Source organism: Grampus griseus (assembly GCF_964374135.1).
Source record: "Grampus griseus genome assembly, chromosome: 2".
NCBI lineage: Eukaryota > Metazoa > Chordata > Mammalia > Artiodactyla > Delphinidae > Grampus > Grampus griseus.
The window spans coordinates 96,684,427-96,756,515 of record NC_139018.1 but is presented as its reverse complement, the minus strand read 5'-3'; the positions used below and the strand labels follow the sequence as shown (position 1 = coordinate 96,756,515).

Below are 72,089 nucleotides of genomic sequence, written 5' to 3'. Positions count from 1 at the left end.
TTCCTTGTCTTCATGAAAAGGGACAAGTAGACATGAAATTCACAAGTGACTGTGTAACCAGATGCTGAATGCTAGGCTCCTCCTGCTAAGTATGGGCCCCTAGAGCTCCTTGCTAGGATCTGGGTGGGCTGAGCACGTGGGTGGGAGGCCAGATTCTTGACATTATTGTCTTTGGCAGTAGTCCCTAATCCTGCCAGCCTTACCTCTCTGATTTATTAGCACAAACCCAGCACTCTAAAAATATAATTACTGCATTCAGAGTGTGTTTCCTATCTATAGGCTGCAGGGGCTTAAGCACACATAAACTCTTCTGACACTGAATTATACCCTGGAAAACCAAAACTGTGCACTCTGCAAAGCCAGCCTGACAGCTGGATGATCCGATGGGCTGGTGGTGCTCATTAGCAGCTGCCACGTGAATGAAAGCAGTAATCATTTCTACCATAAAGTACACAATTTACAGCAAGGAAGACAGCCTCATAGATCTTTCTTGCTCATCTTAATATGGACTATTTCCTGAGTTTTAAAAAATACCTCCAGATTCTCACCCTTGATCTAGAGAGAAACTATAGAATTTCTTTGTGATGTTACTAATATAAGACAGGTTAAAGAGAGCAGTTAGGCACCATGTTTCTGATGAAAAGAGTGTCTGGGAAACACAGCCTGAAGCATGGGTCCCTCAAACTCAACCATCTACCACCCTTTTATATGACCTTTAAAAGCCCAAGTGGACTATTGCCTTATGCTCCTCAGTCTCCAGGCCCCTCCAGGACTCTGAGAAAGCCTCGAGGTACAGTGACTTCAGTTTCATCCTATCTCTGTAGGTTTGCTGTGCAATCATGGAAAGATGGCTGTCCGTGCTTTGGTCACCACGGCTACAAAATGGGGATAGCAACCTTCCTGTATGAGTTTACCAGGGCCACCATGACAAAATACCACTGGCTCAGGGGCTTAACCAACAGTACTTTTTTTTTTTTTTTTTTTTTGCGGTATGCGGGCCTCTCACTGCTGTGGCCTCTCCCGCTGCGGAGCACAGGCTCCAGATGCGCAGGCCCAGCGGCCATGGCTCACGGGCCCAGCCGCTCCGTGGCATGTGGGATCCTCCCAGACCGGGGCATGAACCCGCGTCCCCTGCATCGGCAGGCGGACTCCCAACCACTGCGCCACCAGGGAAGCCCTCCAACAGTACTTTTTTTCTCACAGTTTTGAAAGCTAGAAGTTCAAGATCAAGGTGTCAGCAAAGTTAATTTCATGCTGAGGCATTTCTCCTTGGCATGCAGGTTGCCGCTCTCTCCCTGTGTCCTCCACGGTCTTTTCTCCATGCTCACACAACCCTGGTGTCTCTCTGTGTGCCCAAATTTCCTTTTCTTGTAAGGACACCAACCAGATTGGATTAGCGCCCACCCTAAAGGCCTCATTTTAACTTAATGCCTCTTTAAAGTCCTTATCTCCAAATACGATTTCATTCTGAAATACTGGGGGTTGGGACTTTAACAGATGAATTTTGGGAGTGGGAGAGGGGGACACAATTCAACCCATAACACCCCGACAGGTGATGTGGTGGTAAGAATCAAGTGCAACAATGTGTATAAAGTGGCTAACACAGAGTCTCTACACAATAAATGTCAGCTCCTACTATCATCATTATTGACTCTTTTGATAATACAATTTTGAGCTTTAAATAAAATTCAGAGCTCATAACATATATTCCCTGTTTAGAAAGTTTGCAATGTCATTGGAAGCTTTTAGCCAGAATAAGAGTCTAAACACCTTCGCATCACTTACAAACTCTTCAGAGCCAGGGTTTGACCTGTCTTTCCTACCTTAGTCACGCCTTCACATTTCTGATGCTCTCTGTCACTCCAGACTTCTTTCTTCTCCAGACTTGCTGGCTCCATTACACATATAGGTATCTCCTCCCTCCACTATGCGCTGGGTAAACTCATACATATCCCTCAAAACCCACACTAAATTTCACTTCTTTTGTGAAACATTTCCCCTAATCCTGGATCAAATTCAGTTTCTCTTATGTTACACAACTAAATCAGTTTGCATATAAATTAACAATAGCATGTATTGCTTTGTATTTTAACTATTTATTTATATGACTGTCTATGGTTTATTTACCCTTTTTCACATAGTAGGTGAAATTGTATTAGAATACAAAACAAAACAAAAATTGTATTGGCATTGAATAAAATTGTATTGGAAGGAAAGGAGGGAGTGAGGAAGGAATGGGAGATAAAAGAAGAGAGGGTCAGAGGAAAAAAAGAGAGAGAAAGAAAAGAGAGAAACAGGAAGGGAAAGAAAGGGAGAAAATCCAGCAAACCAAATCTATGAAAAAGCTAAAAACAGCAGGGGCAAAGGAAGCCAGAGATCAAGCCAAAAGACTAACCTCACCATTTCCCCACTGATGCAGTGCCCTAGAGGAGACCAAAATCATTAAACAGAAAACCAGATGTCACTGAAGAGGCAAATCTTTTTTAAGAACATCCATACTTCCATTGGTAAAGTGGTGCCTTTTAACCTCAAAGTTGGTGAGGAACAGAGACCGTGTGTCACCTACTTTCCCCAAAGGATCTAACCCATTGCACACCAAATAAATATGAAGTAGGGAACAAACCTAACCACTTCTGGTTTGGTGCTGCCAATTCAAATCGATTTTTGTGCAAATAAGCTCTTAAAATGTTTAATATGCCTCAGTTCATTTTTTAACACCTCTGGTGTCAGAGAGGGAACTGAGGAGACCCCCAGTAATTCTCAGGAGCAACGAGCAAGCAGGCGTAGGTACCCGTGAGTCCCTTGAGCTTGCTTGCTTAATTAAGTCCAACTTAAATTAGACCGGGTCCATTGTAAGGCCTCGAGTAAATAAAATTCTGTTTTAAGGCTGAACAAGTGGGTTAAACTTACCGAAGATAATCTTAAATTACAGTAGCCACAGTGGAGAACTTCCAACCATCCTACATAAGCTTATCCATTTACGAGATGCCCTAGAGAAAAAAGGGTCTTGGCCAAGCACTCAGCATAATGGGTAGAGGGAAAATTATTTTTTGTCATCTACAGTTTTCGGTGACCAGGATGAGACCCACTGGGATGCCTTACTCGCTCCAGACCTGGGGAAACTGGCAGAAGCTGTCAAAGGGTGAGGATTCTTAGCAAAGTCAACTCTCCCAGATCTCTGTCTGTGGTGACTAATCAAGAGAAGAAGGTAAAATTTCACATTGTTCCTTCCTTTCCAAATTCAGATTGGCAGGAAGAATGCTGGTTATCGATCCTTTCCCTCTCTGCGACAACTATTGCCTTCTTGTTTGTCTCATTTTGTGTCCTGAGACATGGAATGTCTGGACCAGATGAACACCAGCTGTTTCTGGAAGTCTTGTCCAAGGCCTTCCTCATAGTCCTCACATCATATGAGAGGTGAATCATAACTATTTAAAAGGCCCCCTGACTAACCAGAGAACTCCCCAAGAAGAGAAAAGGAAACAGAAGATGCTGGTAAAGGCACATAAGGAAAACTTGGAATTATGGTGTAAGTTCTAGTCCAAAAGCCAGTAGGCTCAAGGAGCCCGGTTTTCAGTTTGAGTCCAAAGGTAGGAAAAGACTGATGTTCTAGCTCAGTCAGACAGAAGGAGTTCCCTCTTATTCAGCCTTTTCATTCTATTCAGATTTTTTAATTGATTAGATGAGCCCCACCCACATTAATGAGGGCAATATGCTTTACTCAATCTACCAATTCAAATGTTAATCTCATCCAGATATATCCTTACAGATGCACACAGAAATAATATTTGACCAAAGGTCTGGGAACCCCATGTCCCAGTCAGGTTGACACATAAATTTAACCACCTCACACAGTGTTTCCCCAAACTTACCTGACCTCAGAATGCCTCTCTAGAACCGTGTTTCTCAGACAGTGGTGTGCCATGGATCACCCGTCTCAAATTACCTGAGTTGCTCGCTAAAGATTCTGATTCAGAGGTCTAGGTTAGACCCATGAACCATCATTTTCAGGACATAATACCTGAACCCATGGATCAATCACAGCACCACGAAAATGGGACTCCTCCTGCTGTGACACAGTAGGAAACTCGCTGCACCACCTGTCATGTATTCTTGCCCTGAAGTGGAACTAAATCTAGACAAGTCTCAGATCTAAATGACTATCAGTTAACAGGAAATAATGGCAAACTAATTAAAATTCACTAGGATACAGTCAGCCAAATCCAAAATGTTGCATATTCTATAGGATGAATGATTTGGTTTCTTCAACAAATAAGTGGTATTTTTTTAAATGGATGGGGGACTGTCATAGATTAAAAGACACTTAAGAAATATAAAATTTAGTGCAATGTATAATGTGTAGAAACCACCTTTAAAATATATTTTGGAGACAAATATGAATCAATTGGGACAATATGAATATGGATTGGGTACTAGCTAATGTGAGGGAATTATTATCAATTTTATTATGTGTGATAATGGTATTGTGAAATGTATAGGAAAAAAAGTGTCATCTGGCAGAGATGCATATTGAAGTACATGCAGATGAAATTATACAATGACTGAGATTTTCCTTAAATTACTCCATTAAAAAACAGGAGAGATAGATGAAATAATGTTTGCAAAATACTGATAACTGTTGAAAGTGGGTGATAAGGACATAGTTTTAAATATAATTTTCTCTATTGTTTATTATATTTAAATTTTTCCATAATAAAAATATTTAAGAAAAGGAAAAAGCACCCCTGGGTGATGTTTATGCATTCTAAAGTTCTGCTCTCGAAGTAGAGCTAGGACAAATGGGTCATAAAGAAGCAGAAATAAACTCAGTATTTCTGAAGCCTTCTAACAATTAGATATACCTGACTCTGGGAGTGTTTAGGGGAATGTCAAGGATAAGGGAAGATGCAGAGGGCCTTTTTGCATTGTTTTGGGTTGCTGGGCAATGACCCATGTAGCCAACAGCTTGTGCATTCCAGAGCCTTTCCTTCACCATTCCTGGCCACCTGATCTCCAAGGAACATGAAGTTCCAGCAACTTGTCCTCACTCAACACAGTTAAGCTCCCATGTTACAGAATGTCTAATTCCCAGCCCTGAGTATGGTGAGGACCCATAGAATCTTTGGTGAGACTTAAGTACCCACTTCGAACTTTTAAAGTGGCTTGTGCCAAAGGCAGTGGATCACTCATCTGAGCGTCTCTCCAGCCGGCTATTTGAAATATTTGACAGGCCTTGCAAATAGTCACTTGCTCAGGGCAAGAAACTATTTATTAGGAGCACATAGAAAAGGATATTAATTTCACTTACTGTGCTACATGTATTTGTCCCTAGAGGGCAAGGAGAGATCTAGTTTTTTTAAAAAAAGAAAAAGAAAAAGAAAAAGCTATTGTGGGCTGAAGAATCCATAAATTTTTTTTGAATCCATAAATTTTTAACTATGATGTTTTAAGAATATGTTCAATTTGAATTTGACAAATTCATATGCTGATTGTCTAGCTTCCCCATTTCCTAATAGAGAACCAGTTGGAATTGTGAGAGATCCCAAATAATGAAGAAAAACAGGACATGTCCATTTGTCACAGTTCATGCTGGAGACAGGCTAATGAAGTTGGCTTGCAAAGCATCATTTATACTTTGCTCGTAAGGTTATCTGGAGCATTTTATTTTCCTTCATTTTTTGCCCTTTAAAGCTTTTCTAGCACCTTGGCTTGTAAAAATCACCTTTGCAAGTAGTGGCACAATTGAACATAGAAGTGTGCTCCCTGTTTCAATTCAGAATCATACACACACAATTATTCAGTGACTTTTCCAATCAGCCATGTCCATGATAGCTGCATGGCAAGGGGTGCCACCCCACAGTTATTTTTCTTCTGCAAATTAATGGTGTTGCATGCTTCTATTAATATAAGTGTGTTTGACTTTTCTCTTAAGTTGTATTATCCTAAATGGGCTTTCAGTCAGATTGTCCTCATTAGGCATTCAAAACTCCAAGTTCATCAGGGAATAGATTTAGAATGGTTAATGATTTTACAAAACTCCCAACCCTTATTCATAAGAAAAATTAGCTCTGTGATGTCAGGAATTCATCTCTTCCTTTCTTCTCCCACACAACTTACTCGAATTCAGACCCTCCCTACATCTGACACACACAAAAGCCTTCCCTCCTTCATCTCCACCCACTTCTCTGGGCCTCTGTATACACACACACACACACACACACACACACAGCTTTGCTCTTCACTGATGTTTAAATCACCAAACCATCTTTCTGGCGTTATCCCTACTCCCATCTTCCCACTAACACCCCACTACCACCACCAAACTGATGTTCCAAACACACCCCACAGTTACCATGCCCTGAACAGATTTAGTATGCCTTGCCACTCTTTCCTGCCTGAATGTCCCTAGCCCACACCTGCACCTGTCAGATTTACCAATTATTCAAAACTTTGTTCACATCTTCCACTTCTAGGAGGACTTTTCATGTCTTCCAAATAGTTAATCTCTTCCTCCTAGGTTCATTCATTTAACTCTGCTTACACCATTCTTACAGCACACCAATAGCCTATATACATATATATATATATACATACATATATATATATATATTTTTTTTTTTTTTTTTGCGGTACGCGGGTCTCTCACTGTTGTGGCCTCTCCTGTTGCGGAGCACAGGCTCTGGACACGCATGCTCAGCAGCCATGGCTCAAGGGCCTAGCCGCTCCGCGGCATGTGGGATCTTCCCGGACCGGGGCAAGAACCCGTGTCCCCTGCATCAGCAGGCGGAGTCTCAACCACTGCGCCACTAAGGAAGCCCTAGCCTATATTTTTTACAATTATTCAGGTACATACTTTCTCCCCCATGAGACTGTGAGCCTTGGGAGCCAGAGACCTGTCATGTTCATCTTTGCTTCCCAAGCAACAACTGCCTGGCACATGGTAGATGTTCCAAATATTTTGGGGTTACAATGAAATGTTAGGCAGCCATTCAAAAAATATATGAAACTATGAACAAGTATAACATTAAGTAAAAAGCAAAGGCAGAGAAGTGTTTATACTATGCTGCCATTTATGTAAAATAAAATATGGATAGAGATATGTAGAGATAATAATAGATTAATCTCTGATATATCTCTCAAAAGATACACATATACACACAGACCAAACAACAAGCAAAAACAAAAAACAAAAAGTCTCTGATAACAGTGGTTGCCATTGAGGAGGGGGCAGATACACAGAGTCAGTGGTGGGACAGAGCTTTACTTTCTCTGTGTACCATTTTATACTGTTTGAATTTTATTACCATTGCATGTATTACCTTGTGCATAAATTACCCACATTACCTATCCAAAGATAACAATTCAATTCAATTCAATTGAAAGTAATCAATGTTTGATTTTAATTGAAGCTGAACTGAACAACCTTGAAATTAATAATAGAACTAGCTGGAGTAGTCAGATTACCCATTCCCAATGAGTTCAGCATTCAGAAAGAGAATTTTATTGCTCTAATTATATGGCGATCCAATGCCAAGTTGAATTCATTACTTTTAATAATAGTAATAATAACGAATATGCTTATAAAATTAATAGATCAGATATAATTTTTCATATTGAGAAACTTTATCCGACAGTGCTTAAATTCTATCACCTTGGAAAATCAGTTCACTAACAATGTGAGCTCTCAGCAGTCATTTTTTTTACCCAGGATTATTATTGAAAAGTATTGACAAATAGCAAAAGCTGAAACATTGCAATAAATATATCATTAAATCTTACAGTTGCATAAATTATATCAGTAAGTACTTGCTGGAAACGTGTGCATAGAGGGAATAAAAACTGTCTTGTTCAAGGTATGATATAGCCTGAGAAATGCCTATCCATGAAGACCTGGGACATGGTATTTATAGGTAAGAGGTTCCCAGACCGGGCTGTGTGGCCAGGTTTGCACAAGTCTGTGGAAAAAGTCATCCTTCTTCCAATTTCCACCATACAAAGGAAGCACTCACTCTATTATACCAACTCAGAATACCATGGCTCCCTCTTTAGCTACTTCTATATCTTTCCTTCCTCATGGTCTATTAGCAAATATAAGAACATTCAAAGGAAGATCAAAAAAATTAAAAGAAACCCTACCACAACATGCATGGACTGCCTTCTTAACCCTATCTGGTGAAAAGACCCTGCTCTGGACCCCAAGCTTTCATTGCTTTCACCATTTTCTTAGCCTCTGGAGCTACAAATGTTACATGTGTCTGGTAAATTGTCCTGCCATCTCTAAGATCCCTTTTTAAAGAATCACCTATGATGTATGAACAGCAGTGAAACCCCACTCCTGGAGGCTCTCAGTAGAATGTCAAGGGCAGAGTGGAGACCCATGCAGCAGCAGCGGCAGATCCTGGGGGATGCTAATGAGGGGCAGGGCACTGCTTGTTATTAACATATTAGCCCCACAGGGCACTGTGCCAGTTTTAATAAGCAACCAATCTGCAACGTCTGCTCAGCTATGAAAGATCTGGAAACTCAGGAAGAAACACCGTAACACCTCATTTCCAGCAGTGCCTGAAAAACACTTTTCATAACAACAAATTCTCAGGCACTGCTAGTCACTATACTAATCTTAAGTATTATTGATAATAATAGACATGACTGTTATTACTCTCCACAACCAGTATGTTTATTACAGTGTATACATACTGAATATACTACCATAGCATTCATGCTAATGATAATAAACTATCATACTATATTTTGTTCACCACTGTACCCTCAGGGACTAGCCTGGGATATGGCAGGTGCCTAATATTTGTTGAATCTAATTGAGTATTACATACAATAGGATAGATAATATACTATCTTATTTCCAAGAAAAAAGATACAATTTCTTGAAAAGTGATTTCTGACTCCCATATGTTTTTATCTGTAGATATCATTTACTTGAAAATCACAAAAAAAGAAGACAGTAAAAAGTCAGAGATGGGTTACACCAGAAGAAAGACTAAGGAGAAGAAGGGGGCCTCTGAGCAACTGTACAAGGTTAGTGGCAAGTCACCCTGTCCCTCCTTCCTGAAGTCAGTCCTCCCTGCAAAAGCATGAAGAGCAATCCTCTCCTTTAGATTAAAAAAAAAACAAAAACTTTTCACATTTAAGTTTCTGACCCTTCTTTTTAGTGCCCATCTCTTCTCTGTGTCCTCTGGTCTATGACAGACTCTGAATTGCTTTTGGAAAGTATTTGGAACCACTTCCCCAGAATCTGGAAAAGACATAAGCAATGCCCTTCAAGTTCCAGGTTCCAATTGTATACTGCTGGTTGGCAAGAATATTGGTACAAGCGTTTTGAAGAGCAATTTGGCAATGTACTAGTAAGAGCTCTAGAATTGTGCATCCCATTTGGTCCAGTAAGTTACCTTCCAGAAAGCTAACCTAAGGAAGTCATCCCAAATGCATAAAAGGCTTTCTAGTTAAATTTATTCAGAGCCTCATCTGCAACAGTTAAAATCTGGATTTAACCTGAATTTCTAACAATGGCAGAATGTTTTATTCCATTCACATGTTGGAATGCTATACAGCCATTAAAGATTATTTACGAAAAGCGTGTAACAAAGAGGAATCCTTACGTTTTGATTATAAGTGGGAAAATATGTGTATATAGGATGATCTTAACTAAATTAAAATGTATGCATAAAAATAAGGGGCTCAATTTCACTAAAGGGAATGCAAATAAATATTACAATGAGATACTATTTCACAACATCAGATCAGCAAAATTTAAAGTCTAACAATAGTAAGTGTTGGTGAGGCTGTGGAATAACAGGAACTGGTACCATAAGTTGGCAATATCTATTAAAAGTGAAGACTTTCCTCTCCTGGGTATATAACCAAGAGAAACTTTCTACATGGACATAAAGAGACAACCATGGAAAAGTTTACTATTTATAATAGTGAACCATAAAAACAACTTATCAATTAATCATTAATAAGAGAATGGATGAATAAGTGGTAAGCAAGTCATACAAAGGAATACTATATAACAATGAAAATGAAGGAACTAGAGCTACATCAATATAGCTAACTTTCACAAATTTAATATTAAGTATCAAATGCAGATTGCAGAAACAATAAAGTAAATCTTAAAAACATATAAAGCAATATTTTACATTACTTAATGATAAATGTATATAAATATAAGACTATAGAGAGCTATGGTATAACAATTATCTCTTACAGACAGGGAAAATGACATAACAGGAAAAGGGCACAAAGGGAGCTTCAATAGAATGGATGAATATTTAATTTCTTAAGCAGGATGATGGGTACCTTGGTGTTGGCTTTACTATTCTTTATATCTTTGGGTATATCTTAAATTGTCCATGACAATTTAAAAATATGTGATAAATAAATACATGATACAAAAGAGAAGGGAATTAACTACAACCAAACAATACAATGACTACCTCTCTGTGGTGGGATAGATATGAGATTCTTCTTTCCACTTTTCACTATTTGCTAAGCAATTATAATCTGGAAAATATAAAATTTATTTACAAATAAAGAGGCAGCAGTCAGAGCCAGGAATTATAGAGACAATTGGCACATAGAGGAGTGTGACCAAAGTGTTGATGAAAAGGCATCCTTTCTGGATCCCCACTGGTGAGTTCCTTTTCTCTGAGTATCCCTGTGCTCAGTCAACTCGGATTGAGTGGGCATAGAACACCAGAGCCACTTACTGCACCTCCCATGAGTACACTTCAGTTGATCAAACATATACAGAAGGCCTACAATGTACCTGGCACAGTAGAGAAACCTTGTTTGATCTCTTCCCTGTGCCTACCCACCCTAGACTCAAGGCCCAGTTCTGGCCACTGCCAGTCTGTCCCAGGTGCCTTCCAAAACTAACCTGTCCTGAGATGGAACCTAGTGAATCAAGACACACTTGACTCTACCTTGTGATGTAGTACATGTAAAGATGCAAAAAGAGCTTTACCTCATATCAGTCTACTCTGGGCCCTTTTGCAGAACAAATATAAAACCCAGAAGCACCAGCTCTTCATCTTCATCGGCATTCATGTTTAGATTTTATCAGTTCTACTCAACTGTTTCTTGTCACTTAAAAGCTTACAAAGAGAGAGCTCTGAAAACAGCCAAAGCGCCTTTGAAAAACAGAAGGAAAAAATTGAAAAAGTGTACTTCCAAATGTGCTTAAAGGAAAAAAAACATTCACCAACTAGCTCATTTAATTTATCTCATTGAACATTTAGATGCTGCTTACCATGTGCCAGGTACAATTCTTAGTGCTTTACAGATATTAATATGTTTAGTCCTCATAACAATCTTATGAGGTAGGCACGATTAATATCCCATGTTATGGATGAGGAAGCTGAGGCACAGATCATATAGCTGCCAGGTAGTGAAACCAGGAGTCAAACCTAAGCATCTAGGCTTCAGAATCCAGGCCACTCCTCAGTGCTGGACTGCCATCGCATGCACACAAACTTATGGGGAATAGGAATACAAACCCACATTCTATCAATAGGCAAAAAGAAATGTCTCCATTTTCCTTGTTTATACTGGGGTCTCGCTGCTTCTTATAGCCCAGAGTTTGCTCACCTGAACCCAATAATATGACCTGTCTCCATTTCCAATGGAGTAACCAAAGGTCATGGGCTTTACGTGACCTAAAACTACTTACCCTCACAGGACCCAGGCCCTACACCCCACCAACCACCTACATTTGTCCGAGTGCTTTATTCTGGGGGGAAGGTGGGAAGGGAGACCAGTCCTCAGTTCAGAGGTCTCTAGTCAACCCCAGAAGAGGAAGGGACGCTTGCTGGAAGCTGCAAGAGTTTAATGAAAAAAGGTTGCAAGATTTAAAGTCAAAATAACATAAAAATATCTGTCTTTGAATTTTTGCCAGAATAGCAAAACTTTTTATACTGGACAGATAAACGTTTTTATGGTTGTTGGGGAAATGGGCATTCTTATACACTGTTAGAAAGGATAGCCCCAGCCAGCCCATGTGACTCACTGGTAGGCCATGGGTGCACTGCAGGCTGAGGACAATCCTTCAAACATAGACTATGTTTGACTTAGAATCTTCCTTTTTTTACTCCATTCAATTGATTTAGCAGGGTTTCAAGAGCAGCATTTGTAAATTTCCAGAGAACAGCCAAGATGGTGGAGTAGAAGGACCCTAACCTCACCTTCTCTCATGAGCACACCAAAATCACAACAATCTGTAGAACGACCGTCATTGAAAAAGTCTGACACCTACTAGAAAAGATCTTCTACAACTAAAGACATAAAGAAGGAACCACAACGAGACTGGTAGTAGGGGCAGATTCATGATATAATCAAATCCCATACCCCAGGTGGGAGACCCACAAACTGAGAATAATTATATAACAGAGGTTCTCCAACAGGAGTGAGAGTTATGAGCCCCACATCAGGCCCCCCAGCCCAGGGGTGCAGCACTGGGAACATAAGCACCCAGAGCATTTGGCTTTGAAGGCCAGCGGGGCTTGATTACAGGAGCTTCACAGGATTGGGGGAAATAGAGACTTCACTCTTAAAGAGCACACACAAAATCTGACACACTCCAGGACCAAGGGCAAAAGCAGTAATTTCATAGGACCCTCAGCCAGACCTATCTGCTGGTCTTGGAGGGTCTCCTGGGGAGGCGGGGGGGGGAGTGGCTGTGGCTCACCCTAGGAACATGGAGACGCTGGTGGTGGACACCCCAATGTTCATTGTAGCACTATTTACAATAGCAAGACATGGAAGCAACCTAAATGTCCATTGACAGATGAATGGATAAAGAAGATGTGGTGTATGTATACAATGTAACTCAGCCATAAAAAAGAATGAAATAATGTAATTTGCAGCAACATGGCTGGACCTAGAGATAATCATACTAACTGAAGTAAGTCAGGCAGAGAAAGACAAATACCATATGATATCGCTTATATGTGGAATCTAAAAAAAAAAAATTATACAAATGAACTTATATACGAAACAGAAATAGACCCACAGACATAGAAAACAAATTTATGGTTACCAAAGGGGAAGGGTGGGAAGGGATAAATTAGGAGTTTGGGATTAACATATCCACACTACTGCATATAAAATAGATAACCAACAAGGACCTACTGTATAGCACAGGGAAGTAAACTCAATATTTTGTAATAAACTATAAGGGAAAAGAATCTAAAATATATATATATATATATATATGTGTATAACTGAATCGCTTTGCTGTATACCTGAAACTAACACAGCATTGTAAATCAACTATACCTCAATTAAAAACTAAACTTATAAAAAAGAAAACCATAAAAAATAAAATAGAAGAATGGAAATATGTTTAAAATATATTACCAAATGAAACAAATTTTTAAAAGACTAACAATAATAGGTATAGTATGCTCTATTTGTGTAACTGTTTTAAAAGAAGATGCCTGCATACACATGGGGGGATTTTAAATATTTTTAATGTATAAAAGACTACATGAGAAACTGTTGAGAGTGATTCCTGGAGGAGAGGAATAGATGGAGAAAGAGCTTTCTTTTTCTTTTCATACCCTATTGTACTTTTAACATATGTATATATTAATTTCAGCTATATTATTTTTATTTTAAATAAGTTTTTGATTGTTTAGAAATAAGTAGCTATTATTGTGTTTTTTCAAATACCTGTATAGATATTTATATGTACATATGTACATACCTATGTGTGTGTGTATATATGTATATATATTATATATACACACACATATTATATATATGAAACAGACAAAAGAAGTATCCCTGGATCTGCACTAATAGAGGCATACAAATATTACACAGCATTATTGTGGATTAAATGATACTGACTTTAAACACTTGAAAATATAATTCTGTTTCTTAAACACTTTTTTCACTTCCCTTCCTTCTACCTCCATACATTTTGTTTGTGCTTTTAATTAGAATGGCAAAATATTTCTAGTGGTTAATATAAAGCCCAATGCAACTACTGTAAATTTCAAATAAATAGTCTAAATTGATCACATCTTAGAATGTTTCCTTTGTTATCCCACAAAATACCTATTATTATAGAGGCTTCTTGAAGGCTCCATATTATTATGGAGGCTTCTTGAAGAATATGAGTATTCAAAACAACAATTGATGACTAAGTGGGAAGGCAGCTGTAAGAAGAAGAAAGACTATTTGGGGAAGAAAGTGAAAAACTGAAAAAAAAAAAAGCTACACAAGACAAGAAAACATTTCTGTGTCTGCTGGGGATAGCTGTGAGCATTAAATGTGATTACAAGGGAAGGGGTGTTTCTTTGTAACTGAAACTTGGCAGGAAGGACATTAAGATATGACAGAGTTTGAACAGACTAGACTTGGAAAGGTAAAATCATAAAGCTGTAAGAAACTCCAAGAGATTTCCTAGAGTGTTGAAAATAATAGCAATTATTTGATGATACAAGATTCTGAAGGGATCTCCCCGGTGTCCAGTGGTTAAAACTCCACACTCCCAATACAGGGGGGCCAGGTTCAATCCCTGGTCAGGGAACTAGATCCCGAACACCGCAACTAAAAGATCCTGAACGCAGCAACGAAGATCCCATGAGCTGCAACTAAGACCCAGTGCAGCCAAATAAATAAATAAATAAATATTTTTTTAAAAAAGATTCTGAAAACATGTGAGGCAAAATTAAACATCATAAGAATATAAACCTATACCCTGGGTATATCAGTAAAAGCAATCTTATTTAAAAGTAGAAAGAACAACTAAATGAAGTGGAGATAGGCAAGCTTCCAGAAAAAGAATTCAGAATAATGATAGTGAAGATGATCCAGGACCTCGGAAAAAGAATGAAGGCAAAGATCGAGAAGATGCAAGAAATGTTTAACAAAGACCTAGAAAAATTAAAGAACAAACACCTAGAAGAATTAAAGAACAAACAAACAGAGATGAACAATACAATAACTGAAATGAAAAATACACTAGAAGGAATCAATAGCAGAATAACTGAGGCAGAAGAACAGATAAGTGACCTAGAAGACAGAGTGGTAGAATTCACTGCCACAGAACAGAATAAAGAAAAAGGAATGAAAAGAGATGAAGACTGCCTAAGAGGCCTCTGGGACAACATTAAACACACCAACATTTGCATTATAGGGGTCCTAGAAGGAGAAGAGAGAGAAAAAGGACCCAATAAAATATTTGAAGAGATTATAGTAGAAAACTTCCCTAACATGGGAAAGGAAGTAGCCACCCAAGACCAGGAAGCACAGAGAGTCCCAGGCAGGATAAACCCAAGGAGAAATACACCGAGACACATAGTAATCAAACTGACAAAAATTAAAGACAAAGAAAAATTGTTAAAAGTAACAAGGGAAAAAAGACAACATACAAGAGAACTCCCACAAGGTTAACAGCTGATTTCTCAACAGAAACTCTACAAGCCAGAAGTCAGTGACATGATATAATTAAAGTGATGAAAGGGAAGAACCTACAACCAAGATTACTCTACACAACAAAGATCTCATTCAGATTTGACAGAGAAATCAAAAGCTTTACAGACAAGCAAAAGCTAAGAGAATTCAGCACCACCAAACCAGCTCTACAACAAATGCTAAAAGAAATGCTTTAAGTGGGAAAAACAAGAGAAGAGAAGGACCTACAAAAACTAACCCAAAACAATTAAGAAAATGGTCATAGGAACATACATATCAATAATTACCTTCAATGTGAATGGATTAAATGCTCCAACCAAAAGACCTAGTCTTGATGAATGGATACAAAAATAAGACCCATATATATGCTGTCTACAAGAGACCCACTTCAGACCTAGGGACACATGCAGACTGAAAGTGAGGGGTTGGAAAAAGATATTCCATGCAAATGGAAATCAAAAGAAAGCTGGAGTAGTAATACTCATATCAGATAAACTAGACTTTAAAATAAAGAATGTTACAAGAGACAAGGAAGGCACAATATAATGATCAAGGGATCAATCCAAAAGAAGATATAACAGTTATAAATATATACATATATTTATATTGAGGTGCTCCTCAATATATATGTATTGAGGAGCACCTCAATACATAAGGCAAATGCTAAACAGGTATAAAAGAGGAAATCAACAGTAACACAATAATAGTGGGGGACTTTAACACCTCACTTACACCAATGGACAGGTCATCCAGACAGAAAATTAATAAGGAAACACAAGCTTTAAATGACACAATAGACCAGATAGATTTAATGGATATTTATAGGACATTCCATCTGAAAACAGCAGATTACACTTTCTTCTCAAGTGTACATGGAACATTCTCCAGGATAGATCACATCTTGGGTCACAAATCAAGCCTCAGTAAATTTAAGAAAATTGAAATCATATCAAACATCTTTTCTGACCATAATGCTATGAGACTAGAAATCAATTACAGGGGAAAAAACACAAACACATGGAAGCTAAACAATATGTTACTAAATAACCAAGAGATCACTGAAGAATTCAAAGAGGAAATCAAAAAATATCTAAAGAAAAATGACAATGAAAACACGACGATCCAAAACCTATGGGACGCAACAAAAGCAGTTCTAAGAGGGAAGTTTATAGCAATACAAGTCTATCTCAAGAAACAAGAAAATTCTCAAATAAACAATCTAACCTGACACCTAAAGGAACTAGAGAAAGAAGAACAAACAAAACCCAAAGTTAGTAGAAGGAAAGAAATCATAAAGATCAGAGCAGAAATAAATGAAATAGAAACAAAGAAAACAATAGCAAAGATCAATAAAACTAAAAGCTGGTTCTTTGAGCTTTAGCTCAATATTGATAAACTTTTAGCTAGACTCATCAAGAAAAAGACTCTTCAAATCAATAAAACTAGAAATGAAAAAGGAGAATTTACAGCGGACACTGCAGAAATACAAAGCGTCATAAGAGACTACTACAAGCAACTCTATGCCAATAAAATTGACAACCTGGAAGAAATGGAAAAATTCTTAGAAAGGTATAACCTTCTAAGACTAAACCAGGAAGAAATAGAAAATATGAACAGACCAATCACAAGTAATGAAATTGAAACTGTGATGAAAAATCTTCCAACGAACAAAAGCCCAGGACCAGATGGCTTCACCGGTGAATTTGATCAAACATTTAGAGAAGAGCTAACACCCATCCTCCTCAATCTCTTCCAAAAAATTGCAGAGGAAGGAACACTCCCAAACTCATTCTACGAGGCCACCATCACCCTGAAACCAAAACCAGACAAGGATACTACAAAAAAAGAAAATTATAGACCAATATCACTGGTGAATACAGATGCAAAAATCCTCAACAAAATACTAGCAAACAGAATTCAACAACACATTAAAAGGATCATACACCACGATCAAGTGGGATTTATCCCAGGGATGCAAGGATTCTTCAATATATGCAAATCAATCAATGTGATACACCGTATTCACAAATTGAAAAATAAAAACCGTATGATCATCTCAATAGATGCAGAAAAAGCTTTTGACAAAGTTCAACACCCATTTATGATAAAAACTCTCCAGAAAGTGGACATAAAGGGAACCTACCTCAACATAATAAAGGCCATATATAACAAACCCACAGCAAACATCGTTCTCAATGGTGAAAAACTGAAAGCATTTCCTCTAGCAGGAACAAGACAAGGATGTCCACTCCCACCACTATTATTCAACATAGTTTTGGAAGTCCTAGCCATGGCAATCAGAAAAGAAAAAGAAATAAAAGGAATACAAATTGGAAAAGAAGAAGTAAAACTGTCACTGTTTGCATATGACATGATACTATACATAGATAATCCTAAAGATGCCACCAGAAAAGTATTAGAACTAATCAATGAATTTGGTAAAGTTGCAGGATACAAAATTAATGCACAGAAATCTCTCATTCCTATACACTAACAATGAAAGATCAGAAGGAGAAATTAAGGAAGCAATCCTATTCACCATTGCAACAAAAAGAATAAAATACCTAGGAATAAACCTACCTAAGGAGGTAAAAGACCTGTGCTCAGAAAACTATAAGACACTGATAAAAGAAATCAAAGATGACACAAACAGATGGAGAGAAATACCATGTTCTTTGATTGGAACAGTCAATATCATGGAAATGACTATACTACGCAAAGCAATCTACAGATTCAATGCAATCCCTATTAAATTACAAATGGCATTTTTTACAGAAGTAGAACCAAAAAATCTTAAAATTTATATGTAGAGACAAAAGACCCTGAATAGCCAAAGAAATCTTGAGGGAAAAAAATGGAGCTGGAGAAATCAGACTCCCTAAATTTAGACTATGCTACAAAGCTACAGTAATCAAGACAATATGTTACTCTGGCACAAAAACAGAAATATAGATCAATGGAACAGGATAGAAAGCCCAGAGATAATCCCATGCACCTATGGTCAACTAATCTATGACAAAGGAGGCAAGGATATACAATGGAGAAAAGACAGCCTCTTCAATAAGTGGTGCTGGGAAAACTGGACAGCTACATGTAAAAGGATGAAATTAGAACACTCCCTAACACCATAAACAAAAATAAACTCAAAATGGATCAAAGACCTAAATGTAAGACCGGACACTATAAAACTCTTAAAGTAAAACATAGGAAGAACACTCTTTGATATAAATCACAGTAAGATCTTTTTTGACCCACCTCCTAGAATAATGGAAATAAAAATAAAAATAAACAAATGGGACCTAACGAAACTTAAAAGCTTTTGCACAGCAAAGGAAACTATAAACAAGATGAAAAGACAATGGGAGAATGGGAGAAAATATTTGAAAATGAATCAACAAACAAAGGATTCATCTCCAAATATATAAACAGCTCATGCAGCTCAATATTAAAAAACAAACAACCCAATCAAAAAATGGGCAGAAGGTACAGATGAACCAGTTTGCAAGGCAGAAATAGAGACACAGATGTAGAGAACAAACGTATGGACACCAAGGGAGGAAGGGGGGGTAGGATGAATTGGAAGGTTGGGATTGACATGTATACATTGATTTGCATAAAATAGATAACTAATAAGAACCTGCTGTATAGCACAGGGAAATCCACTTTGCTGTACAGTAGAAACTAACACAACATTGTAAAACAACTCTATCCCAATTTAAAAAAAAAAAATGGGTAGAAGACCTAAATAGACATTTCTCAGAAGAAGACATGCAGATGGCCAAGAGGCACATGAAAAGCTGCTCAACATCACTAATTACTAGAGAAATGCAAATCAAAACTACAATGAGGTGTCATCTCACCCCAGTTAGAATGGGCATCATCAGAAAATCTGCAAACAACAAATGCTGGAGACGGTGTGGAGAAAAGGGAACTCTCTTGTACTGTTGCTGGGAATGTAAATTAATACAGCCACTATGGAGAACAGTATGGAGGTTCCTTAAAAAGGTAAACATAGAATTACCATATGGCCCAGCAATCCCACTACTGGGCATATACCCAGAGAAAACCGTAATTCAAAATGACACATGCACCCCAGTGTTCCTTGCAGCACTATTTACAATAGCCAGGTCGTAGAAGCAACCTAAATATCCATCGACAGATGAATGGATAAAGAAGATGTGGTACATATATACAATGGAATATTAGTCATAAAAAGGAACGAAATTGGGTCATTTGTAGAGACATGGGTGGACCTAGAGACTGTCATACAGAGTGAAGTAAGTCAGAAAGAGAAAAGCAAATATCACATATTAACGCATATATGTGGAATCTAGAAAAATGGTACAATTGAACCAGTTTGCAAGGCAGAAATAGAGACACAGATGTAGAGAGCAAATGTATGAACGCCAAGGGGGGAAAGCGTGGGTGGGGGGGATGAACTGGGAGATCGGGATTGACATGTATACACTAATATGTATAAAATAGATAACTAATAAGAACCTTCTGTATAAAAAAAAATTAAATAAAAAATTTTTTTAATAAAATAAAAAACTTCTGTTGGTTCCCTGTTGATTAAATGATAAAACCCAAACCGAACTTGGCAACAGGGCCCTTCACATGTCCTAGCTGACTTTCTTCTTGAGTTGTACACTCTCACACTGGCTAGGTTGAACTCTCAGACCTTAGTGCCCTTGCACATATTATTCATTGTCTTTATTTCTATGTCCTTCCCCCATCCTCATCTTCACTTGCCCAACTCCATCTCTCCTCCTGAGTTTGAGGGGTTGCTTCCTTGAGAAAGCCATCAGTGACAAACTCCCTACCCAGATAGCTGCCCATCCTCTCTACTCTTACAGCTTTCTTCAGATCTCTGAAATAGCACCTAAATATCTGTCAGTTCCCTCGGATCAGGAACAAGGACCACTTCTGGCTTCCTCTTAACCCCTGTGCAACAGGCATTGGATGACTAAGCAAACATGAAGCTTTCCATACTGCAAATCACTTTCCACTCTGTTCCTAAGAGCATCAGGGCAACTTCCCATATTTTAACTACAAGAGGCCCATCGCCCTCACTCAGGAGGCCTAAGAAATAGGTAATAAGAGTTCTGTAAGCCCATTCCTATAGAATTCCTATAGGAATTTCTATAGAATGAATGGTGTCCTCAGAAAGTATACTCTGGGACACTCCTGGGAGCCACTTGTCAAAAACATTCCTCTTGGATATCTCAAAACAAAATGTTGGGGGGAGGGGACAATAAAAAATATTTCCCTTTCTATTTTATGCAGTGATCCGTGGCCTGTTAGGAACCGGGCCACATAGCAGGCGCTGAGTGGTGGGTGAGCAAGTGAAGCTTCATCTACCGCTCCCATCTCTCCCATTACTGCTTAAATTACCGCCTGAACTATCCCCACCCCCCTTCCATGGAAAAATTGTCTTCCACGAAACTGGTCCCTGATGCCAAAAAGGTTGGGGACCGCTGATTTAATGCATCATCACAGAGCATAAAGAGAAGGTGAGAGAAAAACAGAGAGAGCAGGAGAGAGGAAGAGCAGTGCAAGGAAGAGAGAATGAGCTATTCAATGTCAGACTCTGCTGTCTGTCTGCCTATACCTCCTACTACTGCCTTTTCCTTGAGAAATCATCCCAGCCAATGCCTTGCCCCTTTCCCATTGATCCTTCTATCTGGGATTTTCCACTGCTGACCAAAAATAAAAAGGAAAATTTGGGTTGTACCAAAAATCCAAATTGTGTGATTTTACTAGGATATTTACTCTATCTAGATAAATGTCTATCTTATTAATATAAGTGCCTATATTACATTAAGTAGTATTTATTTTGTTCTGGCAAATAAGAATAATGCAGGGTTTCTCTTGTCTCTGTAACCAGCAACATCCAACAAGTCAATTTGGTTTTTCCTCAGGTTCTTTGAGAAATACTCTCACAATAAGATGGCTTATCTTTCTAATGTTTTAAATGTAGATTGTCTGAAGCTGCTTTTCCTTTCTTCAGCTGTTTACTCTAATGTTTGGCATTTGTGGATTTTAGTCCCAGAGTTAGATCAGCCTGGAGAGTTTCTAATTTCTTGATCTCTCAGTTCTGGCCTGATTCCTGCCCCCTGGGAAATATAATGCTGCTTCTGGAATCTTTCTAAATCACACAAGGACTGTTGTATAACAACATATCAGTGATCAGAGTTTATGACTCAGAGCTTTTGAAAGTCTAAATTCTAGTATCTGTTCTTACACTGTCTCCTGGTCAGGGTTTAGGCCTCCCAGTTTTTCCCCACTTCACCTTATAGAAACTAGATCCAAGAATTGATGAGACAAACCACATTTGCAAAGATAATGTTAGATTATGATAAGGGCATAATTTAGAGAAGACAAGAATAGACATAAGAGGAGAGAAAGGTTAATGAATATTTGGCAGTCATTTATAAACTAACCCAATATTGAGTATCTACTATATGCCAAGTAATTTCACATATATTCTCCCATTTAATCATTAAAGTAACCCTGTGGCATAGGCATTAGTTGTCTCATTAAAAGAGAAAACTGAAGCTCAGAGGGGTTAGATGCCTTGCCCAAGGGTCCCACTGCTACTGAGTGTCACAGGATTTGAACTTACGTCCTTTGACTCCTGGTACAGAATTATTTTCACTGCACCACTCTGTTGAAAAGACTAGTACCTTCCACAGTTGGCAATTTGTCATCCTTTACCTGTGATTCACTTTTTAATGTAAGCTTTACTAAAATAAATTCATTTTTATTCTAGTACAACCTCAAAAGGTTACCTTGTCTAGAAAAGTGAAACTGAGAGGTTGTCCCTATTCTTAGAATAGTCTAAGCAAGAACTGGGAAAGGTGGAATTTGTAGAGAGTTGATACCATTCCCTGGATCCTTTACAAACAAGAATAAACCCCTATCTAATGCAGACTACTCAATGCTGCCTCCTTTTAGACTAAGTGGGGCTCTTTTACTGAGGAAGCTGCTAATATGGCATCAGGCTATTAATGGGAAAAGCATTTACTTTAGATTAAGAACAGTGTAAAGTAGAGCGGGGGCCCTCTATGACTGGCTATTAGGGATGTTAATTAAATATTTATAATGTCTAAATTAGCATAGTGAAAGCTCAATTCATCAATTTGTTCTGGTCTGTAAGGGGGAAAAAAATAACTCCAAATGCCCCTGAAGAAAGATGCTATGTGAGTCAATAGGAAGATGACTGAACAATTTATTATGATTGTGGTAAACTTTTTATTTTGATTTTATTTAAAGGTACTTGTTGCAGCACCTTACCTTAAAGACCATTTACCACAGTCAATATACTGGAGGGCCATGTATTATTCATTGTTATCCAATGAAAAATTTGCTAAGGTGCTTCAATGCTGAATGTCTGATTGATTAATTGATTTCTTGATAGTTACTTCCAAAAAGTAAAGACTAGGTTTAATATTGAGAAGTGGGGCTGGAAGCCAGAAGCCCCAGTTCCTTCCTCTATTACTAACTAGCCTGCTGAAGGACCTAGTTTTCCAAGCCTTGAAATGATATCTTGCTAATAGAGTTGTTTTCAGGCTTCATGGTTAATAATTGAGAGGAATAGTTGGAACTTCTGCTGAAAACTGCTAAGTATGTGGCTGCTTCTCCTGTCTAGTGTAGGGAAGCCAGGAATATTAACACCTAAATGCCCACAGCCTGTGAATGCTTAATGAATGTATTTTACGAATTCCTTTTAAAATTATTTTAACCTCATTTTATTATCAGAAAGTCCCAACCGTCCAATGTATTTTCAACTGTAGATGAGGCTGGCTGCAGTGGAGACTTCGTCACCAATACTTAAAGGAAGTTGTCTGTAGCTGGCTTAAGACTACAGGTTGTCTGTAGTGGCTCATCACCACTCACACATGTTTGGGTAAATACACTTAATTATGGGTGGAGTTTGGAATTTTTTACAAATCCATTCTCCCCACACTGGCCCAGTAGTTCCCTGATCATATTTAATGAATGTACTTCTCCCCCAAAGCTAAAACTTAAAAAATAAAACTATTAAGATCTTATAGTTTTTTTTTGGCTATAATGAACTGTTTTCCTTCTACCTTGTAGGTTTTCTTCTCCAATGAAGAAGTGACCCGAAATACAATCTGACCCCTCTTTATATGGGTGCATCTAAGCGCCCTCTTTCTTTCCTCCATCAGACAAGCTGGCCTTCCCTAGAGGGCGGGCTGGCGTGAAAGGGTTAAAGGTTCTCTGGTCAAAATGACCCAACAGAAGGAGCCCGGCCCAGAGCTGAAATCTAAGTGCTAATGACCGCTGCCCTTCACCCTGCTGCTGTCCACCGGCCGAACCTGAGGCCGGGTGGGGGCCGGGACTGGGAGAGGGCACAATGTTCTGCATTTAACATTTGAACTTCTCCTATCCAAGGCAGCAGGCCGTTTTGTCCTGAGGTCGCTGACCCTGGCTCCCCCATCAGCTGCCCTGAAACCTTAATTGAATGACAGATGGTCATCTTCTGGGGCGCCAGAAGCTGCGGGCTGCCAGCCGCGCGGGGGCTGCGGCCCCAGGCCCCAGCGGTCCTGCCCCGGCCCTGCCAGCAAGGGGCGGGCCGGCAGAGGCAGCAGGCGGCCCGCTGGCGCGGCGGGGACGGTGGGCTTAGGCCAAACGCGCGGCTCCGCACCCGCTGAGTAACCAAGGGTCTAAGTGGCCGCGCAGTCGATAAACCTCTGGATCCTATAGCGCCCTTCCCTGCCTCCCAGGCAAACCGCCCGACACAGGGTAGGCCCAAGTTAGGCCTTGGGCCTTGGAAGGCGGCCGAAAAGGGTCAAAACTTCTCGCCGTCTGTGCCGGAAGGCCCATATTCCAGCAACCGGGGGCCCAGAGCGTCGAGGTCTGGGATCCGTGCGGCCTGAGACCGATAGGGCAGCGTCCAAGCCCAAGATGCCCACCCACTGGCTTGCCCATCCGCCTGGGCCGGCGATCGGGCCCGGAAAAGGCCGGATTCCACGCCGTATGCCCTGCCGTACGCGTCCTGCCCTGAGCCACCACGAGCGCCTTCGGGCGAGCGCCATTCCCTGCCTGAGGCCACGCGAGCCACGCTGATGTTCGCACGCTGGGGTCCCGGAACTACCCCATTGCGAGGAGCTTTCAGGGCTCTAGGGTAAAAGATGGGCGCCCCAAAAGGCGCCCGGAGGCACCAAGGTCCAGCATTGCTATCTCAGCCGCCCGCCCGCGCTCTAGTGTCCTATTTCTTTAAAATAAAAGCTGCGAGCCCTACAATTACTGGGATTACAGTGAGCGGGTATTGATCCGCAGCCGGCATTGTAGGATCAAGCAGGCGGGCGGAGGCAGACGTCGCCGCCCCCACCCCTCGCCGCCGCCTAGTCCTGCAAAGCGCTAGAAAACCGTTTCCAAATGTTTGATTTCAAACACACCATCAACACCTGCTGCAAAAGAACGACCACCCCCCTCCTCCTCTTTGCCCCCACCTCCTCCCCTCCGCCCGTGGGCCTCCCAGGCCCGAGCCAACTACACAGCCACCTTAAGCCCTTTTTCCCCTTCTTTCTTTCTTTCTTTTTCTTTCTTTCTTTCTTTTCTTCCTTCTTTCCTTCCTTCCTTCCTTCCTTCTTTTTTTCTTTCTTTCTTTCTTTTTCTTTCTTTCTGTCTGTCTTTCTTCCTCCTTCCTTCCTTCCTTCATTCCTTCCTTCCTTTCTCTCTTTTTTCTTTCTTTCTTTCTTCTCTCTTTCTGTCTTCTTTCTTTCTCTCTTTTTTTAAATTACTGAGGGAAATATACACATAAGCAAAAAAAAAAAAAAAAAAAAAGAAGAAGCCTCCCCGGCAGGCGCGAGCGGGCGTATTGAGGAGGCCGGCGAAGGCGGTAATGCAATCCTAATGCATAGATAGCTGACATCAACTTCCGTCAGGCAGCTCCTGGAGATCGAACCTTTCGATTGTAACTGGGACAATTTGCATAGTGATTCCCTTTCAGTGCTTTCCCGGGTCCGTAACAAGCCCAGGCAGCTATTCAAATGCAAGATGCAACCCCAAATGCAAGACTGGCCCGACCAAAAAGAGCCATACGGCGCCCGGGAGAAGCGAGACCGTTGCTCTGGATCTCATCCTTCTCTCTTCTTCTTTCTTCTCTCTTTCTCTTCTCGGGTTCCTGATTTAGCTGGGAGCTGTTTATTTATGGCTGCAAATGTGTGCGTGCGAGAGAAAGGGGGAATTGATCTTTGCCTGGACTTAAAGATGGAGCCGAAGACGCTGGAGGGAATTTGGGTTTGTGCGCCTAGCTCAGACCCCGGGCGCCGAAGGGGGCCGTTTGGCACGAAGCCCGAGGTCTCTCTTTTCCGCACCCCTCACCTCGCGACCTTGCAGCAATCTGTGGGCCCTGGAGCTGCCTGGTTGACCCACCTGCCCGGGGCCGAGCTGCCGAGAAAGGCTTCATGGAGGGAGCCATCCCGTCCCTGTCTTTAAAATGAGAGCAATAAAAGGTATCACCGGCGACGTGTGCGGATCACTTTTTCTTACTGTGCGTTGGCTGAGGGCGGGGGGAGGGGGGTGGCTGATAGGATACGTGGGAGGGGGAAATTAGGGGACTAGAAATTGGGCTCCCCCGCTTCGTTTCCCGGTTTCTTTCTCATTTGAAATTACGCAGATTGACTCTCGCTTCCCTTCCTCCTAGGGGTCAAATCCTTAAACGCGAACCTGATCACTTGTCACAGAAGCAACTTGCCATGAAATCCGCTAATGCGCAGCGACTCGCCCACCAGGGTAAGCCAGTCTCACAGGCGCGTGCGGGGGTGGGGGTGGGGGGTAGGACGGGGCAGGGGCTCCAGGGTCCCGGCGTCGCTGGTCCTGCTGAGCCTGTAGCCACGCAAACAGGGTGGGAGCCGAGGGAGGAGGGCAGAAGCCGCGTCACGGCCAGCGAGCCGAACGAGGGCGCCCCCCTCCCAGCCTGCCCTCATGGCCTCGGCCGCTAACAAGTCCTCCTGGCAAATTTAAAGCAGCAAATGAGGGCGGGGAGGAGGCCTCCCAAACAGGGTGTAAATAATCCGGGCGTGCCCAGCGTGGTGGCGGGTATGCGAGCGCGCGTCTGCGGTTTGTGCGCGGTTCTCCCGCGAAGCCGCGTGAAGCGGCAGAACCGCACCTGCTGTCGTGCGCGTCGTAGAAGTGCAGCTAGCCAGATTCACTGACCCGAGGAAATCCCCAAATTAGAACTTGTCTACACTTCCCTAGGCCGGTTGCCGCTTTCTAAATCTCCCAGGTTGCTTGGCTGTCTCTCCAAATCCAGCCCAAACCTGCTAAGGATGATCACAGGCCACTGTCCTTGCAGCACTGACCGTTATCTCGATGGCAGAAACAACTTCTCTGGTCAGACAGCTTAAAGCAGCAGCTAAATTCGTGTCTTTTTTTTTTTTTTTTCCTTTAATGACGAAAAGAAGCACAGATTTCCTAATGTTCTTTGTTTATATCGGCTCGGGTGCTGCAAGCTGTCTGACCATGAGCTTTTTCGTTGTGCCTGTTTCATGCAGAGCACTCGGGATGTTTTTTAGTCTTGTATCTTAAAATATATATAGAGAGAGAGAATGCTTTCCCGATCGTCTTGCAATAGGTTTCTTAAGAACCAGACATGTAGGGAAGCTTTGGGGATTGGATGGTGAGAAAAGCAGACTGGAATGTACAAATAAACCCAATGCAAATTGAAAACAAATTGAACAGAGGAAATGATTACGAGAGAAGATGAGGGAATTAACTGGTCTGGCAAGAGCAATTTTAAGGTCTGAATTTTTCAGATTTAATGGCCACACATAACAAATTGAAAGGAATTAAATCTATTCTTTTACCTGTGTATTTTTTATTCACAACCAAAGAACACAGGCACTCCTGGGTTTCTTGGTCAAGTGCACATTCTGAGGCATTTCAAAGGACAAGTCAGCTTTGGGGTGCTTTCCTACTTTTTCCATAAACTACAACCAGTTTAATTCTGATGGAAAACAATTTAAGATTTACTTCCAGTTGTAGAAAGGAAGAAAAAATTTTAAATCCTGACAGTTAAACTATTACCAGATTCTAAGGGGTTAATTTGATGTAAATAACCTACTTGCCTGTGAGCACAGAATCTGGAAGTTAGAGGCCCTGGTGGCAAAAAGACTCTGTCTGGTGGTGACAGAGCTTTGTGCGTCTGAGGGGGTCTGGAGAGGCTCTGAGCCTAGCTTTGGGTTTGTTGCATCCCTCTCACTCTCTTAAAACAGTAACTCAAGATGTAAGTAAAAGTGTTTTCATTTTTTATTGATCCCACTAACATCTTTCATTATCCAGCATGTAGCCACAGCAAATTATTGCTCATTTGATACCGAGAATTCTATTGACCATCGCTTTCGTTGGAGAGAGAATTCTAACTACTCTGGCTTCTCTGTAGTCAGAGCTGAGGCTGAGGACATTCCTCGGCTAAAACCCAAGTAAATTGAGCCCTCAGCCTCCAGGAATTGATGGAGATGTGTTCATTACATTGAGCCACATGAACATGCATAGAGATCTGCTTTTTACTCTGCCTGCCTTGCCCCCACTCATGCAAAAGGTCGGCCCCTTTGGAACAGATCTGCCTTCTTAGGAGGGTGGGCATTCGTTTCCCTCTCCTGGACCCCTTCTGGCAACTTCTTTCTAGCTCTGGCCAGGGTTAAGGCAAGGGAAATGACACAATGAAAGCCTGCTCTTGTGATCAATCCTGTGCTCAAAACCACCCCAATGTGGACACCTGCGGAAATCATTACCCCCGCCCCCCCACCAAAAAACTCCTAAAATATCCAGATGAGTGACTTTATAGTCTCGATATAATTTTCTAAATTAAGCTGCCATCCCCTTCAAGACCCCATGTCATCAAAGAGGGCTAAGTACGGGAGGAGGGAGCTCTGAGTTCAGCGTCCGTTCTCTCTTTAGTTGGCAATGGGCGTCCAGCCCCGAATGATAGCCCGGGCAACTCACGTACTTGGCCAGTGCCTGAACGAGGATGTGCCCTCTCCCACCCCGGCCTGGTGAAGGCCTGACCTTTGACCCTAGGGCTAGCAGCTCCAGGGCACTCAAGGCTGAAGAGGGACGAAGGTAGGAAAAAGAGGCTGGAGACATGGTCCGGGAGAGGAAACGAGAGGCCAGGTTTCTTCCCCGAGAAGTTAGTGGCTAAATCTGCCTTCACGCCGAAAGGAACCCGAAGCTGCCCTACAGCAGGGGCCACCCGACGTCTCAACCCTCGGGCTGCCTTCCGCCTCCCCAGGATGGCTTCCTCGGACCTGCGTGTCTGGACCCATGCGCCTTCGCGGCCTCCCTTTGGGCGTCTCCATGAAAAAAGACTTGAGGGTGCGCTGACCTGACACTACTGGGGGGAAGAGGGAGACGTCGAGCCCGGCAGCAGGTGGGGCTCAACCACCGCTAGCCCACCGTCGGCGCCCAGCCAGGCCTGTCACATTTCCCAGTAATACATAATCCACGGCTGCTACCCCATAAGCCCTCGACCCCAAGAGAAGGCAAGGACGACCTTGGAGAAGCCATGCCCGTGGGGACTCGGTGGAGGAGATGGTTCGGTTGGGTTTCATTTCCACAACCACCAGGAGATAAGTCCCCTCGGTTCCAGAACAAAAGGAGAACCAATTACCGACTTTAACAAATGAGTCGGCGTGTGCAACCCACCAAACAGCTCCAACTCCAAAGGTGAAGGCACAATTGGGGCTCTAAGGGATCCGTCTTGGCAGTTATTTTCCTAACGGTGCTAAGTGTGCGTGAAACTGTTTGCACTCTCTCGAGGGCCGCGCTCCATGAACCCTCGCGCGTTTGGGAGCTACTTTGTTCTAGAACAAGGTAGTAACGGGGTGGCAGCGTGCTCTGCGCACGCTGGACTCTCACCCAAGAGCAGCGGCCTAGAGATGAGAGTAGATTCTAACTCGGCTTGTGGGGATGGGGGGATAGGGGAGGGGTATTTACGCTGAGATTCACACAGTGGATTTTTAGTTGCTGTTGTTTTTTTTCTTTTTGTTTTTAACGTAGATAGATAACCCTGGCGTTGGTGTAACCAGCGCGCGCGCGCAATGCAGTCGTGTTCCTCGAATGCGCGCCCCGCCGGCCACACTTGGAGAATCCAGCCCACAGTGGTTTCGGAAACCCCATTTTCCTGATTGCATCCCAGGCTCTGGAACCCCGCGAGCCTTCCGGGGGAGGGAGCCCCATCCGGGCCAAGTAGTGGATCACACATACACACACACACACACACACACACACACACACACACACACACGGAGGCAGTGCTTCGTAGGATCGAAGATCCAGGGTGGCTAGATGGGGGTCTGGGAGGCTACGACTGAGGGAGGCCCTGGCGCTGCCGGAGTTGTGCAACCACTAAAGCAGCGCAATCCTGATAATTATTTTGGGAAGAAAGACCTGGGACCTAGGTTTGAGCTAAAGAGGGTAGGGGCAAGTGACAAATGACCGAGCATTTCTTTGGAATGAGGGGGAACTGAGAACTACCCAGCTGGCCCGGAGTTGCCGCAATCTGGACATTAGGAAATATATTCTCCTCGCACACACAGCAGCACACATCTCTGATGGCAAGATCACCCCTGCCCAGGGAGCCTCTGGCTCGGCCACTGCACCTCCCAACTGCTTTTTCAGCCTCCTTCAGGTTTTACCAGGCAAATGAAACAAGAAGAACTCGATAGTAAATTATTTTATTCAGACTTCTGTTTTTTATGAAAATAAAAGGCAACACTTTGTCATTTTTAATCATATAAGCAGACAATAAACCTAATTTCGATATTGATTTTTTCCAGAATCAAGTGATTTTGTGCAGTGTCTGTTGTATTTCCTTTCCGAGGAAGGGCCATTTGCTGGTAGATTGTGTGGCTCTAAGACTTCACTACATATAGTTGATTGTGGACTTTGAAGCCAGGTAGCTGAGAGGGGGCTCTTCCTGGGTGGCAGGAAGTTTGGTTTTTGTCTAATTATCTAGATAATGGTTTCAACTTGGCCTCGCCTGGTGCCCCAGGACAGATTTAAGGCTCAACTGGTGCTTTTCGGAGTTATGGCCTCAGAAATTCACTTTAATTTTTTTCAAAATCAAAATCAAATAAACAAAAATAAAAACAACAACCCCAAAAATCTTGATAATGTCAAGGGCCCAGACAACACCATGAGGAGCATTAGCAAGGGGAGTGCACTCTCCCAGCAGCCCCAAGTTCAGGAAATGGGCATGACCCCGAGCTGGCTAATCTTGGACTGCTGCAAAGGCCCAGCGGAGAAGTGTCAGGGGATGCCAGTTACTGCCAAAGGGCTCAGAGGCATGGATGATTCCTCCAAATTCTGATGCTCTCTTTCTTTTTTCAAAAACAATATTATATTTGATGTTGATGCCAAATGGAGTTGGCACCTCTCTTGTGAAAGTCTCGAGGTGCAGAGAGATCGGCCAGGCCTCCACCTAGCTCTAGAAGGAAGAGAAGGAGGGAGGGAATGAGAGGAGAAAGCTGCAGAGAAGAAAAGAGTGAGGTGGAGAGAGGAAGGAAAGAAGAAATCAAGAAAAGAGGTGGAGAGGAAAGAAAAACGGAAGGAAGAGGGGGAAGATAGAAATAAAAGGGAAAAGGAGAAGTGAAAAGGATGGTGAAGGAGAGGAAGAAAGGAAAAGAAAAAGGAAAAATAGATTTTAAAAGACCTAATAAAAAATAAAAGTACCCCATCCTTAAGAGGGAAACTGTTTGCTCTGTGGACTACCTGGGACTTTTCCCGCAGCTCCGGGTGGTTTCTCCTCCCCACTGGAACACAGAACAAATGACAGTCCCGAGCATAAATTCAAAGACCCTCAACTCCTACTCCAATCCAAAAGGCTGGACTCAGGGCACACGGACCGCTGGGACCCACCTACTAACCCAGCGTCCGCCGATGCCCCCCATACCCCCCGCGGTGAATGGCAAAGGTCACCCTCTCCCCCCTACCCCCCGACCCCTGCCGCTGCTTCCAAGGGCCTAGGACCCTGGCTCGGGGGAGGGGACCTGGCGGTTCTATGCCTGGCAGAGGGGGATGGAACCTAGGGCCTTCGAGTGACCCTAGGGCTCTGACCTTTTCCGCCGTCCTCCAGGGTCAGTAGTTAACCTTTCGCTCCCCGCCCCCGCCACTCAGTGGCCCTCGGCTAGGGAGAGTGGGTCAATATTTGGGACCAGCATAGGAGCGGGCGGCGCCCAGGCCGAATTGCAAGAGGATGGGGCCCAAACCAGCGTGCTCATTCTGCTCCCCACGCCCAGAAAACCCAGCTTCATGGATCCCTCGGTTGCCCGGCGCTGGATGCCAAGGCCCAGTTAAACCCCGTACCTGGTAAAGAACCCGCTGAGGCACGTAGAAGAGAGTGGACTTCTTTCCCATTTTTCCTGCCCTGTTTAGAGCAGTTTCTCTTCTTTCAAAGCGTCACGCACCCCTCAGACACCAGCCACCCGTTTGCATTTTGGGGATACGAAGAGCTTTGGTCAGGTGGGAGGCAGTGCAGAGTCAGACTTGTGCCCCCCTCAAGCCCGAAGCATTTAACTCCTCTGTGGGAATAGGTGCCAAGAGAACCAGTGAAGAAATCGAGCCAAAGTCCGTGCTGCCGGGCCCAGCTGATTGCCTCACCATCCCTGCCGGGACAGCAGGAACCAGCCTAGCGCCTGCCCCGTTCCACTAACTTCCGAAAGCGCCTGCGACCGGCGCCCCAGAGGGCTCTCCCGGCGGGGACCGGGGGAAGGTGGGCGGCAAACCGGAGGCTGCAGAGGCTGGCGGAGCACCCCCCGCCCCCAGCTCCCCGCGGCTTGGGGTTTTCGCGGTCTCCCCAGCTGGAGCCGGGGCCGCCAGGAGCCGAGAGCGTTAGGTTCAAATGCATCAAGGCTCTGAAGTCATTCATCCGGTTTCATAAATAATTTTCTTATTACACTTAAGCCCGATTCCTGCCCCCTTCCCGTTTTTACTGCGGGGTTTCAGCGGCTAAAAAGTTTCTAAGTCGCGTGGGCCGTTGTTTTCCTTTTTCCATCATTAACATCTTTAATATAAGCTATCAATAACCCTGTCGTTCGGAGCCGAGTTTCACGGTATTGATCCACGCGGCTATTCATCTCTGCCATGCAAGACACGGAATAATTTTCGCATTACAGTAGCTTGGATTTGCTTTTAATTCATATTTAAAGCTGCAACCGGCTCGGTGGAGCGCTCTGCGAAAGACTAGAGGCGCCTAATTAATAATAAGTTAGAAACGAAGGAAGGCACCGGCGAATAAATAATTAATACAGACATCTATGTCTCTTTGAATATTGCTCCTTTAAAAATTTAGACTTACCAGGACCATACTGTAAGTCTGCAATTTATATTGCAGGGATGATTTAAGAAAGCTATTTTTTTTCCTTGAAATACAATACTAAATTATTTACAGTGTTTTTGCAAACCTAAGTTCCTTCATTAGCCAGCCCCTCCGGTTTGTTCCTTCCAGGTGGAAAACACTAATTTTAAAAAATAATCATAATAAGAATCATAATAAACTCCCAGGAACCACTGTCTGCAATTAGCGAAAGGTGGCAAGGGTGGGGGCTGATTGGCTGGAAGAGAGGAGTATGGGGTCTTCAGCCCTCCGAGGGGCTGAGAGCTGCCCCGTGGTGGTGGGCGGGGGCGGGGGGTTGTTAGGAAGAGAAAACAACAAAATCCAAAATCATTGGGCAGTGACTTTGGGCATTCGATGGTTGCAGAAGAAACAAAGTTTTAGGTAAACTCAGAGTCCTCAAGGGGACTCCAAGCGGGAGGAGGCTATGATTGGGAGGGTCCCAAGTCCTTCCCCCTACACCCCATGGAGGAAAAAAATAGAATTTTTAGAGAAAAGCTATTCAAAGCCAGGTCTGGATTCCAGGCTATCCAGGAGCTGCCAGTGGGCTAGAAGAGATAACAAAATTCAAGTGGGTCAGAGTGACTGAAGATCTGACGATCGGACGAGGTTTTGTGTGAGAGAGACTAGGATTTGTTTGCCATATTGTTAGCAATATTGATTTTTTTTGTTACTTGGATTAATGTATGTTAAACAGGGAAATGCAGGCATTAGTCAAGTACATTGTAATCATCTATTGTTAAGACCGACCTTTCTCAGGTGAGTGCTGGAGGCTCAGGACTATGAGGCACTTCCAGGGGCTGAAGACCATCCAGGCCCAGGTAAGGGCATCCGGGATCCCCCAGGGTCTGGCAGAGTAGGGAGAAGACAACCTCAACTCCAGCTCGCTCTCCCTCCCCCCTCCTTTTAGAATTACAGGTTTATTTAACCAACCCACTACCCCGGTATGTCGGGCTCAATCTGTTGCTGGGTTAAATGATGATTAGAGAAATTGAGAGGTGGAGGCATTCTTGACACCCAAAGTTCCTCACTTCTCCCCCACGCATCTTCCCCCACAGCCTCCTAGCCCCGCCTCCAGGTCTATTGGCCCTGGTGACCATCCCATCAACCCCCTTGGGTCTCGACCAAGAGTCCCCAGGGCTGGGGACTCGCACATGCCAGTCAGTGGCCTGAGGCTTGGAGGGGAGCACAGCCCCTGCGCCTACACAAGTACATCAAGTACATGCATAACATGCATCTACAACCTTAGGCCTGAAAAAAAGATAAGAGGTGGGGAGGGAGACGCCTGGAGACCCTCTCGGCCTGACTCAGGACCTTGGGTGCTGGCCCGGCCCTGAGAAGCGTGCTCAGAGACAACGCCCCTCCCCCCATATCGGTCCCCAGGGTCGTCTTCCCTCACCCAATCCCAGCCCCCGCCCTCCACCCCCGCAGGCCTTGCCGCCTCACCCTGCCATTGGGGGAGAGGGGTTCTAAGGTCACACACTCTGCTTTTCTTCCCAACCCCCCTCCCGCGCCCTGGGTCACCGCATTTATGGGGCAAGATACCTTCACGCACGAAGGTCCTGCCGCATCAAGGTGAAGGTCTTTTCCGAGCTCCACCGACCCTGAAGGGCTTGCACAGAATCCCTTGGGCCTTGGACGGTTCAGAAGGGGGCAAGAGGGTGAGCTTCAGGGTTAAAGGGCGGGGATGGGGGTGGGGGAGAGACTTCTGGGCGCCTGACGACTCCATAATCCTTCGCCGGAATGGCGCTCGGGCAGGCGCTCGCCCAGAGCCGGAGGGTCCCACAGCCAGAGGCTGCATCTCGTGCCAGCCACGAGGGTGAAGGGATGAGGAGGCCGAGACATGCAAGGCGGACAGGGCCGGATGGGCAAGAAAAGAAGGAAACGTGTGGAAAGTGTGAAGGGGAAAGGAGAGACGAAGGTTGGGAGGGAAAAAGGAGGCTCGGTCTGGAGAAAACACAAGGCCCGGCGCAGCCCGGGAGGGAGGCACAAACAAGGGATGGGGAGCCCAGAACACCGGCGTTTCATTTTTAAATCTTCTAGGTGTCTGCGGGTCAAATAAAGACAAGGGCCGTAACGATTATTCTGTTAAATCTATGGTACTTGACTTCGCAAACACTAATTGATTAGACACCAAAATGATTTGTTTAAAGAGTTTTCCTTCCCAAGGGCAGCTGCTTTCGGGCCCGGGTCGGCGTTATCCTGCGAGGCTGCGGAAGAGATCGGCCAACGCGCCGCGCGCCAGGCCGCGGAGGCCGCAGTCGGCCCGGGGCTGTCGGCGCGGGTCCACGCCCCTTCAGCCTCAGGCTCCCGGCTGGCCCGCACCCCGCTACCTCCGCCCTTCCTGTCCTCCGGGTCCGGAGCTTGCTCCACCTGGGGACCTTCTTGAGCCCACTGTGCCTTCTGCCCGCCCCCTTTGCTCTGAGTTGTCCACACTTTGGGTCGCTTTGATCTGCTCCAGAGAAAGGGCCCCCCTCTCCCTTGCCTCTGGCCTCCCCAGCCTCCAGCCCTGGCATTCTCTACCTCGGCGGCGCGCGGCTAACCCAGAGTAGAGCCCCAGAAGGGAGGCACTGGAAGAGCATTAACCACCTCCCCAAATCTGGTCAATTCTTTGCCCCTACCCTACCCCGCAGCCCGGATAGGTCTCCTTTGTAATATACTTCAACAGTACAAAGATAAGACCAAGAAAGAAAATCCACTGAAGGGTTGGCGAGAGAAGGTCACCTGCCCCGGCATCTAGCTGGCTGCGTCCGCAGCGGGGTCCTGAAGCCAGCGTGTCCCACCTGGGAGCCTTGGACCCCACCCGAAGCCCCACGGCATCAGGACACCCCTTATCCCTTCAGCGCTCTCAGCTGGAGACCTTGAAAAGCCCTCGCCGAAGTGGGCAACCGTTGGAACGAATCTAAGTCCAAGAGAAGCCGCCTCTAGCTTATCGGATGCCCCAAGAATGGAAGTAACCGGAGATGCTCCCAGAGGGGTCTGAGGTCCTAGAAGCGCTGCCCCGACCGCCCTGTGCACCTCCTATAACCTGGAGTCCTCTGGGGTTGGCACCAGCTGTCAAAGAGCTCTTCACCAGAGCGTCTTCTCTGGGATGTGGAGGGTGTGGTTAGGAGATGGAACAAAGGAGAGTGCAAAACACAGAATAAAAAAATATATTGTTATGAGCAAAAACCGTAATTTACATTAAAAAGGAACAAAGGAAACCGAACAGATGAATAAAAAGTATATGAAGGTCAAAGGTTGATGAAGAGGGTTAGAATAATTGATTACTGCTTCCTTTGGCCCCCATAAAGTGGAGAGAAGCCATTGACTAATTTTTTTTAACTGTTGTCAATAATGAATCATCAGGCCACCCTCTTCTGAATTTTTTGGCGTTCCATTGTAAGCCAATAGCAATTTTCTGGGGGGAAAAACAAAAATCTGCAGAGGTGGGAAGAAGACAGGAGAACTTGGCCAGAAGCACCCAGGACCAAATCCTTCACCCACACTTATCAAGTGCCCTACTGTGCCAGACACCAAAAAAATGGTTCCTCACGGAGAGTTTAATTCTAGACTTGCTACAGGCATCAGAAATGCTGGTGAGCGGACTTCCCTGGTGGCGCAGTGGTTAAGAATCCGCCTACCAATGCAGGGGACACAGGTTTGAGCCCTGGCCCAGGAAGATCCCACATGCCGCGGAGCAACTAAGCCCGTGCGCCACAGCTACTGAGCCTGTACTCTGAAGCCTGCGAGCCACAACTACTGAGCCCACATGCCACAACTACTGAAGCCTGTGCGCCTAGAGCCCCTGCTCCACAAGAAGAGAAGCTACTGCAATGAGAAGCCTGCGCACAGCAACGAAGAGTAGCCCCCGCTCGCTGCAACTAGAGAATGTCCATGCGCAGCAACAAAGACCCAATGCAGCCAAAAATTAATTAATTAATTAATTTTAAAAAAAGAGAGAGCTTTAAAAAAAAGAAAGAAATGCTGGTGAGTTACATTCTGAGGCCCTGGCCAAGGTGTCAGACTCTCCGTGGAGCCCTGGGTGAGGGAATCTTCCCTGACACCCAGGTTTGCTGTTTGTGCGGTCAACAAATGGGAAGTTAGCATTTGATGGCTCAGAGGGGCTAGAAACAGTTTTTTGGAATGGTCCTGAAAACTGGGACTGGGCCATATGTTACATCTCTGTTACTCACAAAAAGCACTAAAGCAGTAACTCTGAAACTCACGGAAGGTTCTCAAAGAACCTTGTGTGACCAGCATTTGGAGGAAAGACCTTATTCTCATTCTCTTTTCTAAGCCTAGTGGGGTCACCTGGCAAGCTCTAGCCCACCCAGCATAGGAAGGATTGCACCTGTCTCACCACCACCAGCAGCACCCCAACATCTACAAAATAAGTAGTCTAAAATATTTGTTTCCACATTGAAAACATTGCCAGCCACAAGCATCCAGCCCATAGTCTTATTTCCCTTTTTCTTAAATATATACATGTATGAAATGGGGTGGTGACTGACATTATTTTTTTCTTTAAGTTCCCTGCAGCTACTCAAAATCTAACCAGCTGACAATGAGCCCTCCCCTCAGGCTTCTTGGCTGTGATAAAGAACTGTACAGTATCCTGTAATCACATACACTAGACCCACTGAGTAATTTCAAGAGACCCCTCCCTGGCCTCTTTAATCCTCCATAGTGCACCTGATGTTATGCTGGGCAGTGGAAGAGGGAAGGGAAGAGAGGGACAAAATGACAAAAAGCTATCCTAGCCCTCCTGTCCTTCCCCCCCACCCCGCCACACACACACACACACACACACACACACACACACACACACACACGCATACATGTGCATTCACCCTAACTAGGCCTAAGAGCATCCATCCCACCCATCATACATTCTTAGTATAGGAAAGTTTTCCAAGACATTGAATAAGAATAAAATGTTTCTGAGAAATTACTGCAATTCAGTCAACTACAAGAAAACAAAGGTTAAATGAAAGGAATGAACAGCCAAGAAAGATTAGGGAGATTTGCAAACTCCCCAAGCAAGTCCTGCACTCACGTTAGTCCACCATATACAATACTTATCCAGATTTTTACTTTGGCTACTCCTTTAGGGACCAGCACTGAACCAGACCCCCTTTTCATGGGGGGGTGGGGCTGGGGGGACGGAGGGAGTTAAGCTCACCTGATCCCAGCCCTCTTCAGGTAGACTCCAGGGGCTCAGTTGAGAGCCTCACATGAAGGAGCGTTTCCAGGATCAAGTCCCTAATTAGTTACACAAATAGAAAACCATGAACAATTTGTGCATTTGGTGGTATTTACTTCTTTCTTTTAACAAACTGCCTTTGGGAAAGAGAGTTGTCATAAGGGCAAATCGATCACTTCAGGGGGATTAAAATATGGGGGGGGGCAAACGGTTTAGCTCAAAGTCTGCCTTCTACGTTAACCCATTGTTTGGTCTCATATAAGAGCTACATGCTCTATGTTGTAAGAAATGAGAACAGAAACAATAAGGAGCCAAGAATTCAGCTTCCCACCAACATATTGTGATCCACTAGGCAGAAAATATGTTTTAAGTTTGCGTATATGTACTTATGACTAGAGAGATGTAGATACAAGAGTAACTTTAAATAGAGTAATTTTGTTTTCTGAGTTCCTTTTTGTCACTGTATTTTCCCCAAAGACCTTCTACTCTCTGGAGGTTTTAAATTCCTAAATATTCATTGTGCAAGCTGATGCTAAGTCCACTGAGATGGACCCCCATCTCCAGGACCTCCATAGGCATTGTTTGGACAAAACAGGAATGTCCGTGGTGATGAAACCAACCAGGTTAACCGATCTCAGGACATGACCAATTTCAAGGAAGGCAAGTAGAGTAACCCACTGGCCTTGACCTACCTTGATCTTGATGTTGCCCAGGCGGTGGTAGGGACCTGGGCAGAGATTGCCCTGCTCATGCCTTAGCTGGTGAGAAGTTTCCCCCAAGGATAGACTGGCCCAAGCTTTTGCCTAAGGGACTCAGCCACCACTACTACTACCATTCCACCACCCTGACCTCTCCTAGAGTCTGGGAACATTCCCAGCAGAGACACCGGTGGTGGGCTCCGACCCGGTGCCCTAGGAAAGGAACATACAATCTGAGTTTGGCCACACTCACTTTGTTCCATATCCGAACCCATATACTCAGGTTCTGAGAAGCTGTCCCCCATTGTGACCACCACTCGCCCGGGGCTGAGGCTCGGCGCTGACCGGGTCATAACTGCCAAGGGCTGGACAATGGGCACATCTGTCCTTTCTCTGAGGGATGAAAGCACCTAAGCAGACACGCTCTGCCTTTTGTTACGGTTTTTTTTCCCCTTTCTTTTGTAAATGAAAGAAAGCCGGGGCATGTGGCGGCCGGGTATACGTCCCACACTGGGGGCCTCCCCACGCGTCCCCACCAGGCCCAAGGACCAGGTTCGATTCTGGATTGGACCGTGATTGTGGGAAGCGAACAACTACGCCCGAAGCTGAATTGATTTTCAAATCTGGAGGCTTCTCGCAGGGACGCCGGGAAGAGGGCGTCCCTACGGGCCAAGAAGAGACCGGCGCGCCTGGTCCACCCTGCCGGCGTCAGTCCTTCCCGCAAGCAGCGGCCTCTTGGTGTTTTACCAGGAGGGCCATGAAGAAACCGCAGGAACAGCCCGAGCCTCGGCGGCCCCACCAGAACCCACGAGTTAACATAGGAACCCACCAGGGCACTCAACACACACACACACACACACACACGCACGCACGCACGCACACACACACACACACACACACACACACACACACGCCGAGTCATTCACGAAGCGGCGCGCCGCCTTAATTATCAGCTGAGCCGGAGAAGGACCCAGGCGGAGGAGGACAGCGAGGTATGGCCGGGGCTGGGACTCTTGGCACTAAGCTCACCTCTTCGCAGAGCATGGAAGAGTCAGGGTGGGCAGAGAATTATCAGGGAGGACAGAGGTTGTCGGGTCAACAGCCACCAGGTTGACCAAGTCCTTTAAAATATTTGCTCCCCTCCCCCTCAAAAGGCCAAGCACCTGAAGATGGGGAGAGCGTGGACTCCCAGAGGCCCTCCCGGGAAACAAGCCAGGGTGGAAGGAGTGATGACACCAGCTGAGGCTCCCCGGGAAACCTGCACCGGGAGGCAGCAACTGGAGAGAGGGGCGATGGCTCTCCAGGCATACTGCGCCACCCGGGAGGCGAGCCCAGCAAGTGTGGCCGAGGGCTGGGAAGGGAGCCCACCCGAGCCAGGGAGCCGAGAGGGCCCCAAGTTTCCCAGGGTTGCGGTAGCAGCCCCAGATCGTGCTCTACGTTAGACACTCGCACGTGCGCACCGCTCCCCCGCAGCCCAGCGCCTTAGGAGCGGCGCTGGGACCCCCACCTTCATTTGTACGGGGACGTCACCGGCCGCGCGCGCGGGGACTGAGGGGGCGGGGCTGATCCGCGCGCCTGCGCGCTGCGCCCGGCGGGCGTGAGGGCGGGCCGCGGCGGCGGCGGCGGAACAGCGGCCACAGAGTCTGCAACAGTAACCGAGCCATGGCTGGAGCTGGCCAGCGGCGCGGGCAGGCAGCAGCCGCGGAAGGCGCAAGGGGTGCGTCAGGGGAGCCGGGGGCCTCACAATTCTAGGAAGGAGAGGGACGTGAGGGGGCCGGGGGCGGGCGGGCTGGGGGCACCGCGCTCGCCCAACGGCGCGGATCCTTTCTGGAAATTAATATTTAAAAAAAAAAAAAGCCGAGGACGCAGAGGGGAAGGTGGGGGCAAGAGGGAAGGCGAGACACACTGAGAGGGAGACAGAGCCCCACAGTGAGAGGAAGGAAGGAAGGAAGGCAGCAGTCGCCAGCAGCCGATGTGAAGACCGGACTGCGTGCGCCCTTCGCCGCCTCTGCCCGGCCTCATCGATGTTGTGTCCGCCGTCCGCTCGCCCAGATCACGATGAACGCGCAGCTGACCATGGAGGCGATCGGGGAGCTGCACGGCGTGAGCCATGAGCCGGTGCCTGCCCCTGCTGACTTGCTGGGCGGTAGCCCCCACGCGCGAAGCTCCGTGGCGCACCGCGGCAGCCACCTGCCCCCCGCGCACCCGCGCTCGATGGGCATGGCGTCCTTGCTGGACGGCGGCAGCGGCAGCGGCGATTACCACCACCACCACCGGGCCCCCGAGCACAGCCTGGCCGGCCCCCTGCACCCCACCATGACCATGGCCTGCGAGACTCCCCCAGGTATGAGCATGCCCACCACCTACACCACCTTAACCCCTCTGCAGCCGCTGCCGCCCATCTCCACCGTCTCGGACAAGTTCCCCCACCATCACCACCACCACCACCACCACCACCACCCGCACCACCACCAGCGCCTGGCAGGCAATGTGAGCGGTAGCTTCACGCTCATGCGGGACGAGCGCGGGCTGGCCTCCATGAATAACCTCTATACCCCCTATCACAAGGACGTGGCCGGCATGGGCCAGAGCCTCTCTCCCCTCTCCGGCTCCGGTCTGGGCGGCATCCACAACTCCCAGCAAGGGCTCCCCCACTATGCCCACCCGGGCGCCGCCATGCCCACCGACAAGATGCTCACCCCCAATGGCTTCGAAGCCCACCACCCGGCCATGCTCGGCCGTCACGGGGAGCAGCACCTCACGCCCACCTCGGCCGGCATGGTTCCCATCAACGGCCTTCCTCCACACCACCCACACGCCCACCTGAACGCCCAGGGCCACGGGCAACTCCTGGGCACGGCCCGGGAGCCCAACCCTTCGGTAACCGGTGCGCAGGTCAGCAATGGAAGTAATTCAGGGCAGATGGAAGAGATCAATACCAAAGAGGTGGCGCAGCGTATCACCACCGAGCTTAAGCGCTACAGCATACCACAGGCCATCTTCGCGCAGAGGGTGCTCTGTCGCTCCCAAGGGACCCTCTCGGACCTGCTGCGCAACCCCAAACCCTGGAGCAAACTCAAATCCGGCCGGGAGACCTTCCGGAGGATGTGGAAGTGGCTGCAGGAGCCAGAGTTCCAGCGCATGTCTGCGCTCCGCTTAGCAGGTGAGCGGGCCAAGGAGCTGGGCGCGCGGTGAGATAAGGTATTGGGGAAGCTGAAGGGACCCAAGGAGGCAGGGAAGGAGAGAGCTCTGTGCACGCTTCATCCCGTCCTCCTTTCACCGAGAGGGGGGTCCCTAGGCCTGGAAGAGCCAGAGCGTGGCTCCCGGGAGCAGACAGCCTCTTCCAGGACTCAGTGCATTGGGCTGTGGAAGGCTCCGGGAACTGAGCAGCGCGGCCTGGGTGATTGCAGAGGAGCATTTGTGCTGGGAGACAGCGCAGGAAGCTCGCACCACCGTAGGTGGAAAGAAATCCCAGCACCTGGCTGGATACGGTCTGTGCATCGCTTCTGGGTTTAGCACTCCAGGTTTGTGGGGCGAGAGAGGCGACGCGTGCGTGGAACTGCGCGCAGGTGCTGCCAGCCAGTATCCCTGGCACATACCCGGGCGCTGTGCTGGAGCGTGCGGGAGCTGCCCGCCAATGTTTAGCTGAACTCGCTGCGGTGACCCCGCTCCCGCGCTCACTTTAGTGGCGCGGGGTGGGGTGGGGGGCTGGAGGGTGGGGAGCGCACTCTGGGAGTTCCAGCAAAGGTTCCGAAGCCGCGCGGCGGTGGGTGTGTGGCGCAGACGCTCCGTTAAGGTTTAGGACGCACTCTGCGCTTGTGACCGGCTGTAGAGAGGGAGGCAGATCGTGCCAAGGTCCAGGTGAGGGCGGCCGAGCAACAAGGGAGCTTCTAGCTTAGCCCAGAGACCGATTTCGCTGCCGACTCGCTTAGGGCTTCGCATTTTGTTTTATTCCTCTGCATGAATTTTCGTCTGAATCCCATGCAGGGGGTGGGAGTGTGAGGGAAAAAAACAAGTCTTCGAGCAGAGGTCTCCGGGCCCAAACACCCCGAGGGCCTGGTGTTTCCGAGTTGAGCGGGAAGGTCTTGGCGGCGCTGCGTAGACACTGCGCCCAGTTCCCCCAGCCTCTCTAAGCCAAGGTAAGGGGAAGGCTCTGGCCGGCCCACCGGCGGAGGGGACAACTGACCCCAGCCTGAATCACACGGGGGATTTCAAGCAGATTCAGCGACCCCCTAGGGCGGAGGACAAGCGGAGAGGTACAGCCAAGGGCAGCTGAGGGTGGACTCGGTTTGATGAGACCCGGGCTGAGTTGATTGACTCCTGGGGTACATGCTGCCACACTCCCACCCAATCTCAGCCCGGCGACCTAGCCTGAGTCCTGGCGAAGAAAAAGGTAAAAGCCGGAATGAGGGTTTGTTAATTAACTGATCGTTCTCCATTAATTCGTCCCTGGAGAACGAGAGACCGTCAATCCGCGCAGAGCCGTGGGCACTGAGCCGTTTCACAGTCTAAAATCAAAGCAAGAGGCCAGGGCCCCCTCCCCCACATCGTGCGGGCCAATGAGAAGCTAGAGGGAAGCGGGTGCCGGCGTCCCCGCGAGCCTGCGACTCCAGCCGGATGCGACCCAAAGCAGTCCTGGGGTCTGGGTTCTTGTGGCCTCCCTGCTGGAGCTCCGCACCGTCTGAGCCTCTGCCCCGCCAGGTTTTCCAGTCCAACCCCGCGCTCGTTGGCTCCAAAGTCCCCACGAGGACTCTTGCAGCCTGAGCCCAGAAGCCAGGAGAGGCTGGGGTAAGGGGACGGCAGGGGGAAGAAAGAGGTTGACAGGGTACCCTCTGGGGCTCCCGCAATTCCACTCTCTAGCTTTGTGTGCAGCCACCAGATCGCCCCATCCCATGGGTAGACGGAGACCCGAGGGCAGCTGAAGTTCTGGAAGGGACGGCCGAAAACGCTATTCCTCTCCCAGACTGATATGCCTATGCCGGCGTCCAAGGTAGTGCCTTTTCACACGCACACGCCAGCCTCGAGCCCGGCTTCAGGACTTTTTACCGAGGCAGTGCACACACAGGCAGGTTAGTGGGGCTGGGGGAATGGAGGGAGGGGATGCAAATGGAGAGCCGTTCCCCCCCACCCCCAGGGAAGCTCGTTCCAAACACCCCACCTCCTGAAGGCGCTTGCTCAGGACTTAAATGACTCTCCTTCCTCACTGCCTCCTATTGTCCCCCGGAAAGACAGACTGATAAATTAGGTTCAGGGACGACCCCGGAGCCCTGGATACCCGCCTTAGCGCCCTGCCCTGTACGAGCGCCCTCTCACCTCCTCGCATGGGCAGCCCTAGTACTGCTACCTGCACACGGGAAGTGCGGTGGACGTACCCGCCCGGGCTCACGGGACCCAGGAAGTTATCGAAGGGGCCGCTGCCTGGCACCCAGCAGCGCGTAGAAAGTCCTGCCCAGCCTTTGGACGGAGGCGCGTGGCCTTTTCCTCGAGAAAAAAAAAAAAGAAAAGGAAAATCGGAGACCCTGGCGGGACGTGAGTTTGGCGCCAAACCCCCAGCGAACTCGTTATCCTAAGACCCGGATGCGGGGTTGTCTCTCCCATTTTCCTTTCTTTAACTTCATTAAAGGGGTGGGGCGGGCTGGGATGAGCGCGCGTGCGGAGCCAGCCGGGATCAATCCCATTACGCAGCAAGAGCCAAGACTTGTTTTTAAGTCACCGAAGAACGACAAGACCTCCCGTTAACATTTTAATTTGGTGGTGGGGGCGAGGGCGGGCGGAACGAGGCCGTTTCCTGAACCGTTCAAATGATCTCTGGTAGGCCCTGACTGCAGGTGACTAAAAACGGATTGCAGGGCATGTTGGACGCAGCTGTGAGACATTGCCCCCTCCTCCCCACTGCCAGCTCCCGTGCACGGAGGGAGGTGCCACTTGCAGCTCTTGCTCGCCGTTGCACTCAAAGACCCCTTAAACTCGTTTCTACCCCATGCGAGGCAAGGCCCATCGAGGTCGGCTCCTTCGCTGGGTAGCGGGAGAGTGGCTTCTTCATGCCCTCCTGGTACCCCGGGTTCCGTACAGCCTGGTGTGGAGGGTCAAAACCCTCCGCCCGCCCGCGGCAGCGTGTTTGGAGAGGCGCTTTCTCTTCACGAAATTACATCGGCTGGCGGACGACGGGAGACAGGAGGAAATTCTCACCAAATTAACTACCTTTAAAAAATCAATATATGTTCCCTCAATGTAACACTTGCTGCTTCCCCATTAAAGTGCAGCGCAACCAGGCTCACGCTGCGTCTCATCCCAGGTGGGGAAGGGGGGCTGGGCTGTGCCGGTGGGTGGGTGCCCCGCCTCTGACGTGGGCGCCTATTAAGACGCGGGGAGATTAGCTTCCAATTAAAGATTCCAGAAGGCTCCGGCCTCAGTAGGGGAGCTGCCGGCGCAGGAAGAGGCTGCCACTGCACACCCACCAACGGGTGCTGCAGAGACCCAGCAGGCGAGGCCCGGGGTCGGGCAGGGGTGGGTGGTGCGCCGCTTCGACCCTGCGGTACCTGGAGGCGAAGAAACCTCCCAACAGCGGCGCCAGGGAGCCAGACGGGTCTCCAGCACCCGGGACTGCTCCTGTTTCCTGGACGGGATTTGCCCCAGGACCACCCGGGGACCGGGGGGCGTGGGGGGGGGCAGTCTGACCAGGAGGTGGCCATGAGAAAGTCTCGCCCGGACCAACATGGGCCATGTTTGCCATAAGTGGCCTTGCTGCCTGGTTGATTGATAACTAACTGGCTCCCGCGCAAGTCCATTTGCTTTTTGTTAATATTTATACCAACGGGCGACGTTTCAACTGTCCCCTCCCTTCTCTGGGCCATGGGAGCCAAGCAGAAGGAGTTCGATGCTGGGCCCTGGGAACTCCACTTCTCCAGTCCTCGAAGACTCTGGGCCGGGAGAAAAGCCACAACTGGGCGTGTGGAATGCAGGAACTGGAAGGGTTCCTGGGCCCAAGAGTCGGAGGAGAAGGTGCCAAGTGGACTGGTTCCCCGCCACGCCCGGCGTCTCTGCGGGGCGGTTCTCGGGCAGTGCAGCTGCTCTCAGCCCGCTGCGGCCCGAACAAAGGGCCCGCGGGGCGCTGCCGACAGCGTCCGCCTAGCAGCCTGGGGGCCATGGGGGCTGGCTGCCCCGGACGAGAGCCACCTCCGAAGCTTTATGCTAGACTCCTCCCAGCGTGGCCTGGGGGCCAGCCAGTCGTCAGGCGGAGGCCGAGGAGTTCCAGAGTCCCCTCACCAACTCAGGCCTAAGGGTCGCCCGTGCTCCTGGAGAGTTGGCTAGGGACCCCCGCCCACACATACACACACACACGCCAGCCGAACAGATCTGGCTGTTGGGGACAGTCCCCAGAAGGCTATGCGTGGGCCTTTCTCACAGCCCATGTCTGACCCCTGGAGGGTGTGGAACAATAGTTCTCTCTTGCGGCCCCCACTGGGGAGCACAAACCTCAGGGAGGAGAGGAAGGGGCGCATGGAGTTAAGAAGTGTGCACGTGGTGAAGGTTGGAGCGGAGAGTTTGACTAGAGTGGAGGAGACCTGCTGCTGTGGCTTGAGGAGGCCTGATGGTTATTTTGTGGTGACCTGGTGTCAGAGCATCGAGCCCGGCTGCCTGAGACAATAAACCCTGCGGCCTGTCCCGAGGGTGGTTGGCTCTCCCGCCAGTGGGTGCAGCCCCAGGCCCTTTGGAAGCACCCAGTGGGCAATCGGGGTCAGTAGAGACCCAGTCCTGCCGTCGCTGTTTTGCAGCTGGCACTTGGGACAGTCTGTGCCAACAATAGCACCGTTGTGTTGTAGCAGCAAAGCAACTCAAAGCCCAGGCTGCATCTTTCTTTATCTTCAAGCGCTCAGCGCACCACAGGAAGCTAAGCTCGTGCCCTCACTGATGCCCTCCTTGTGGACTCATCTTCCCCAGTAGCTGCGCATGCCCCCTGCGGGCCGCGAGGCCAGGCACCCAGAGAGCCTCTGTGGTTCAACCCGCTGCGGAGAGGAGAGGCTTTGTTTTTAGAACATTGATGTCTTAGTGATTTTCAAAATGAGAACTATTTTGACAGGTAGAGAGTGTAGTGGAGGGAGAAAAGGATACCTAGCGGATCTGTCTTGCTCCTAAACAATTCCTGGGTATTACCCCACTGATGAGACAAAATTGCCATCCCCCCAAATTATACCCCAACTCTAACCTCTCAAGATGCATGTTTGGAAATTATATCCAAATTATACTTTTGCTGGCATGTTTTAGTTTGAGACTATCAGGGTCACAGTAGAGAAGGTGACCCTGGCAGTCTGAAATGAGAGGTTGGGGCTCGGGGTGTAGTGAAGGGAGGGTGGATTAGCGTTCCCTTTGTTGTTTCCCCTTCCAGCTAACTGATGGGAGTTAGAAGCCTGCCCTGAGGCTTTGAGCTTGAAGGTCTTTGTTTGCTGTCTGGTGGGCTGGGTGAAGTGCTCTGGGAGGCCTAGCGGCCTGGAGCCCTGGTGCGGAGTCAGGACCCTGGACAGGGCCTAGCCAGGCCTGTTGCCAGGGTTTCTCTTGCCCCTGGTGGGTGGCTAGGATGGCTTTGAACAGTTGTGATGAGGAAACAAAAACTAACAGCTAATATTTCGAAGTTTATGAGAAATCGTGAGGCCCCACCAGTAGTACACACGGGCACAGTCAATTAATGGAAAAGATCAAACCTATCCTCGTCGATCAGGTGGTTGATCTTTTTCCTCCCTCTCCAGCAGCTTTCTGTGTGCGTCTGAGTCCATGGGCACACCTGCTTATACAATCGGAATTCGAGTCCCTATGGGTGTGACAGGGGTTGGATCATTAAGCTAAAACGTTCAATTCAGTCCCTTTGATCCGTGCTGGGGAAAATCTATAGTCATCTCTAATCTACAAGGTCTTTGAGGAGGTTGTTACATGAGCTGTTTTGATGTCATCATTTCCACATTCATGGCAAATTCAGCTAATCAAACAGACGCTGCTACCCAAAGTTCTCAGAAGAAATAGTTCTTACGGTGTATATCGGTAACATTTATTCTTGATTTCCTTGTAAGAAAGAAAATCCTCAAGTCTAATGAAGGTGGGTAATTAAAAAGGAGGTTCTCAGGTGTCTTGCTCCTCAAAATCCATAGTTAGAAGCCTCGCCCTCCAAGTAAGAGTGCTCAGTGTTCTTTGTAAATTCCATATATTGGAATAGTTAAACACCAATTTACTATTTTAAGCCAACCAAGGAGCCTTGACGGATTGGATGAGAAGTGACTAGTCTCATTTCAGTCCCCTTGAAAACAGCAGTTTCCACACTCTTGGCAAAATTGAATGGTCCCCAACCTAAAGTAGCAACAGAAGGAGGGTCCTATTGAAGTCATAGTAGTTAGAGGATAGATTTCCTATAATCTTAGATAAAGGATTCAACAAGTATTCATTAAATACTATTTTCATTTTGTGTGTATTTAAATAAGATGGGTAAGCACCTTTGGGAGAAGAAAGCCACATTATTTTTAAATGAAAAGTGTCAGCCTCACAGAGTTTAGCAAAAAGGAAAAAACTGATTTCTAATGTGAATGAATTTAGTGCATAATTGTAAATTACTGTCTTCTGTCAACAGATTTGCACAGACTTTTATTTTAATACAAGTATGTTAATACTAATGAAACTTAATTTTCTTCTGAAATTGTATGATTGGCTTAGATGACCAGACCAATACAGGGCAATCTTATTATTTTGATACAAACATATAAATTTATGTCTTATCACAGGGTCTTGCTATAGAATCATCCCCATTATGTTCCTCCCAAAAGATGTTACATGATCATAAAGTTGGAACAAATTAGCTTCTAGAAATTTTCTTCTCCTTTAGGTGAGACAATTTGATAACAGCTGAACAGAACCAGACCTTGAAGTACAACCCTCACATTTGTCTTGGCAAGTGATAAGGAAGGAGTTTGTGTCCGTTGTGTACATTTTATTAGTCAGGTACTGTGCTAGGCACATAGATGTTCTCATTTAATACTCACTGTCTGTGCTAGTGGCTCCCAAATCTTGCTATGCATTGGAATCATTTAGGGATCTTTTAAAAAAAATGATTCCTGGCTAAAACCTCAAATATCCTGGCATTAGTAGTATAGGGCATGACCTGGGCACTAGGATATTTAAGAGCTCTGAGGTGATTTTAATGTGCAGCAAAGTTTGGGAGCTGCTAGTTTACAGGGCAATTACCATTATTTTTCCTGTTTCTCTGTTCAATGAGGTTGAATAACTTACCTATGGTAACAGAGCTGGAAATCACTGAGACCCTGAACTCAGCTTTCCCAGCTCAAAGCTCAGAACACCCTTACCCTCCACCCTGTGCCTCGATTATGGGTGCAAGTCCACTAGGTCAGTGGACCCAGAATGTGGAAATGTCTGATCCACAGTCATAAACACCAATCTGGAAAGTCTCTGCATAATAAGATCTCGAAATTAGAAAATGTGTGTCTTCCCTCTGGGACTCTCAAAGAGAGTTACTTGTGGAAACTTATTTCTTTTTTACTCAAGACTTAGAGACTTTTTATTGCTCTCTTTTGAGGAAGCAGCCAGAGGGAATGTGAGGCAGTCACAGACCAAGTCTCTCCATCCATTTGTTCACTTAAACAATTATTCACAGGCAAGACCCATCTCATTAGATGTTTTCTGTGGGTAGGACTGGTCCATTGGGAGCCAGCCTGGAGGAGGGCCCAAAGGCCCAAACCTCCCATTCTTTCAGGCATTGGTGTTCTGATCTGCACTTGCACAGCAGTTATATTTCTTGGCTTCACATCAGTGCCTGTCTTGCTATTCCAAGCTTGCCTGTTACTCATGTTTTAGGACTCTGCACTAAAAAATAATAAATTGACTTAAACTCTGTATATATGTTGGCAATCATCCAGAGGGCAACTTACAATTTCCCTCAAGCACCGCAAGTTTCCAGTTACCCATGCGTTTCTCATCTCCCTTTGCATATGCCATAGGGTACGCAGAATCGACAGTTTCTGAAATCGCTGCTTTCATTTTGCATCTGGCGATGACCTCGTAGTCCCAAAGAGAGGTTATCAAAGGAACATAATAAACTCTATGCTTTTCGCTTTCTTTCCTGACGTCTTCTAAAACAGATCAATGGGGGAAATTAAATAAATAAACGAGCGAAGCGCGCCACCTAGTGACCCGTCTGCTCACTGCAGGTGAAGTGCGTGAGAGGAGTGGCTAACGCGATTCAAGTATTGATGGAGTCACAAAAATCGTTCATTAAGGCAATTTAATCTTTACTATTAAATGTCCTTTCAATTCATTTAGGGTAATTAAGATGCAGTTAAAGTGATTAAATTCTAATTACTTATGCTAGACAAAGACATATTTGTCACACTAATGCGGTTAACTAAGGACTCAGAAAGAAAGTTAACATTTACTTCAAATGATGCAACTGGAAAAATCAGTTCCTCTTTTCGTCATTAATCCAGTGAGCTGGGTGATTATGTAATGGCACTACAAGCTCATTAAATAGGGGAAGTGCTGATTAAAATGACTGCTGGGAGGAAAACCTGAACCAGGAGTACCTCGGTGCAGTTTGGTCAGCATTCCTAGCAAAATTACTTGGTGTCCTTTCCCTCCAAGCCCGCCCCCCGCCCCAAAGCAATAAGCAGCTCCTGAGTCTTATCTTGACATTAAAAGAGGGATGCCGGGCTTCCCTGGTGGTGCAGTGGTTGAGAGCCTGCCTGCTGATGCAGGGGACACAGGTTCGTGCCCCCGTCCGGGAAAATCCCACATGCCGCGGAGCGGCTGGGCCCGTGAGCCATGGCCGCTGAGCCTGCGCGTCCGGAGCCTGTGCTCCGCAACGGGAGAGGCCACAACAGTGAGAGGCCCGCGTACCGCAAAAAAAAAAAAAAAAAAGGGATGCCTCTTGGAAAGCTTTTATTGCCAGCCTGCCGACATTCTTAAACCAAAGATATTTTCAAATGGTAAATGGATTCTTGGGGTAGAGAGGAGCAAGGCATTTGGACAGGGGAGGTGGCGGGAGGGTTTCCTGTAGGAAACAGCTCCAGGATGAAGATTTCCACTGCAGGCTTTCGAAGCCACTCTCCTCCACACAGACACCCTTCCTATCAGGCAGTCTTCCTCCCCTCCCCAGTTGCATTTTTACTGCTTCGTATGTGGGGACAGATTCCTTTGTACACATCATGCTTCTTATGCACACTCTGAAGAGCACTAAGTACCTCAGCTGCAAACTGGTCTCTTTTCAGAGTTTTCCGACATTCACAAGTAAAGGCATCTAAGATTATATACCATCGGATTACTGAGGCTCTTTTGCCATAATATCCACAAACAGTTCCCAGCCTCCTACGATAGGTTAATTTTGAGTACTCAGAAGAGGAGGATGAATTGAAATTTCACTGCATTTGAAGTTGGCCTTCCTCATAAAATGGCTTCTTAAGCCCACGCCTATCATTTGCCTGGGGGGATGATCCAAGGATGAGGATGATCCGTCAAAAAATTGGGAATTAATTTCCCCAGGGGATCAGTGTCTTTTAATACTGTTAAATTTGCCCATTGAAAACCATTACTATGGAGATTGCATCTTTCCCCTATTTATCCCATTGAAATTCAGTATTACTGTTTACTTCACAAGAAGCTGAAGTTATCAAATTCATCAGTCACAGAAGTCAAATAACTACCTTTTAAAGATAAGTTGTCAGTTATTTGAATATTTACGGAGTCATTTTTAATTTACTAGGTTGTGTTATCTTAAATTACTAAACCAAATAAACACATTAAAAAAAAAACAAACAAACCTAGACTAAGCAATGAGAGCCCCAGAGACAGGTTCTTGAACTAATTAGCTCTGAGACCTTGTCATTTAACCTTTCTGGGTCTCAGTCTCCTTAAATGTAGAATGAAGGATTTGGCCTTAGGGTCCTTCCAGATCCCACATTCTATGAATGATTGCCTTCTATGATGACTGTGTATCCATGACAGTCTCTCTTCTCAATTTAATGCTCTGTCCCAAAGTCAGGATTCAACAAGGTGTAAGTCCCTGGCGCGCCCATCTCTTGGGCAGAGTCTCAGATCAGGCTCTCCTATCAGATGGCCAGTAGGAAAGAGCCTTTCCAGTCAGGAGCACTGCCTTCTGGCACAAAAATATTTCAGCTTGAGGTTACAATACCTGCGTTGGTAAGGGTATGGATCATCAGGAATTCATGCACTGCTGGTGGGGATGTAAATTGCCACCGTTGCTTCAAAAGATAATTTGGCTTATAAACCTGAACCCACAGCTGAATGAAGTCTACCCCTTGGTATATACCCTAGATACCCCTTGGTATATACCCTAGATAAGCTCACAGGTGCTCCTGAAGATGAGTACAAGGATGGTCTGTAACAGCGTTGCTTCTAAGAACAAATAACCAGAAACATCCCAACTGCCCACTGACGAGGAATGCAGGAATAAACTGTGCTGTATTCATATAATGCAGGAGTATATTGGAGTGATGAAAATGAATGAGCCACAGCTATACACAACAGCATAGTTGAGTCTTAGGAACAGTGTTGAATTTCTTTTTTTTTTTTTAAAAAAAAAAAGAACAAGCTATAGAAAATCACACCATAACAATACCATTTTTACAAGGCTTAAAAACAAGAAATGCTAAACAACTTATTGTTTAGAGATACGTAAGTATGTGGAAAAAACAAGTTAATAATAAACTCAAGTTCCTAAGAGTGGTACCTCCGGTAGGGAAAGGCTAGAGATAAAAGGAGAGAACACCCTTGTAGCTTCACAGACAGCAGATGTTCTAGTTCTTTTGTCAGGTGCTGCCTTCACCAGTGTTCATTTAGTTCCTGTGCTTCCTATCTTAAATATACATGTTTTGTAACAGGTAAATATTATTTAATTTTAACTTTGGGGAGGAAAAAGATTGTTTCTGTCTGATTCCCCAACCCGAACAACTTGGACCAAATAAACCCCAGGACATTTCAGTTGTCATTTACACAGTTCTTAGCCCTGTACTAAATGTCAGCTCTCTTAGGAATTATATCTGGCCAACTGTGGACAGGGCATAAGATGTGAAAGAGGAAATTTCATTAGATATGGAAAGAGTGGTTTTTTCTTTATTCATTTGAGTACAGCCATGACAGTGCTGTGCTCAGTACTGGGGATGTACTGAGCACAAACAAATCTTTTGGAGCTCATAGTCTAGGGGGGAAGAGAGACAAATAGCTTGGTTGCTTTTTTGTGCCAAGAAGGAACGGTTTAGGGTGTGATGAAGGAATAGTTTTGAAGCTCTGGAAAAAAAAAAAACAGGACTTGGTCAGAAATGGGGAAAGAGGTTTTCAGGCAGAGGGAACAATAGCATGTGTGGATGCCGTGGGTAAAACCCCTTTGCAGAAGATTTCTTGGATCAGAATTATTGTATAGCTGGAAGCTTGTTTCTTCCCCAGCGCGGCTGAGTGAAACGATGCCTTCCCATCAGTAACAAAAGCTTTCTCCAAGGCTGTAGTTTTTTGTAGTGGGGAGGGGTGGGCGGAGAGTTTCATATTCCTCAAATCAGGTTGGTGGCAGAGAGGTGGCAAGAAAATATATGCTGATTAAAAAGCCTCCCAGGTGATTCTACTATAACTCCAAGTTGATAATTAGAATATTGATATTGAGCACTACTATGTATAAAATAAACAACAAGGACCTACTGTATAGCACAGAGAACTGTATTCAATATATTGTAATAACCTATAATGGAAAAGAATCTGAAAAACTATATATATATATATATATATATATATAACTGAATCACTTTGCTGTACACCGGGAACTAACACAACATTGTAAATCAACTATACTTCTATTAAAAAAAGAATATTGATATTGAGAATTTAAGAGCAAATGACTTATATTTTTGCCCCTTTGTTATTTATTTTACCCTTTTTCTGGAATAACCTATAGTTCCATAGTTTTATGTATATTTTTTAATGATATATAATATATATAAATATTATATCATTATATAATATTTTACTTCTTTTATCTCTTTTGAGGTTAAAAGTTCACTCAAAAGTTCAATATTCCTAATTACTTAGCCATAAAAAGAAACAAAATTGAGTTATTTGTAGTGAGGTGGATGGACCTAGAGACTGTCATACAGAGTGAAGTAAGTCAGAAAGAGAAAAACAAATACCGTATGCTAACACATATATATGGAATCTAAAAAACAAAAATGGTTCTGAAGAACCTAGGGGCAGGACAGGAATAAAGATGCAGATGTAGAGAATGGACTTGAGGACACGGGGAGGGGGAAGGGTAAGCTGGGGTGAGGAGAGTGGCATGGACATATATACACTACCAAATGTAAGATAGATAGCTAGTGGGAAGCAGCCACATAGCACAGGGAGATCAGCTCAGTGCTTTGTGACCACCTAGAAGGGTGGGATAGCGAGGGTGGGAGGGAGACGCAAGAGGGAGGAGATATGGGGATATATGTATATGTGTAGCTGATTCACTTTGTTATACAGCAGAAACTAACACACCATTGTAAAGCAATTATACTCCAATGAAGATGTTAAAAAAATTCAATATTCCTGTAAGAATGATTGTATCCATACTCTCCTCCATCTGAAAAACTCTTACTGTTCTCTGGGTCCTTACTACTCAGTGTGGTCCCCAGACCAGCAGCAGAACATTAGGAAATGCAGTCTCTCAGGATCCACCCCAGACCTACTGAATCTGAACCTGCACCTTGACAAGATCCCTAGGAGATTCATGTGCACATTCAAGTCACTGAGGGTCATATTACATCATTCAAAAGGTCCATTTTCCTTCATTTGCCCTCAGGCTGATGGAGTACCTCCTATGTGAAGGGTGCTGGGCCAAGTACTGGGGCTCAAAAGAGGCACAACGTGCCGTATCCTGGAGGAGCTCACGGGAGGATGTGTGCGGGGAAACAAATACGTACAATGTCCTTGATAAGTGCTGGGATAGGCAGGAAAACAGTTATGTGGGAGCAGGGAGGAAACTGGAAAGAAGACTGAAAAGAGAGTACATAGAATCTTGTATGCCTGTGCCATCCAAGGGACTTGGGTCTGTAACAGCAGGAGCTGAAGGAAGTTGTGACCTCTAGTAGAGTGAAGTTGTCAGGCTTGTGCTTTTGAAAGGCAGCATAGTGTGAGCCGATAGGAGAAGTAGCAGCAGCAGGGGACTAGCTAGGAGGGTGGCAATAGATGATGAGGGTCGGATTGCCTGCCATTGTCAGCAGAGATGGAGAAAATATATATTCTTTTTCAGATTCTTTTCCATTATAGGTTACTACAAGACACTGAATATAGATCCCCATGCCATACAACAGTTCCTTGCTGTTCATCTATTTTATATTTTGTAGTGTGTATCTGTTAATCCCAAACACGTGCACATAAACATGCTTACATACATATTTTTTAAATCATGAGTTCGCACAAGTACCTCCACATCTAATTGCAATATATCCCCGTAGGATTTCTTCTTGCCTACCCTCATTCCATAATTGTGTGTCCCTTCCTCTACAGTGAGAACCCTGGCACTCAATAACATATCCAGCCCCCAGCACACACACACACTTACTCATTTGCTCAATCCTAAAATACATCTAAAGTAAGTTCAAAATTGCTTCAGCCATACCTGTAAAATAAACAAACCTGCTAAAAAATTTTTCTGTAACATTCATTTTCAATTCTTCCCCCATTCATATGCCCCAACATCACTTGGGAACTTGCTAGAAATCCTGCTGATTCAGAAACTCAGGGGAAGAGCCCAGTAATCTGTCTTCTTACAGGCTCTCTAAATGATTCTAAAGCATACTAAAGTTTGAGAAGCACAGCCTGAAATATGCAGAACAGGTTTGTGCTGTGTGTGTGTGTGTGTGTGTGTGTGTGTGTGTGTGTGCCTTTGTGCCAACATGTTATTATGTAAAATAATACTTTAAAAGATCCTAAATGTAGCAACCATAGAACAGGTGCAGTGCAGACTAATCACAGTCCTTTTGTCAGCATGCGTGTGGAGGTGTGATGTAAAAGAAGATAAGCCCCCAGTTATTTGTTTCTGTTCCGTTGCCAGCCTGGTGGATAATCAGGAGGAAGAGGGAGGCATGGGTGTGAAGTACCCTCATTTGCCAGAGGGGGTGCTCTCCAGCTCCACAGCGGCCGCCCCTCTGCCCCTTGGCATTAGGAAGTTCTATCAGTTAATGACAGAATCTCCTCCAACTTTATTCTAAATTACCTGGGAAACTTGTTTAAAATGTGTGTTTCTGAATCCCATTCTCTCAGAGAATCTAATTCAGTAGGGATAAGATAGGGTTCCGGAATATACGTTTTGAACAAGCCTCCCCGTCATGCTCCCAGGTGATGTTGATGTGTTTGACCCACGCCTTACAATTTCTGCTCTGGACTCTAGACCCTGTTTACTCAGAGTGCCATCCTGGACCAGCAACTGAGCAGTGAGCAACTGGGAGCTTGTTAAATGTGCAGAATCTCAGGCTCTGCCCAAAGCTGCTGGATCAGAATCTTCATCTTAACAAAATGTCCAAATGACTCAAGTTTGTACACTCAAGTTTGAGAAGCACTAATTTAGAATAGTGGTTCTCAGCCTAGCCTATGTGTTAGAATCACCCGGGGACTCTAAAAGGACTGTGTCTCGAATGTCTCCCCATGTTCTCTGGGGCCACATCTGACTTATTTATCCAACAAGGATGCTGAGTATGCCAAAGAAATAATCCATGGTCTACTCTTACAGAATCCATGGATTCCTAGTGAGAGAGATGGGTAGGTAATAACTAATTATCTGGGGAGCTCTATGGGCACAGGAGACCACAATTCACCCCAGATGAGAAGGGATGGAGAAGCCTTAACAGAAAATGAAATGCTTGAGCTGGGCCTTGATTACATAGGGACAAGAAAGAGAAGGAAGGACATTCTGGGTGAGGGGACAGCTTGAGCAAAGGAATAGAGGTGTGAACATTCATAATGTATTTAGGACTGACTTCTGAACAGTGTGGCTCAGTGTGGATGGTGGGTGAGCAGTTGTGGGAAGTGAAGTGGAAAAGGTGATTGGGGTCAGAGGGTCAAGGTCCTTGAATATCTTAATGGAGCGGCCAAGAAGGGCTTTCCTCTCAAGCTTACTAGAGACCCTTGTGAAGCCAATTGTATACTACATGTGTCATTGGGAGAACAGCATTTACAATTGACTCTACAGATGATTTTCCAGAAATGCAAACAAGGAAAACCACTAATTTGAAAGTAACTGTGAAAAATGTCTGATGACTTGGCGAAAAGTCAAAATTGTAGGTTATTTTTTAAGGAGTTCCATTTTATAACTTCCAATTGCTGTGAATATTATAAAGTGTTATATATGGCTATTAATTAAAGAAATGGGATCAATAAGCTAAGACTTACAATTCACAATAGGCCTGCATGAGATAATAATGCATAATAAGCATGTAATTCATCAGGTCTGCCATTTGTTTTGACTGTTTTGCAGAATCAACATCATAACTAGGGCATCAATATCACATATTTCCAATTATTATTATTATAGCCCAAACTATTGAGGGGCTCTTTAAGATGAGGGAGACTGATGTGATAAAACCCCAATGGATCAGGCATTAACAGAAGTTTAGGAATTTAAAAATCAGAATTCCTGAGCCAACCTTTCATTAAAGAGCCACATTACCTTTTGCTACTGACTGAAGGAGCAGGTGCGAGGCAGCAGCTTTTCTTCCCACCGGTTCTTCTGAAACTGCAATGCAGGGAAAGAGCTTCGAGGAGGGAAGGGTCTGGTGGTCATGTCTCTTCTGGTGAGTCTCAAAAAGCTTGGGCCTGTGCCCAGGAAAATGTGTGCATGTGACAGTGAATGGCCAGCAAGAGGATGGATGCAGGTATCACAGGGGTATGAAAATGCATTCATTTAACAGGATTCTCAGTTCACCTTTCTGTTTCATGTTCAGCCTGTACCACAGGGAACACTGAAAAAATGAGAGAAGACAAAGCAGAACTAAGATAGTCTAGAATCACACAAAAAGGGCTGTTTCAGGAGCCATGGAAAGTGAAAGCTGGTGTGATTCTCTGATGTCCTCCCAGTCTGTGCCTGAGGAATACCTGAGCCCCAGCTCCTCCACACCATCACCACCACCACACCATCGCCTCCTCCACACCATAACCTCCACACCATCACCACCACCACACCATCGCCTCCTCCACACCATCACCTCCACACCATCGCCTCCTCCACACCATCACCACCACCACACCATCGCCTCCTTCACACCATCACCTCCACACCATCACCTCCACACCATCACCACCACCACACCATCGCCTCCTCCACACCATCACCTCCACACCATCACCACCACCACACCATTGCCTCCTCCACACCGTCACCTCCACACCATCACCACCACCACACCATCACCTCCTCCACACCATCACCTCCACACCATCACCACCACCACACCATCACCTCCTCCACACCGTCACCTCCACACCATCACCACCACCACACCATCACCTCCTCCACACCATCACCTCCTCCACACCATCACCTCCACACCATCACCACCACCACACCATCGCCTCCTCCACACCATCGCCTCCTCCACACCATCACCACCACCACACCATCGCCTCCTCCACACCATCGCCTCTTCCACACCATCGCCTCCTCCACACCATCGCCTCCTCCACACCATCGCCTCCTCCACACCATCACCTCCACACCATCGCCTTCTCCACACCATCACCTCCACACTGTCACTGGACCCTGCTCTGGCACTTTTCTCAGATCCACCATTTACTATTAGGGTGACCTTGGGCCAATCCCTTAACCTCTGAGCCTCAGGCTGTGCATTTGTAAACAAACGTAAACTTTTTTTTTAACCACCACCACGATTTTATTCTTAAATAAATGCTCAGTCTAAAGCCAGGTTAGGCAGACAGGTGGGTGGAGATCAGAAGAAGTGCAGATCGTGGGCACCTGTGAGCAGTGGGGCTGCCCAGGGAAGCAGCCTACAGCTGTAATAGCACCTGCTTCCCACAGTTGTTGAGTGACATCATAAGGTGATACATGTGTGTGGCTTAGCACAGGGGAAGCAGCTGTACATTTCAGCTGATCCTCTTCCATCCCCCCCAGGCCCAGGCAGCCTCTGCCCTCCTTTGATCATAAAGTCCAGTAGCCCTGCCTCTTGGGCTACAGCTGTGGAGCTGTCCCTAGAGAAGAGAGCTTGATGGAAATATGTTATATGCTGTCTCCGGAAGGACTCCAGGCAGCAGATGGGAGGGAAGGCAGGTCTCTGTCCTGGACAGCTCAGTTATAGAAGCAAACAGGATGGGGTTGTGAGAGCTTCGGGCGACTCTTCCAGCCTGTGTGTGATGCAGCAGACCTCTCTTGGCTTTAGCTGCTCCCCATCTTTCCTTCTCCTTTGGGTCAGCTCAGTTTTCTTTTGCTTCCTCTCAGAGCCGATATCCACACGGAGACAGCGTCTAGTGCTCCTCTGTCCCCCTACTGAAACTAGACTCACTCTGGTCCCCCTCCCAGGCCAGCGTGGGTCTTCCGTGCCCTTCCCGGCCTGAGCTCCCTTCATGCAGCCCGATTTCCTGGATGGGCCAACTGCCATCCTTTCAGCCAGAGCCTTCTGGCTGACAACAGGCCTGCCGCCTGGCCGGCTACCTGCTCCTACCCCACGCACTGTGGCTCTGGGTTCCCGGGCTCCCCTCACCAGCTACTCCTGCCCGTGTAACCATCCTAGGGAAAGTTTTCACGATGTGTCCACCATGCTGGCATCTGCCTCCAGGACACAGTGGAGTTGGAGGTCACCCAATGAGCCAGCCTGCGTGCCCATAGGCGAGTCTCCTGACCTCTTTGACATTGTTTCTTCGCCTACAGAAAAAGACATAATACCCATTTCTACCTCACCTGAGTTTTGTGGGGATCACGTGGGAAGGTTTAATGGAGGTGATTTAAGTACCATAAAGCAAGATACAGGGGTGAGTTATAGTGATCATTCTTGACTAAGAACGTCTGCTCTTTGCATGTTTTTATTAGGTCTTTCACACTCATGCCCAGATGAGTTTCCATAGGTGCTTGAGTTACCCACAAAGTCACAGATACCAGAAAAGCTAGCTTGTGTCCAGCAGGTTGTATCGGCCCCACCTCCCTCTCCTGGGCATCACTGTTTCCAGATAGTCTGTGCAGGAGTTCCCTTCCCATGTAAAGGCTGCCCGTGGCCATATCAGTTAGAACTCACCGGAGTAGCTTTTCAAATTGTACTTTATACTGTGTTCTCCAAATTTGCTGCTTAAGAGCTGACAAAACAACTGGGGGCCTGGCTTATAAAAATATGCACAGGACAGCACAGTAAGTCAAGGCAAAGCAGATAACACTATGAGCCAGCACTCCTGGAGTCTGAGCTCTAATCCTGAAGCTGTGGCAGCCCACCCACTGGCTCTGTGATCTCCACAGGATGGGTGCTGGCCTGTAAAATGGGCTTGGGAACCTGCCACGTTCACTTCCATGGTTCCTCCATTCTTGTTTTACTGAAATCTGTTTTATTTGTATGCTTGTTCCTCCACGAACATGTATTGTCTTGTAGAGTTTACTTTGAAAAGCAGTTTCAGCTGTCAAGAGACAGTGTTTGGGGGCTCAGTAGACATGAACAGCAACCCCCCTTGTCCCTGCCCCAGTCCAGAGGAGGTTTCCTCTCGGTGGCAAGTGGGAAGTGAGAGCAGAGGGCTCACCCTGTATGCACGCCCAGCTACTTCTTTCTTAAATAGTTTTACTAAGAAGTAATTTACATACCATACAATTTACCCATTTAAAGAGTATAAGTCAGTGGTTTTTAATATACTCACAGAGCTGTGCAACCGTCACCACAATCAATTTTAGAACCTTTTTATCACCTCCCCCAAAAGAAACCCCATACCCGTTAGCAGTCCCACCCATTTCCCCCCACTACGTACTCAGCCACAGGCAACCACCAACTTCTTTCTGTCCCTACGGATTTGCCTATTCTGGCCCCGCTGCTTTTTTATCCTTTTTCTCTGTCCCCGAAGCCCCAAGCTCCCCAGAGCAGGGTGTGCAGGAATGTTACTACCAAGTCGGTCAGGAATCTGGGTAGAATTTCAGAGTGTGCTTTGTGCCTTCCCAGTGCACCCTACCTTCCCTGGAGGCACTGGAGCAGCAAAGGAGCTGAGGGCCCTAGCAGCTGCCTGGACCCGCCTCCTCCAAATCCAGGCCGGACCTCCCCTGAGTGACTTGGGACATCGCAGGCTTACCTGTTCAAGAGCCCTTGGCCCTGCAGGTTGCAGTTTTCAGCACTGGCACCGGCCTTCAGGGGGAAGACGCTGCGTTGCTAGCAGGCCCCTTGAGATGACAGGGCAGTTTCACCATGCCCTGGAATCCCAGCCCTTTCCCTTACTGCTCCCTGGCCCACCTCGCCTCAATCACATTAGGACAGCAGACCCTGGAGCAGTTGTATGGAGGAAGTACACGGCCATAGTGCAAGGACTCTCAGGGTAGAAGCCACATGTGATTGGGGAAGCTGCAGGCATACAGTCTCCTTCCTCAGTCCCTTAGAGTCAGACCACCAAATAAATGTGATTTGAATCACCCAGGCCTGGCTCTGTCTCAGCCCCGCCCGCGCAGGCCTTTCATCCTGCCTCTCTAGGACTCACCATCCAGACCCTGAGGCCCAAACTGTCCTCTCCTCAGGTTAAATTCCCAAATTTCCTATTAGATTCGATGCCTCACAGAGCTGTTGCTAAAATTAAATAATGTCTCTACAGTGACAGACCCATGGCTTACCATTCATCTGGCTGCATCCCCATCTTATTCTAGCAGATACTGTGGCTCCCCGGTCACTTGTCTGTGCATCCACCACACACACACATTTCTCCATATTCCTCTTCAGTATAACTAAGATCAGTGAAATTGTGATTACAGTTTATGAAGTTCAATTTTCGGGTCTTACCTGGTAGTATTGTTTACTAAGCACACAGGTCTTGTTCCCTTTCCTACCTCACCTGCAAGTGTTCCGCCCCAAAAGTCTTCTCTCCCCACTGCCTGCCAGGAGGGAGAAGGAGGTGGTGGCACAGGGATGGCCTTACAAAAGGGGGGAGGGGGCCCGGGAGGGGCCAGCTAGAGTGAACCGTTCAACGCTCACACTTCTCTGAGTGCCCATTTATGACATAGAAATCTGAACTGTACATCTTCCCTCTGGAGTCATGTTGACTTTACATACGTCAAGTCATAGAGCTGCACCTAGAAGGGGTTGTAAGTTATTTAGTCAAGTCCCTTCATTATACAGTTGAGGAAGCTGGACCCAGCCTGGTTAACGGGTTTAACCCAGCCATTCACCTAATTAATGACAGAGCCAGAACCCTAAACTTTTAACAACTAGAGCAGTGTTTTTACAGAACCTTCCTCCCTCATAGACTGGGAATATAACGTACACTCTCATTCTACCTGGACCCTTGGCGTTCCTTCCATAAGGGCATGTTGAAACATACACTACTGCCCCCAGGAAGACAGCCTCTTCTAATCCACAATTCCATCCTATGTGAAGCAGCCAACTCTGGGACAAATATGCCAAGAACCTCAGGAAGCAAGTTAAGCAAATTTTCCTACATTTTTAATGAAAAAGTAGAAACTAGTAAAAATATAGAGTACCTATTGTTTAATGGCTCAGAGTCCTAGGAGTGCAAATGCATAACTGTTCACAGGGTCTGTGGTAGTTGCTGTTGTTATTGTTTTAATCTCTAAAGCTTATGAGGTCGAAACAACTGTGAGGAATGTGAGTTTGTGTTTGATCACCTTCATTCAGGTGAACGTGGATCTGGATTATTTGCAGGACTGGCTGGTGTCCCTGCAGAGCCATTACCTGCTCTTTTTGAGAAGCCATAAGGATGGAGAAGGCGAATGGAATAGTCAATATAGTGGCTATATATTCTAAAAGACAGAGTAAGGTTACCTTGGAAATTTTTTAACTGAGATAATATTAGACTTTGGAAACCAGGAAAGACACTACAGGGGTGTATTCATTGACTCACAGGGCTTTCAAGCCTGCCGGGGCCTTAGAATACTGCCTGCTCATTGAAAGGATGCAGAAAAACAGATCAAGTCATGTGTCCAAGTTTATACCACAGGCTAGAGACAGAGCAAAGACCTGAGCCTGCTGTGTAAATTCAATGTTTATACTTGCATCTTGACCAAAGAAAAAAGGAAGGATCTGAAAATTAATTTGCAAACATCTAAAACACTTCTTAAGCGTTTATAGTTTTAACAATCACTTCAGCATAGCTTATCTTATTTAACGCTTATTATAATCCTGTGAGGAAGGAAGGCCATTGTCCTCTGTTTTGCAGCTGGGTAAACTCAGGCCCCAGAAGGCGATGGGCTTGCCCAAGATCACACATCTATCAGTGGCCACAGAGCTAGGCCTTGAGCTTGTGTCCTGTGAGCCCAGGTTCATCTAAGAAGTTGTATTGTAAGTCCGTCTGGCTTTATAAATGTCTCCCAGGCCCACATGTCTGTGCCTACTTATTTTTTTTTAATTTGGTACAACAGATCTTTTTTTGGTAATTGTTATTGAACTATAGTTGATGTACAACGTTGTGTTGTTTTCAGGTGTAGAGCAACGTGCCTGCTTGTTCCCAGACAAATTCTTGGCAGACTTTTGCATAGTTCAATCAGCAGTTTAGATGTTGTAATGTGCTTTGTGACGTTAAATCAGGAAAATGAACATAAGTTGATATACAAATGCTTGGCTGACAGCCGATTCTAGGATGTTACTGTATATCATGTTTTATAAAGTGTATTCTAAGACAGGGCTTCTTAAACAGTGAAGGAGTAGTTGTTTGTTTCCAATTTCCATCTGTTCTGGACCAATAGTTTTGATAATACAATAAAAAATGTATTACTAAAACAATAATCAGAATGTTGGAGCAATGTCAAACTGCCACAAAACTTTCTAATTGCTTATTCTCAATTTTCTGATCTTGCCACAGGTCAGTAACAGTTTACAGACCAACATAGGTCTGGCAACCACATTTTGAGAGACACTGTTCTAAGCAACACCATTCCTGAGAGAAATTCCCTGAATAAAGAGTTGCTTAATCAAATAAGTTTGGGAGACCCAATACGCTAGAAAGTATCAGTGCACATTAGCATATTAAAGGCTCTGAGAAGTCCTGCATTAAAGAAGCTTGCTTAATCATTAATTAACTCAGCATTTCCCAAACTGCCTGACCTTGAAACTCAATATTCATGGAATGCCTTTCAACATCCTGCAGAATTCATATTTCTTGAAATACCCTTGGCTCTGTCCTGCCAACTATGGGCAAAGCATAGACCCCAGTCATGCCTGAGATGAAAGCTTGTCCTTTGCCCACAGCCTCATGCATTGCTTTTTTAAAAAAAAAAATTCTTTATAATCTTTTATTCTTGTGGTGCACAAAATCATTCTCTGCCTTTTACCGTATTCCACGTCTGCTTCTGTCTCCCAAATAGTACTGACTGTAGGTGACCTCATTCCCAGAGAAGATCAAAGTCACCTGAGACAGCCCCACTACACTTTGCCACTGCATCCTGCAAACATATCTGCTTGCCCACCTTCATGGAGGTGACTCATGACGGGTCTTCTTCCTCTTCAGTACTACCTTACACGTGCAACAGGAATCTTCTTCCCTTTAATCCAGTTCTATAATAACTATTCTATCTTTAATGAAAACTGTACACCCACACAAAAAAGTATAACTTACCCATAAAACACATGCAATGCTGTTCCCTAAGCAGCAGTTCCTGTTGTCAGACTTTGCTCCCACTCTCTCTCTCTCTCTCCACTGCACACTTGTGTGGACCAGTTGCTGATTTCCTACCTTATAATGGGTAATCTCTACCTTGAAATGAATTCCATGGGAATGCCAAAGCATTGCTCTCATTTATATTCTCTTAACAGGTCTCACAACTATAATTCTGTAGAAGCTTCTAGAAGCATGATTTTATTTCTGTGGGTTGCTTCTCCTGGGCACCTTGTTGAGGTTACCCACTGACTGTCAACAAGCTTTAGTCCACTCTCCATTCTACAGATATCTCTGCTTCCTTATTCAGCCACTCCAACTTCTGCACAAAGTTCTTTCCAGGTAAAACCACACACATTTAGTCACAGACACCACCCCATCCAGCACCCATATGGGTACTGAGCTTCCCTTATATCCAGGCACTATGCCAGCCTGCCCTGGAGAGACAGGCTCCTTGCTCCAGGAGAATCCCACTTTCCAGGTTCTAACATTGAGAGCTCGGGTCAGGAACTTCCAAACTGCATCTCCACAACATTAGTATTATATGAGACACTGATAGACAGTCTCTACCAAACAAGGTTCTGGAATTAAATAAATTTGGGAAACAAAATTATATTTGTTAAACACATATTACACTTTTCTTTTTTTTTTTTTTTTTTTTTTTTGCGGTATGCGGGCCGCTCACTGCTGTGGCCTCTCCCGTTGCGGAGCACAGGCTCCGGACGCGCAGGCTCAGTGGCCATGGCTCACGGGCCCAGCCGCTCCGCGGTATGTGGGATCTTCCCGGACCGGGGCGCGAACCCGCGTACCCTGCATCGGCAGGCGGACTCTCAACCACTGCGCCACCAGGGAAGCCCACGTATTACGCGTTTTGAGGAAGAGGCTATATAGTAGGTTTTTCTAAATGTACTTGGCCTGCAAACCATCTTTTCAAGTAACTCCTATTTGAGGCAATATCATGCCTCTGATGCCGTTTGGGAAAGGGTGGCTCTGGAGTAGCTTCAGCCCACTCAGTCCTGCCAAATGCTAAGGACCACACTGAAGTCATTCAGATACCCTAGTTATGTAGAAAGTAGATATCTCTTTGTGATTTCCCTTAGTTCTGCCTTTTTTTTAAAGATTTATTTTGATGTGGACCATTTTTAAAGTCTTTGTTGAATTTGTTACAATATTGCTTCTGTTTTATGTTTTGGCTTTTTGGCTGTGGGGCATATGGGATCTTAGCCCCCCGATCAGGGATTGAACCCTCACCCCTTGCATTGGAAAGCGAAGTCTTAACCACTGGACCACCAGGGAAGTTCCTGTTCTGCCTTTTGAATGATAAATAAGTTGAGTCTGCACCCGATGCTCAGTTATTTATTTTTCCATAGGTATGTGTTCTGTGCAATTTTCCATCTAGGTCCCTAATGACTTCCCAGTCTGTATTCCTAACCCAGATCTCTTCCCTGAGCTCCAGGCCCCATATATCCTGCCGTCTGCTGGACAACCCCCTACTGGAGATCTTTAATAGGATGTCCAACACGCATTTCAAATGGATTTGTCCCACATAGAAGTGATTACTGCTCTCACAAAACTCATTTCTCCATCTGCATTCCCTAATGGCCTTATTACTACCATCCAATCAGAAACCTGGGAGATGTTCCGAACTCCAGCCTCCCAGCCAGGTTGTTATTACTGATTCCTCTTGATTCTACCTTCCAAGAAGCTCTTACATTTGCTTCCTATTTTCCATCTTCAACTGCCATTGTCTATCTTGGGGTCCTCGTTACACTGATTTTCTAGTTGGCTTCTGTCTTAGGTCAGGTTTTCTGAGAAACAGACTCTGAGGCTTGCATGCAGGAACGTTATCGAAGAGGGCTATGGAGATTAACCCCTGTAGGGGGAGTGGAGGAAGTAAGACCAGGCAGATGGATTTGAACTTTGATATAGCTGCAAAAATAGCCTCAACCAATCCTACAGGGTGCTCTGGAACTAGATAACCCTTCAGAGTTGTCCCCACTTGATGCAAGGGTTTGGGGTGGGGGAGCCTTAAACCAACACATCCCTACTTTCTTCAGCCTCCACCATCCATACTCCCATCCCCTACTCCCCCCATCCCCCACTGGGTGTGGCTAGTCCCCCAACTGCACCCCAGGGTGGCATAACCTTTGGCCAAGGGCAATTCCCAGTATGGACCTCAGCTGAGAGCCACCAGCCTCTTCCAGCAGGTACAAGAATGAGTGAGTGCCTTAGTCCTGAAGGGGGTCAGAATGGCATACACAGCGTACTGGTCCTGAATCTTCATGCTTTCCAATTCATCCCCCACACTACCACCAGAGGGGTTTTTCTAACCCCACATTTAATCACACGACACTCTTACTCAAAACCTTACCTACAAGATAGTTCAAATTTGATCTCTGTCTACCTGTGAAGTATGTATGTGCTTGCGTGTACTCTTGCCCCACTACCAATCTACTACTACTTATCAGTCCTTTACGAATGCTGTTCCCCCTGCTGGGAATGAGTTTTTCCCACTTTTCTCACTAGCAAACTCCTATTCATCCTTTAGGGCCTAGTGTAAGCACCCCTCTTGTGTGATGCCTTCCTTAATATCCTGAAGCAGAGATAATATCCCATATACTCTTTTCATGCTTTTGCAATTATTTGCTTACATAACCACTAGACTGACCTCCTTAACAGAAAGGCTTGTGTTATATTCATCTTTGAATGTAAGTGAATGAATCAACGAGCCATGTGTATCAGTATTATATAAAGCTGTGTCTACATGGGCTGACTCAAATTAACTAGGCTTGACTTCAGCCTAGTCAGCTTTTATTTTCAGGGACTTAATCTAGTTGCCCAGTGAAGGCTATGGGTTCCTGGTGGGGAGGGACTGTATTTGGGGACTCTCACCTAGTTTAGTATATATAGCTCAATGCTCTGAGGGAGCTGGGTGTTTAATAAATCTTTCCCATTATGTTGATGCTTTCCATCATGGTGGGTAAAGGGCATAGCCAATGATCTATGGAATGTGTTATAAAGGAGACCTGACTAGCCTAAAAATCTCTCTTTTATGACTGAGGTCTCCCCTCATGTCCATTCTGAAATTCTTATTCTTATATTTCCTGATATATTGGACCTGTGGTCCCTGGAGTTAGGCAAATGCACTCTGGGGCCTGGGCAAGCTGATGCACCTGTAGAAGAGAATTTCTATATCTATTTATGTTATTTTACCCCTTTAAAATTTTCTATATTTTGTGTATGCTTTTTAATTATACTACTGTATAATAATACAGTAGTATAGTAACACATGCATATCATTTATAAAGAAATAATGTAAGGCAATGTAATACTCAAAACATTTTTTACTAAATAGCACATGATTAAAAAAACCTGGAGGGCTTCCCTGGTGGCGCAGTGGTTGAGGGTCCGCCTACCGATTCAGGGGACGCGGGTTCATGCCCCGGTCCGGGAGTATCCCACATGCCGCGGAGCGGCTGGGCCCGTGGGCCATGGCCGCTGGGCCTGCGCGTCTGGAGCCTGTGCTCCGCGGCGAGAGAGGCCGCAGCGGTGAGAGGCACGCGTACGGCAAAAAAAAAAACAAAAAAACAAAACAAAACCTGGAGACTCCTAGATTGAACTCCAAAGACTGGAGGCTTCTTCAACCTTTACCCCTTAGCTTTTTAGCTGCTCCGATTGCCTAGCTAATTTGTGCTAACGGGCACCTAAGGCCTTAGGGGAATCCACGATGTGGAGCAACTGGGAATGAAAGGTAGGGGCAGGCTGAAGAGCAGGGCTACCTGGGGAGAGTACAGAGGCTGAATCTAGCCAGAGCTGGTGAACCATCTAAGGAGGAATTGAGAACCTGGGATACAAAAGGACGGGGTGGGGGGTGGGGGCGGAGCAGGAGAGAGCAGTAGGCAGGGCAGCCAGCTGGAGGCGACATGAAAGAGCGACAGTCCCTACCTCCGCCAGGAAGACGCCCTGCCCTGTTTGCCTTTCGCTGTGGTTGGAGCGCACATCAGAGTGTAGCCAGCCAGGTGTGACGGTAGCCACGGCTGTTCCAGAACCCCTACACAGGGGAGCTGCGGGACAGGAAGCTGATTGGAGTTAGGGCGTAGTAGCTAACCAGAGCACTGTTCTTACTTGAGTTGCATGGTTATTTGGGGATGACTGGCAGGGATCCATTGATGGTGGAGATTGGGGACGGGGAGTGGGAGGGAGTCATTAGCAATTCAGTGCCCCTTTGGCAGGTGGAAGCTAGTGATCTACATTAGGTGAGAAAGAGGAGTACAGCACCTGAGGTGAGGAGACCCTGATCCGGCACCAAACCCTGCGGACGTGAGGACCACACTGAGATGATGCACCAGAATAGCTCTAGCAGCCTAGAGGCAGCTTCATGATACAGGACCAAAAGGCGTGCGTAGGGAATGGGCCTTCTCAGTGGAGATGAGGTGAGGGAAGAGGGGGACTCCAAGAGTAAGACTCTCGTGAAGAACAAAAGAGAGGCACACGGAGACCCCAAAGGTGAATGAGGCTAATGTCACAGGTTTTGCCTCAGTGTCGAGGAAGTGGGTTTCACCACAGCTCCCCAAGTCCTGGTTCCACTGAAGAATCAGTGGAAAACTGTTTGATGGGCATGGTAGGACACTCTGTACAGAGTTTTCTTACATACAGTTTCTTAGGAAACACAAAAAATCAGAAAGGGAGCAAATGCAATTCCTTTTTATTTGGTTTTTACACCCTCACGTAAGCTCTTAGTATTCCACTAGCAGCAGACCGTAAATCCTTTGAGGGCTACAACCACGTCTAGGTGATAAAACTTTGCATTTGTAAAGCACTTTAGTTAACATTATCTTTTACATATTATTTCATATATGCTTAGCACACCCAGCAAGGTAGATGTTCTTATATCCACTTTACAGATAGTGATATAAAAATTCAAACAATAAGTTCATTTGTCTAAAACCCAACATTCTGCAGATGAGAAATCAAGGCCCAGGTGTCGGTTAATTGATTTACCACCAACAAAATACAGATACTCATCAAAGCCAGGACCCATGCCCAGGACTCACAGAACTCCACCTTCTTCTCACTCTCCATGCTTTTGGTACACTTCCCTCGCAGACCACGATGGTGCTAAAGTCAGAGGTCAGCAGATGTTATGGGCTGTGCCTTTCTACTCTCGATTCTCCCAGGCAGTCTCTTCTAACACCCTCTGTGCTTCTTTGCAGCATGCAAAAGGAAAGAGCAAGAACACGGGAAAGATAGAGGCAACACACCCAAAAAGCCCAGGTTGGTCTTCACAGATGTCCAGCGTCGAACTCTACATGCAATATTCAAGGAAAATAAGCGTCCATCCAAAGAATTGCAAATCACCATTTCCCAGCAGCTGGGGTTGGAGCTGAGCACCGTCAGCAACTTCTTCATGAACGCAAGGAGGAGGAGTCTGGACAAGTGGCAGGACGAGGGCAGCTCCAATTCGGGCAACTCATCTTCTTCATCAAGCACTTGTACCAAAGCATGAAGGAATAACCACAAACTGAAACCTCGGTGGAAAAGCTTTAAATGAAAAAAAAAAAAAATTTTTAAAGACCAGGACCTCAAGATAGCAGGTTTATACTTAGAAATATTTGAAGAAAAAAAAAAGTGTTATTTATAGTCCAAAGAAACCAAAGACTTAGCTCACCTGCATTCGGACATTGTTTGGAGACACACACTTCAGCCAGGTGATGACTTGGCAAGAAAAATTACTAGCGGGAAGACACCACTGGATCTTACAGCTTTAGTCCATGATCATCCTCGCTGTGCTTGGCTGTTTCGTGGTGTGGAGCATAGTGATTTTGAGCCATTGAGTGGACATCTTTAAGATCAGACTTTCTCATCCACTCCACTGCGCCACGACGGTGTATGGTGTCTCAGTACTGTGTGTGGGTATGTGCATGAATATACACACATACACACACACACCACCACCACCTCCACCACCACCACCATCACCACCACCACCTCCACCACCACCAGTGGTTAGGGACTTAGGCAGGGCTGGTCTTCAGGAAGGGTTGTGCTGTAGGGGTGCAACCAACATAGTGTGGGGTTGTCTGAGTTCATTGGCTTAGGAGTGTGATTTTGCTCGTCTAGCCTAGCGTTTGAACCTGCAGGCCCGCGACCTAAATGCAGATTCAAACTCAGCAAAGAAATTTGAATGACACCTAAACCAGTGCATTCTCTTTGTTTGTTAAGGACTGTTCAGATATTTTTTAAGAAATGAAACAAGAGTCCATCCATTAAAAAACAAAATCACCTAGGTACCAAAGAACACAATATTATAGTGCAGGTATTTTATTGCAATGATTTTAATAACCAAAGCTATTTTTACACAAGATACTATGTAAAGTTATACGTATGAACTGATCTAGCTGTAATACACATACCACGTAGAATCATGACTATTATTTATGACTCCTGAAGCATTTGAAATATTACTTTGCAGAACTGGCAAGAAAGAATGTAGCTTCAGGGAAGCAATATCATAACAGAGAGGTCAATGCAGTATACATATACATCCAGATGGCTCCCTCCCTTTCGGGATCCATAAATGTCACTTAAGTAAACATATAGACATGATTCCATGGTCTGTTCATAGCTGAGAAAACCTAGGGATTCTTCTGAAGTAGGACTGATTTGTAAACTCAGAAAACTAAGTTTAACAGGACAGGTAGCTAAATTAGAAAATTCGTTCAAAGTAATGCTCTTTAGTAAAAGGCCACTGAATAAAGGACCCCATACTTAGGTTAATTCGACTTAAGTTTGCTTTATGCATTTGACACCAAATACCTATTTGAAATACTTTACAAACACACAAAGTAAGCAGACCAACATTATTGTTAAAATGAACTATGCAGTTCATTATATCCTGAAAATATAATCAACTGATTTTATTGCCAACCCCAGACATTTTGTGACTTGGACACCAATAAAAATAGCAAGTGCAACAGAGAAATGGTGGAACTGAAGCAAGAGTTCTAGTGGAAGACAAGACCTTGGGTTCCATAGGTATTAAGCTATTTATTTCACTAAGCATAGCCTCTAAAGAATACTACATTCTTTCTTGCTACTACATTAAGCTGGAAATTTTATAACATAGATTCCACTTTCTAACAGGGACAGATTAAAAACTAGACCTGAACTTACAAATAGAAAATTTTAAATTTCTATTTTTCCAAATCACTTAACCAGGGCTATAGAAATCAAGGCAAAAATAATAATAATAATAATAATAGTAGTACAGTTGTTCTGGTAGTACCCAAGTGAATTGCTTGATTCCCAGGAAAATTCTCTCTGGATTCAGTTGAACTGTAACTCACGTAAGTAGATGCCTTTTGTACTAATAGGTAAAGAATTGGGTACTCTTAATCACCACACCTAACTAGAAATATAAAATTAAATATTATCTCAACAGTAAGCTGTTTATTGAGATTTTTTAAAATGCTAAAGAAAAAATTAAACTATTTTGACACAAAACCTAACTCCTTAGGATCAAATCTCAGCATCTTGTCCAGGTCTAGAAGCAGCAGGCACCTGGAGAGATGAGGCTAAACCC

At 45.7% G+C, this 72,089-nt stretch overlaps 1 protein-coding gene across 1 annotated transcript; it reads left to right on the top strand.

The window, feature by feature from the left end:
• Positions 1-40,744: 40,744 nt before the first annotated feature.
• ONECUT1 (one cut homeobox 1) lies at positions 40,745-70,013 on the top strand (the record flags this gene model as incomplete). The annotated part of the gene is made up of 2 exons (XM_082647616.1): positions 40,745-41,849; positions 69,721-70,013. The coding sequence occupies 2 exons, from the start codon at positions 40,745-40,747 to the stop codon at positions 70,011-70,013; spliced, it is 1,398 nt and encodes a 465-aa protein (XP_082503742.1).
• Between the last annotated feature and the right edge of the window lie 2,076 nt (positions 70,014-72,089).